Source organism: Marmota flaviventris, chromosome 6 (genome assembly GCF_047511675.1).
Source record: "Marmota flaviventris isolate mMarFla1 chromosome 6, mMarFla1.hap1, whole genome shotgun sequence".
Lineage (NCBI taxonomy): Eukaryota > Metazoa > Chordata > Mammalia > Rodentia > Sciuridae > Marmota > Marmota flaviventris.
In genome coordinates this window covers 117,140,446-117,200,160 of record NC_092503.1, presented here as the reverse complement: position 1 = coordinate 117,200,160, position 59,715 = coordinate 117,140,446, and the positions used below count along the sequence as shown (strand labels likewise).

The 59,715-nt window shown below is 49.5% G+C and overlaps 1 protein-coding gene across 2 annotated transcripts; it reads left to right on the top strand.

Moving 5' to 3' along the window:
- Positions 1-25,151: 25,151 nt before the first annotated feature.
- Positions 25,152-59,362, top strand: Pnpla1 (patatin like domain 1, omega-hydroxyceramide transacylase). Of its 2 annotated transcripts, XM_027943506.2 has the most exons (9): positions 25,152-25,356; positions 45,360-45,592; positions 46,932-46,997; positions 47,963-48,172; positions 49,539-49,599; positions 54,848-55,453; positions 57,084-57,089; positions 58,147-58,231; positions 59,233-59,362. In XM_027943506.2, exons 1-9 carry the CDS (start codon positions 25,152-25,154, stop codon positions 59,360-59,362), a joined length of 1,602 nt encoding a protein of 533 aa, XP_027799307.2. The 2 variants fall into 2 exon arrangements, with proteins under 2 accessions (XP_027799307.2, XP_071470044.1); XM_071613943.1 differs by lacking the exon at positions 25,152-25,356 and having other exon boundaries at positions 45,440-45,592; positions 47,945-48,172.
- Positions 59,363-59,715: the final 353 nt, after the last annotated feature.

Genomic DNA, 59,715 nt, shown 5'->3' with positions numbered 1-59,715 from the left:
GGTGGGGGTCGGGGGCTGAGATTGTGGCTCAGTGGTGGAGCACTTGCCTAGCATGTGTGAGGCCCTGGGTTTGATTCTCAGCACCACATATAAAAAAATAAAGTTCTATTGACAACGAAAAAAAATATTAAAAGAAAAAAACAACAACAAACGTGGTTGGCTTGGCCACTTCCGTCACTGTTGGCCTTACCACTTGAGCGTGAGTTTGCCTCTCAGAAGGGCTTGCCTGACCTGGCTTGGCTCAGCCTTGACTGCCGGGCTATGCAAGAGGGTGCTGAGGGGGACATGGACAGTGAGGCCTTCATGAGCCCCGGGGCTGCAGGCCTCCATCAATGCCTGTGGACAAGCATCAATCATGCGCATCTCTGGTCCTGCCAACTGCAGCCAATCTGGCCTTTACCGGAGTCAAGAGCAGGGAATAGTTTCTTTAAAACAAGGGGTAGAAGTTTCTAAATGACTGCAGGGGCCAGGGAGGTGTGTGTGTGCTGGGCCAGAGCAACAGGGAACTGGCTCCATCTTGGCACTTGGGGTGTCCTGTTTGCCCTTCCCCTTCAAGGGCCTCAGCTGGTAATTGGAGTGGACAGGGAAAAAAAAAAAAAAGAAAGTGCTAAGGAGAAAGTAAGAACTATCCTCAGCAATAACCATTTTAACATGATTCCTGAGAGTCTCTTGTTTTCTCTAGGTGAGCATGTGTTTTAGTTTCTTGTACTTGGTGGCTGAGAAATCATCGGCCCCGTTCTCCGTATGACTAGGATGCGAGCCTCCCAGCCTCCTCTGCCCACAAACGCCTCCTCCTCACTGGCCTTCTACTAAAACTATACACCCCAGACACTGCCTGTCGTTGTTTTCCTTCATTTTGTTAAAATACCGGAAGTCTCCATGGCATTGGAAATCAGACGTGTGCAACACATCTCTGTCCCAACAACTTTGTACATTTCCATGGGAATAAGTCCTAGACCAAATTATGCCCCATTTCCAAAAGTCCATGAACAAGGAGGCATCACAAGACCACATACATCATCCTCTGATTCAAGAAACTCTCAATCTGCCCTTTAGTACAGCCACCAGCATCAAGAATGGAAGGTCATTCTCAGGTGGACACGATGCTCTTCCGAGGGCAAGACCTGGGGCTTGAGTGGGTGGGTTGGGAGCAGGAGCAACTGGGCTCTAAACTTTGAATCTTTTTTTAGATGTAACTTTACCTTGAGTCCCATGAATTTGCACATGTGCAGGTCAAAATGCAGAATATTTCCAGGGCCCCAGAAGTTTCCTCATGGCCCTTCCCAGTCAGTACCCCTGCTCCAAAGGTGACCGCCTATTCTTGAACTTGGTGTAAATGGCATCACACAGAAAGCGCTGCTTGTGTCTAGCTTCTTCCACTCAGCATCATGTTTCTGAGCTCTCTCCTGTTTGGCCTGTAGCTATAGTTTGTTTTTTGCTATTTCTGAGCAGCATTTCATTGTTCAGACACCCTGCAGTCTGTCTGTGTGTTCTCCTGCTGACGGACACTGGGGTTTCCATTTGGGGGCTGTTAGGCCGGCACTGCTAGGAACGTTCTTGTATGTGTCTTTGGTGGACATGAGCACTTGTTTCCCCAGGAGTGGCATCGCCTAGCGGTGGGGCAGATTCATGTTTAGCGTTAGTCCATTCGGCCGGATTTCCATTGGTTGTTTTACACTCCCCAGTGACACAGGTCCGCAGCAGAGGCACAAGTCCAGGTGTTCCCCATCCATGTCATACACGGCTCCTCGCCCAGGGCATTTGCTCTGGATCTGGTTGTTGAATGGTTTCCACTGAGCTCCAGCAGGCAGCCATTCTTCTTCCTTTACAGTGCTACCCTGCTCCAGGGTGTTTTCAACTGGGGAACCCCCAACTGAAGGGACTGGTGGGGAGGGAAGCTGAGCGGGTGCAGTCTGCAGACGCATGTGCCCACCCGACTGTGCTGCCCTCTACCCTTGGCACCCACCTTGCACCATGGCATCTCTGCACTGGCTCGTTGCAAAGTGAGTCATGCTGAACAGTCCCTGGCTCAGAGTATACAGCCCTTCCCTGGCTCTCCTCCTCACCCCTGCCCACGGGGCTCCAAAGGACACCAGCCTCCAGCACTTCAGTCTACCCCCAGCACATCGTGTCCAAATCCTTCCTTGCCCACAGGCTGATGTCCCCAGTTCCACCATTAGCACTCCATGCTTTTACCTCTCGAGGCCATGACCCACTGGCTCAACCCTGGTCAGAGTGGGTCCATTTCCCTTTAAAGGGTTGGTGACCCTGGATGAACAAAGGCAACCGGAGCAGGTCTGCATGAGGCCATTGACAAGGACACTCAGACCTTGAGGGAGGATTAAAAGGAGAGGAGAAGGGCCCATGTGTCCTTGGCTGACCGTGTTCAGAATCAAGCAGGAGAAGGCGCAGAAGACTCTGAAGTGACTTCAAAGGACTCACTCAGATCTCTGGTGGGGTGAAGGTCATTGGAGATAAGAATGCAGGTCAGGGGAAGAGACTGGGCAGCCTCATGAGGGAGCCAAGCTCTGGACACACAGGACTGTGGATCCAGGGTTGACTTGAGCAACGCTCTGAAGCTGGCCTTGTCCTCAGGCTCAAGAGTATCATCTAGGACTGGGGGCAGGGGTGGGTCCTCAGAGGCAGGTGAGGCCACAGGCTTTCCTGAGCTGGATACAGGGCTCTGGACATATCCAGGAATGGCAGCCGGAGCCATAAAGCCAGTTCCCCTTTTCCTGCCCCCCAGCCTGGGACCTGGATTGGGTGCCTCCCCTCCACCCTTCGTCTCGCCCTCCCCCTTGTCTCCCTCTCAATCTTCTCTCTTTATGACTTTTTTTTAAGAGAGAGAGAGAGAGAGAGAGAGAGAGAGATTTTTTAATATTTATTTTTTAGTTTTAGGCGGACACAACATCTTTGTTTGGGTGTGGTGCTGAGGATTGAACCCGGGTCACACGCATGCCAGGCGAGCGCGCTACCGCTTGAGCCACATCCCCAGCCCTCTTTATGACTTTTGATTTCCATTTGTTATATGATTCAGAATTCCAAAACTCCTCTCACCGTCCTCAGCCAGAGGATTTTACCAGCCACAGATGCAACCTTCCAGAGATCCTTTAGTATAAGAATGTGTGCGTGTGTGTATGCACACGCATGCGCACGTCTCCGTTTTGTGTACGTATTATAGCATATTGCACACACAGTTTTGAACCTCATTTTTAAACATTGGTCTCATTAAGTATTAAGCAGATATAACAGTTATATATAGAAATTTATTTTTTTTAATTTTTTAAAATATATATATTTTTTGAGATGGACACAATACCTTTATTTTGTGTATTTATTTTTATGTGGTGCTGAGGATCGAACCCAGGGCCTCACACATGCTAGGCAAGCGCTCTACTGCTGAGCCACAACCCCAGCCCATAAGATATATATAAATTTAAAAGACACCCATGATACAATGAACCCACCTGGTATCTGCGATCTGTTTTAGACAAAGAGGGCCGACTTTCCTTGTTTCTCTTTTCTCTTTCTCTTTCCTTCTTTCTTCTTTTTCCCTTTCTCTTTCTTCCTCTCTTTCTCCTTCCTTCCTTTTACTCCTTCTTTCCTTTTTTTGTACAGCCTATGTTGCCCAGGCTGGCCTTTAAAATGCTCTCTGTGCCCTTCCCCAGCCCCACTGCTCTTCCCCTGAACACCTCCCCAGTTTTATGCCTATTATGACTTTTTCCTTTGTAATCTTGTCACTTATTTATAATATATTATAATAAATATGTATTTACTATAATCAAATAATCATAAAAAAGTAGTACATTCAGTAGATATAATAAACATAAGCACTGTATATAATAAATATAATAAAATGCTGCAAATACATACTGCATACTTCCTCAACCTTTTGGTAGCCCTCTCTGACTTTTATCCCAATCATGACTGTAGTCCCCAGACTCAGGGTGCTGAGAGGAAGCTGCAGACTGATCATTTTCTTTTTTCCTTCCTTCCTTCCTTCCTTCCTTCCTTCCTTCCTTCCTTCCTTCCTTCCTTCCTTCTTTCCTTTCTTTCTCAGTTGTGGCCTTTGTTTTATTTATTTACTTGTATGTGGTGCTGAGGATGGAACCCAGCACCTCACACGTGCCAGGCGAGCGCTCCACCACTGAGACCCAGCCCAGCCCATCTTCACTGTTGCACAGAATTCCATGGCATGGAGACACTGGGGTTCATTTCTGACGTCTTGTTGGAGCACATTTGGGTTGCTTTCTAGCTTTTGCTTCTAGGCAGAGCAGGGGTATGCATGAGCCTAGTTGTCTCACTTGGTGTTTGTGAGGGTTAAGTCAGAACTTCTCCAGGACCTGGGCAGGGTCCTAGGGAATGAATGCACAGGTGACTTCAGTAGATGCTGCTGATCAGTTTTCTAAAGTGGTGGTGACTTTCCACACACCTGCCTGCGGTAAGAGTTCCCCTTAATCACCTTTTAAACCTGCCAGACAGATCCAGGTCAATTGTCATTAAGTGAGGTTAGGTTTTCATTTCCCCAATTACGCACCTGGCATTTTCTTTTACTTCAAATGCATGTTGGCAACGATTCCTGATCAGAGCCGTGAGGGCTTCCTCCTCCCATCTTGGCTGCAGAGGGTGCCATCATATGACATTTTCCTGACTGATTGCACCATTCCTTACGAATGGACACCGAGTGGCCTCCAATCTTTAACCATTGGGCAGCACGTGACTGAGGGTGTGGAGAACAAAGTGCACCTGCGCCCGAGGTGTGGGTGGGCAGGTCTGGACCGGGAACCTCTTGAGCCGTTTAGATGGAAGACAGTTTGCTTTCTTCTATGGCCTGTGCCTGCTTATTTTCAGCAAATTTCTTTAATTCCTGGAGCCCAGGGTCGGAGCCTCATCCACCTGCTCTCTGCAGGGCCACCCTGTCCCATTTGCCCTGCACCCCCACCCCTTTCTCTCAGATGATGAGTCTCAAAGGGGCCGGGGCAGCACATGCGCAGAAACAACCAAACAAATGTAGGACACGCCCTGGCCCCCCACCTATGTGCTGTGCCACCTTGGCTGAATTCTCTGCCCTCCCTGAGTCTCAGCTTCTCCCCACCATGAAAAGGTCAACAGCACTTACTTTTCTGGGGCTGGGAGTGGACCAGGCCAATGCTACTGAACCACTCTGTTCATGCGCTGGCTCCCTTGTCATCCAGGACCGTTCTAGTTCTAGGAAGCCGTGATGAAGCTGGAGGGTCTAGGGCTCCTGGAGGAGGCCCAGCAGAGCCCCAGATGGAGGGTTCCTTGGGGAGGGGATATTTGAGCTGCTTCTGTCAAGTCAGGCATCACTGAGGCAAGTATGAGAAAGGGCATTGATGGGTTGGGAAGTGAGGATCCTTGGACAAGACACCAGGCAGCCAGACTCAGGAGAGAGGGTGGAAAGGTTGGGATGTGCTTGGGGGCCGCTGAGTAACTGGGAAGATGTATTGGGTAAAGGATGTGGGACTTAGAGCCCTGAGTGCCTCTGGGGCTCCCTCTTGGAGAGCTCCATGGGCAGAATGGGGTCCAGGGTGGGCCCAGGCTTCGCCATAGTGCCAGCAGTTCAGATGCCCGCTCCTACCTGAACTTGACAGCCATACTTGACAACTGCTGTTTTCATCTGCCTGGGGAGGTGCAGCCCAGGACAAAGGGCTGTGGGGTTCAGCAGAACTGGACCCCCTACCAGAGAGCTCAGTAGCTAGTCTGGGGTGTTTGCACTGGGAGAGAGCATGTTGGGGGGTGGCACGTGACTCAGACCAATGCCCTTTTCCAACTCAGCTGTGACCTGGTAAACTGCAGCATGGGATTCCCAAGGGCTGGGTGCCGGTGACATTGCCTGTGACTAAGCAGCATGTCCTCCAGGGAGTCTGGAAGCTGATCTGGAGAGTGGGAAGCCATGACTTCTACAACAATCACGTTCAACTTAGTGCTTGAAACTCGTTAGTCTCTAACTCCCAACAGACCAGGTAGATTGGAGGCATTATGATATTATCATGCCTCTTTCAGGCCCAGGCTGAGTCTCAGAGAGGTTGAGTAACTCGGGCAAGGTCACATAGCTGGGAAGTGGTGGACCTGCACAATTACACACTCTTCTGGGTGAACGGCTGGAATTCTTACCTCTGATTCTGGAGTCCCAATCTCTTCCTCTTCCTCCTTTTTCTTTATTCTCTCTCTCTTTCATAGATATTGCATTTAAATGGCTCCAAAATCAAAGGACACAAAGGATATGCAATGATATTCCTACCCCTATTTCCCAGTTTTCCTTCCTTGGAGACAACTAAGGGTGCTAGTCTGTGATAATTAGTTTTAGAACATTCTCTGCTCATATAAATAGGTATATTCTATAGATAGTCTTCCTTGCTTTTTTTGTACTGTTTTGGTCAGTTTTTTCCCTCACTTAGTATCTCTTGGTAATCTTTTCACATTGGCTCACAAAGATCTTTTCCTTATTCTTCATGTAGCCTGTTTATTCAAGCCCCCTCTAACTAGCAGATATTTTGGGACTTCTGACCTGCACAATTACACACCCTTCTGAGTGAACAGCCTTGCGCTCAGGTCATTTGCATGAGCAGGTGTGTCTGTCACATGATGCTCTGGAAGGGGAACCGCTGGGCACACTTGGTGCCATTCATTACCTTCTCCCCAAATCTGTCCATAGACTTCACCAAAAAAATGATTTTTCCTTCTACAAACGGACTCCCCTACGTGTTCCTCTGACTGTCCTTTCTCCTACACACTGAGGCTCTCTGGGCTCAGGTCCCGTCTTCTGGACTCTGCAGGGAGGGGACAGGTGGCACTCCCCAGCCATGTGCCCAGCACAGTAGGAGGTCACTCAGCATGGTGAGCAGCATCCACCTTCCTCATGTGTCACCATTTCCTTAATTGGTCCTCAAACAGCCTTGTGTGAGCCTGGCAAGAATGACCATGCCCACTTTACAGGTGGGCAAGCTGAGGCTCCGGAACAACCTGACCTGCCCTCCACCTTGAGGCCGAGGAGGAATCCCAGGACCTCCAGAGCGGCACAGCTCCTGCCCTGGGGCCACACCGCCTCCCAGTGGCAGCTGGGCAGCAACTAGCCCAGGCAGGACGGCTCCTCAGCCTTGTTTGTCATTCCCCAGTCACAGGCTTTGAAATCGGTTTGTTTGTTTGCCAACAAAGATCAGAGAGATGGAACGGGTGGCAACGTTTGGGGTCCGCGCAGCTCCTCCGTTCCTCCCACCGGCAGGGGCAGGCGCAGACGCCCCCCCCCCCCCCCCCGGGGTGGGGCGCGGGTGAGGGCGCAGGAGGAGCGGAGCCCCCCTCAATGCGTCCCCGCGCGGCCTTCGATGCAGGGCAGCTGACAGATCATCTCTGCTCTGGTGGCTGTCGAGTTGCCATTATTCCAGAGACGACCGGAAGGTCCTCACGCATAGAAAACGAGCCGTCACCTGCAGCTCAGTGCCGTGCGTGCGACAGGCACCATTTGCGCTCTGAGCCTCTGGCTTCGATCCCGGTGCCCACAGGGTCCTTCCTGGCGTTTCTCAGCGTGTTGGTGCCTAGGCAGCGTCTCAGGACGCAGGCGGCTCTCTCCTGCCTGTTATTATAAAAATGAAAAGGGTTTCCCCAGATGGAAAACGAGCTGCGCAGCTCCATGCCTGCAGGGCTCCGCCTTGTTTTTTGGGGTGTGTGTGTGTGTGCTGGGGATTGAACCCAAGGCCTTGCGCATGCGCACTCTACCAACTGAACTATATCCCAGCCCCTGGGGTGCTGCTCTTGGTGTCCCTGTGACTTTCAGCTGCCACCTCATGGTGGTTGGTCCTGCCTGGGTCCTCAGTGTTTCTCTATCCACTTACCTCCCCAGCGGGTGTGGCCCTGGCCACCTGCTTCTTTGACCTCCTCTTCCCCAGTACTCGGCTTTCACTGTCTCCCTACTCCATCCTCAATCAAGCCAGAGCTGTCCAAAGAAGCCAGTGTTAAACCTCTTTCTAGTTAGATCCTGCTCTCCACCAGCACCATGGTGTTTTTTTTGTTTTGTTTTGTTTTGTGTGTGTGTACCAGAGATTGAACCCCCCGGTGCTTAACCACTGAGCAACATTCCCAGCCCTTTTTATTTTGAGATCTTGCTTAGGGCCTCACTAAGTTGCTGAGGCTGGCTTTGAGCTTGCAATCCTCAGCTTCCTGAGCCACTGGGTTTACGGCATGTGCCACCATACCTAGGGTTCACTGTGTATTTTACTTCTTATTTTGCTTACCTCTGTCTGCCCCCCAGCACATGAGCCCCACAAGGGCAAGGGCTATATCCACTGCTCTTTTCAGCACCTAGAGGAGTGCCTGGTACACAGTAGGTGCACATTTGTTGAATGCATTTCTTTCCGAGTGTGGAGAAGGCTCCGAGAGCCAAGTTTACACTAGTACCTAGGAAAGAAGTGGAGGGCGAAGTCACTTTCTATCCAAGAGGCTGGAGGAGGGTTGTGTGTGTGGGGGGGGGAGGTGGCGCTAGGATGAGGAGGAGAGACTCCAGCTCTTTGCCCAATTAGCTGTTCTTGGCTTGGGAGGTGATTTTGGGAGTGTTCTTCATTCTTGAACCCAAATTACAGGATTTACCTTTGCTAAATGGTTGCTTCCTCCTGTCTCAGTTACCTAAGGTTTCTAAGCAGATGATTGAATGGAACCCGCCCCCTGCCCCGTCACCTCCTAAATCTAAAGCCAGAGGCGACCCAACCCATCACCTCTTCCAACCCCTGCATTTTGCAAGCAGAGAACTGAAGCCTGGATGGGGTGCTGGGGGGTAGAGGCCGGCCTTCAGCCCAGGCCTCCTGCCCTGCAATCGTGTCTGCACCACAAGCTATGCTGCTTCACCCTGCTGTCACATGCAGTCATTTGCCCAAATATCCTCACCCCTAAAAGAGACAGAGAAAATGTGTAGCACAGCCCACACTGAAATGTGCTGCTGAAGAGGTTGACGGATGTAACCCAGCCCCAGGGTACCCAAGGGATGTGCTCACCATGTGGCAACACAGTTCTCGGTGCTCTACATGTGGCACCTTGTTGAATCCAGTGCCAACGCCAGAGGAGGGCACCGTCACTGTTACCTCCCTTGTATCGGGGCTCAGGAGGTCACATACCCACACACACTATAGGAAGTGACAGAGCCTAAATCCAAACCCTGCTGGGCTCCAGAGCCCCTACTTGCGTCTTTACTCTCTGTCTTACATTCCACACCAAGTGGCTTTTCCAGACAGTTGGAGTCAGCCTGGAAGAATTCAGTCCTTCTGCAACTTTAATTAATTAATTTATTTTGCGGTTCTAGGAAATACCCGGAGCTTCCCACATGCTAGGCCAGCCCTCTACCACTGAGCTACAGCCCCGGCCCCCGTCCTCCTCTGACACAGGATGAGGTGTTCTGCTGGAGGAATTGGATGCTGGCTGTATATCCATCCTAGAAGTCCCAAGGGAGGCAGCCGTGGAAGGGGACCCCATCCCAGTTAGTGCCAGGTGCTTCTGTATGTTTGTTCTCCTCAATTTCCACAATGGACCTCGGACCTAGGATCTCAGAGCTAACAGGTGGCAGAAGTAGGACTTGAAGCCACACTTTTCTACTCAAGAGACTCCCCCAAGGCTTGTGTTAAACAGGATGTGACTGAACGGTGTTTCTGGGTCATGAGCCTGGGCCTCAAAGTCATCTCAGTATGTTCCAGCTGAGGTTCTTATACTCTTCCTCTTACTCCTTGAGAACAGAAAAAAAGTCATGTAGACTGGAGTTTCCACTGAGATGGGTAACAGAATTTGAACCAAATTATCACCAATTTTTTTTTTTTTTGTACCAGGGACTGAACTCAGGGGCACTCAACCACTGAGCCACATCCCCAGCCCTATTTTGTATTTTATTTGGAGGCAGGGTCTCACTGATTTGCTTAGTGCCTCACTGTTGCTGAGGCTGGCTTTGAACTTGTGATCCTCCTGCTTCAGCCTCCGGAACCTCTGAGAATATAAGCATGTGTCACTGCACCGGGCACCCATTTTTGACTCCAGAAAAGAAGACAACTACTTTGCCAAGCCTTAAATCAAATACATTTGTGTGTGTGTGTGTATGTGTGTGTGGTGCTGGGGATTGAACCCATGGCCTTTACATGCGAGGCAGGCGTTCTACCAACTGAGCTATATCTCCAGCCCTCGAATACAATTTTTAAAAACCAAATTGTCTACAGTATGCCATGCTAGACATTTTGGTTTTTTTTTTTTTCAAAGATCAGTATATTAGTGTGAGGTGTCCAGATAGAGGCAGACCAGTGTGGACTGAAGGATCACCTAGGAGTGAGGGCTCTTGAGTTCTGGGTCTGGCTCTGACTTGGGCTTGCTGTGTGACCTTTAGCAGGTTGCAATGACTAACCAGTTTTGAGCACATCTTGAGCAGAGTCGCCTTCTTTCCCTGGCCCTCTGTTTAAGCACCCTGGAAATAAAGGGCAGGGTCTGATGAGTCCTGAGGTCCCCTCTAGATCTGAAGATCTAGGATAGGAAATCAGGTTCTGGGATTGAGATCACTGGTGTTCAAAGCCCTGTTTCATCACTTACCAGCTAGTAAATGAGCAAGTTAGACAGGTTGCTTAAGTACTCTGGGATTTAATTTCTTCATATGTAAATCAGAGATCAATAATAAGTCTGTCATAGAGTTGCAAAGATAGAATGAGAAAATTCATGTAACTTGCTTGGCCCGAGGCCTAGCACAAACTCAAGATGTGTTCAGAACTGGTTAGTCATTGCAGTGATGAGAGAGCTCTTTGTATGGTACTGAAAATAAATAAAGAATGAGATCACAAGAATCAGACCCTCCACAGATAGTTACTGAGCACATATTCTTCATTTGGGATGAACACATCAGTTTGCTCCAAAACCATTCCCAGGCCCTTCTTTGCCATTGCATAACACAGAGATTGAAACCCAGATGTCTTCTCCCCCAGCCTTTTTCTGCCATGTGAACTACGTTTTGGCTATGAAATGTAAGCTAGTGGGTGCTTCGAGGAAGATTTTTGTTACCTGCTAAAATGGACAATCACAGGAGGAAAGCCCTTGCAGCCTCTTCTACTGCTTCTTACCTTAAGTGTGAATATGCTATTTAGAGCTGTGGCAGCAGTCTTATGACCACGAGGCACAATCACAAGGAGAAAAACCCAAAAGCTGAGGATCTCCTAAGGCTAGAAAGAGTCTGGGTCCTGGGTGAATTTGCTGAACAGACAAGCCCAGCTGCAGTGGCTGCTGGATTTCTCACTCTGTGAAAATACAAACCATATTTGTTTAAATCAGGGTCAGCTTCTTGTTCCTGGTAGGTGAGTTCACCCTATCTCATGCACCATTCAAACAAACAAACAAACATTAAGTTTCCACTAGTGCAAAGCACTATTCTAAGCATTAGGCTTGCGAGAAGGGATGAGACATCTTTCAGGTTTTGTCGTCTATTCAGATCCTTGTTGTTTTATTGCAACAAAAATGTAGGAGGTGGTCCATTGGAAGGCTTCATGTTAGCACAAGGGCACAAGGCAGATGGCAGACTTCTAGACTGGAAAGACTTTTAGCACTTCTCCAGCATCAGCCTTGCTTACAGTAGATGCTCAACCAATGCTTGGTGAAGCTGCCCGCCCTACGCAAAAGATGATTGTGTGCCTATGTCCTTTTTAAAGTTCAGTGTGGCCGTGTGACTTGCTTTAGCCGGTATGATGTGAGCAGAACTGACACATGTCAATTTCAGGTGGGGGCATTAAAGAGTTACTGTAGATCTCTACGCTCTCTTTCTGCTGCTGCCATGGCACAGAAAGTTCAGTTGATGCCCTGGCCATAAAAACACATCATTGTCAAACTCTTTGGTTGCAGAAGATTAATTGTTCCTGCAATATAACCTAGCTGAACCTAATGTAATGAGTGAGTGATTAATTAAATGAATGAATAGTGGCAGTGTCAGGAATGTATGAAAAGGCTGGCACGGGGTGGGGGGGTCGGGTCGGTGCCAAGGCAGGGATGTTTGAGGCAGATAGAGTTGGATCCACAGTAGAAGCTGCCCCTTGACCTCTCTCCCTTCTTCTGGAAGAGTCTGTGTCCCGCTATGGTGGCTGTCCCAGCCTCCGCTGCAGCTAAGGCATGGACATGTGAGCCCCTCCCAACTGGCAAACCCTGAGGGAAAGTCTTCCCAAGGGCTTTCTAGACAGGATGCTTCCTAAATAGAAAGTGTAGACTTTCCTCACAGCACAAGCCACTCCATGTTGAGTTTTCTTTTACTTAAGGCTGCAAGTAAAAGATACAGCACTGATAGCTACAATGGTGCAGTGGTCCCTGAGGGAGACAAGGAGGCCCTGGACAGAGGCCCTGAAGGGACAGGGAGTTCGGGAGAGCTGAGGAAAGCCGGGAAGCAGAACCAAAGGGCCTGGTGAGTGATTTGGAACAGGGGCTGGGCATTGTGGAGCACAGAACAAAGATTCCTAAAAATCCAGACACCGATGCACGTATGTGGGGGGCCCTGTGGAAGGGACAGGTGCTTAAAAGAAATTCAGCTCTGTCCAAGGACCAGAGTGTGCAGTAGGAGCTGGGAGAAGGGAAAGGAGGGTGGAATCAAGAGGCCCAGTGGAGTCAAGGAGGCCGGGTGGGGGAGGCCGGAATTGAAGAATGGCTGGGCTCTCTGGATGGATGGAAAAGATCATACTAGTCCAGGTTCACCCTTCCTAATGTAGCTGAGGCCAATTTTTATAGCTGGTACGTCACAGATAATCTTGTCTTGCAATTTTCACTTTTAACTTTGTTTCAACATTTTTCATCTATTGAGTGGAAAGGCATTCAATACCAAATATACTTTGAGCGCAAACATTTAAAATATGGCTACTTACTGTGTCACTAGCTGTATCATTAGGTATATCATTAGGTATAGCCGTGAACTTGGCCCGTCACAGGGGCTGAGGCCCTTGGTAAGCAGACAGAAGGGGCTGCTCATGTGCTCCTCAGGGACAAAAAGGCACAATCCTAACAGAGAATACAAAAAGATGGTCAGTGGGGTGCTAAGAACTTACCTCCCAGTTTGGACACCGAAGGTCTGAATCACTGAAAACCACGACACAGTATCAGAACAAAGAAGAGCACTGTCTTTCCATAATCATGTAAATGTCATTTTACTTCTCTGAATCTCATTTCCTCGTCTATAAATGGATTTTTAAAAATCTCTCAGTATTGCTGTGAAAACCAAATGAAATGATTCTGTGAAGGTCTCTGAGAACAGATTAAGAAGTTTTTTGTTAATTAGTGACATACAGCTAACACCTGTATTGTCACTTGTAGTTCTCAGGAGTCTTCTCAAGCTCCAGTGTGCGCGTGACTCACCTGGACTCTTGTTGAAGTGCAGACCCTGATTCAATAGGCTGGGATGGGCTGAGACGCTGACGCTGCCCACATCACACTTTGAGTAACGGCAATTTGCAAACCTGAACTTTCTGGTAATGCATTCCCAGCAGACTTCAAGTCACCAATTTGGTCAAAATAGACTGTAGCCTTTGCTGTTCTACAGGTGATAGACTTGAATGATGCAGATTTAGAAGATAGAAACGAGGGTCTACACCAGAACTAAGCATGCTGGGTGTGTCAATAGATATTACTTGGAGAAGATGTGGTGACATACATTTAGTGAACTTTGGGGCAAGGGTTATGATGCTTTCTTTCTCATATAAGTAACATAGAACCCAAACAGAAATAGCTTAAATAAAGACATTTTCTTTTTCTCCCAATACAAGAAATCTGGTAGCAGAGAAGTCCCTCGGGCAGTTAATCTAGTGCCTTGATGACATCATTAAGGACCCAGGTCCTGTTCATTGTCTTGCTGTGCCATGTATGGCATAGTGCCTGGGCCTTGTTAGGCCAGCTGTCCTCATAACTGTGGCGAAACAAGCACCACATCCTGATGGTGGTAAAGGCAAAGAAAAAAAGGGCTATTTTTTCTTGTTGGTCTCTTTTTTTCAATTGTCACATTCTTAGTTCCAGAATTTCCATTGTGATCTTTTTATAGTTGCTGATTCTCCCCTTGGATTTCCTATCTTTTCATTCATTATGAACATACTTTCATTTATGTTCTTGAACATGGTTATAATGGTTGCTTTAAAGTCTTTGTCTTTAATTCTTACATCTGGATCATCTTGAACTTGGTTTCCGTTGACTTCTGCTTCTCTTTCTATGGGTCCCATTTTCCTGTTTCTTTTCATGTCAACTACCTCTGGATGGTATCCTGAGCATTGTGACTTTATAGTGCAGGGACTCTGGATTCCTTTCATTTTCCCAATGAATATACTGCTTTTTGTGTTTGTTAACTTGGCTGAATTCTCAAACTGGAAATGCTGTCTCCCTTCTGTTGGATAGGAGCTGAAATCTTAATTTAGATCTTCTAGACTTGGCTGTGCTGCTTGGAGTCTGTACCACACAGGTGGGGTTCAGTGATGTACAGGGTCTGGACACAGAATCTGGAGTTACCTGTTTGTGGCTTCATCTTTGCAGGGTTTCCTGTCTCACTGTCCAGCTTTGTGGTCACTAGAATTCTGTCCTCTGGTTTTTCATGCCAGGACTACTGTGGGCTTATATCCAAGTTTTAAACATTCACATAACCTTTACTGGTGGCTTTCCTTAGGCAAAAAGCTCCAAGAAAATAACAACAAACATCCAGTGCTATTCCCTTCCTCCAAGTGTTGACTGCTCCCCAGTATCCATGCTGTTTGGATCTTTCTCAAGTGTTTTCATAATTGCGTTTTATAATTTTGTCATGTGGGAGGTTTTGGTCCAATGGGAGCTACTCAGCCATCACTGGATGCAGAATTTTTGTGAGTCTGTTTTCAAAGAACAAAGACAGCTTTCTAATAATCCCCCAGCAGATTTCTTCTCTTATTGGCCAGAATTGTGTTTATCTGCTCTTTTTTAATCTCCCTTGTTCCAGGGCCTGCTTTCCCTAAAGGACATAGCTGCCCCAAGAATGTAAACAGAATTAGGATTTGTTTAACCAGGAAAAAGGAGAAAGAATAAGCCAGAAACCAAGGCAAACTGCCACACAGAACTTTTTAGTGCCTTTAATATGGAGGATGGCATGGTGACTCTCCAAGGGCTTGTCTTTCTCTCCCTAGCTCTTCTGTGTGTGTGTGTGTGTGTGTGTGTGTGTTTCCTGGGAATCAAATCCAGGGCCTCTCACATGATGCTAGGCAAGCACTCTACCACTGAGCTGCATTTCCAGACCTTTTACTTTTTTTTTTAATTTTGAGAAAGGGCCTTGGTGAGTTGTCCTGGCTAGCCTTGAATTTGCAGCCTTCCTGTCTCAGCCTCCTATGTGCAGGTCACTGGATTGTGGGCATGCTCCACCATGGGCCAACTTCATCTGCATATTTCTGAACTGTATTCATTTGACCAATAGGTCCTTTATCCACAGAGCTTACGCAGAACCGTCTGAACTTCTGGAAGCCACAATCAATGTTCCAAAGCTACCTTTTGGTCACAATATTCAGTGGGCTTCCCTCATGACAATCTGACTAGCAGCCTCTTGTCTGAACCAATATTCCCAACTCAATACTTGTTTTGTGCATCAGAGCAAGAGTTGCTACCAAACTCAGGTGTGAACCAATGGCTGGAACAGACTCCCTGGTGACCACATATTTCTTTATTTTGGGTCAATCAACTCCTAGAAGATGGTGTCTCTTGAAAAACCCAAGGTCATGGAGTCTTTCCTTGTAACACAACAAAACATAGAGCCAGGGCCTTTGGGGTCAATTATTTAAGCTAAACTAAGCTGAGGAAATGGGGACTTTCATGGGGTTACTGTGTTGCCAATCATCTGTTCCCTGGGCCTAGGGAACTCTTCCCAAACTGTTGATGGATCCCTGAGAACAGTGTAAGTTTCATTTTAAGGAAAAACTGAAGAAATGATACAAACATAACAGTGAAGATCATTTTGAAAAAGAAAGATGGCCCAGTTGCCCCACACAGTGGTTTTCACATGCCCACCTTTTTTTTAAATCTACGATGTTTCCTTGATTCTAAAATACCAGCTATTTGAAGACTCAGCCTCAATTTAGTAAAAGCTTTTTAGGGGGAGGAAAAACTCCAAACAGAGCTACCGCAACCTATTAAGAATGACTATTGACAGCAAGAAACCTTAAAATTTGAGGGTGGGGGCAGGACATGATTCTTAGACTTAAGGAACAGAGAAGAGAGAAACATTTGTTTTAAAACCAGAAGGCATTTTAAATTATTTAATTTTAAAATCAGAAACACATCTGCTTGGTTCTACATTGAGAAGGCAGAAGTATTATCAGGATTGTGTCTCCCTGCTGTCACCACCCTGTCCCCTTGCCTAGAGGACACCAACATTTTTGGTCTTTTGTGAATCTGTCAGAGGTGGCGTATGCTTATAGCTGCAAGTGGATTCTTAAATCCTTTGCTCTCTTTTACACAGATGGTGACATCACACACCCTCCTCTGAACTTTGCTTTATCACTCAAAATGTCATAAACAGAGATCCATCTCACGGCCTGACCATTTTGATTTCTTTTGTTTTTCTAAAATTACATCACAAGCATTTCTCCACCTTCCTATATCACCATTTTAATTGTCCTTTGCCATGATTCTTCTGTTTTGTGAGGTGATGGAACCACAATCTAATAACACGCTCTCTGCTGTTCCACATTTAGATTGTTTCCAGTCTTGCCTGTTGCAGAGAGCACCACAGTAACCATTTTCTCATGCGGCAAATATTCATGAACTGGAATCCTGTGGGACCAACTCATTTTAGAGGCGAGTAGCAGGAATGGCCCTGGACATAAGCAAGAATGCAGACGTGATCCTGTCCTGCAAGGGGCCTCTGAGCACGGTCTGTGCTCTGCAGAGCAGGGATCTCAATGGACTTAGCAACACTCACGGGCAGCTTATTTATTGGGTTTGTGGGTTTGGTTAACGTGCATCCACCTCAGACACAGATTCAGTCTCTATGTGCTGATCATACCACTGTCCAAGTCCCCAGCTGGGCTGAATTTACAAATAAATAAGTAAAAACAAGTTAACAATTAATGTGTACCAGGACAAGTCCCTATGAGTAGGTGCTTTTACAGAGGTATTATTATTCTCCCATTTTTTAATAGCAAAAACTTGCATCTAAATAACTTGCCAGGTGTGCCATTCACACGGCTATGGCTTGAGCTCAGACAACCCAGTTCCCAGACTGGCGACACTGTGCTGCCCTGGAAAAGCCAGCAGGACTCAACTGCATGTCTTGTTTTTGCTCCATGAGGCCGCCGGTCCCTCTTCCTCCTTTAGTGTCAGCGGGGTGACCTCAGATGGCTTGCTGCTCACTCACTGGATGAGCAGTTTCCCGGGTTGAGCACCACTTTTCTTCCTCTCCAGAATTGCCTGCCAGAACCTCCGAGGTTGGGCTCTCCTCCTCCACAGGGAGAGGGGTGCACAGCTTCTTCCCTCCACACAGCCACACACTGCCAAGAGACCCCCATCCTAGAGCCAGCCTGGATCTCGGACCTCAGGGGCCCAGGTGGATGCTCTCAGCTCAGATCTTCAATCACGACCCCCTGTGCCCCACTCCATCCCATCCACCTCTGTGTCACAGACAACCCCCACAGAGGGAGGCTGTTCACCCTTCCTGCCCTCCCCAGACATCAGCAAGCCCAAACCTCATCAGCAGGGTCGCGACCAGCCCTGCCCTGGGACTGGCCCACAATGCACCTGTAATGACACTGTCTAGGAGACGCCCACTCCCCCGCCTGTTTCTAATGATTCAATTTCTTCTTAGCTGTTGGAACAAAAGGCCCCCTTCACCTCCGACTATTCCAAATGCCAGAAACAATAGCTACTGTGATCTTCCAGAGGTTCTTCTTTGTTTGCCAGAATGGAAGCCACAATGAAAACCACCCATGATTTTGGCAGTGGCAAATGGGTTTCCCTCCACCCTCAAGCCCTGTCCTCTTGTAGCCTCCTTCTCTCAGCAGTTTTATTTTTGAAATTTTACATGCATATACATAAAGAAAAAAGTTTCCCTTTTAGACATAAATGGTAGCATATTATACTTACTGCTTGGGTCCTTTTATTTCCTTCCCTACTTACCAATACATCTTGGAGAACTTTCCCTATGAGCACATCCAAATCAGCCTTATTCTTTTTTGTAGCGGCAGAGAATTACATTATGCAGCTATTCCATAATTCATTTAACCAGCTTTCCACTGAAACTCGGATTCCTTCTAGATCTTTGCTGTTACAAATGATGTTATTTAACAATCTTGTGCATACATTTGGTGATGGGGTGGGGGGCTCCTGTGAATGTTTCTGCTGTATAAATTCCTGCAAGTATTGATTTTTAAATAAACGGTGCCAAATTGCCCACCAAACTGCTGCTTTCCTATGGAGACAGAACAAATAGCTTAGACTTTGATGGTTAAATTATTTAAAGTAACTGGGATTTTATTTTATACGGGAGAGCATCTTAATGCCTTCCATAAACCATGAAAGAAAAGACTGATACATTTTATTATATTAAAATTTAAAACTTTAAGGGCTGGGGGTCTGGGGCTGGGGCTCAGTGGTAGAGCACTCACCTAGCATGTGCAAGGCGCTGGGTTCTATCCTCAGCATCACATAAAATAAATAAATAAAATAAAGATATTGTGTTCAACTACAACTAAGAAAATATTAAAAAAAAAAAAAAAAAAAAAAACCTTTAAGGGATCGGGCCACAGCTCCGTGGTAGAGTGCTTGCCTAGCATGTGCAAGGCCCTGGTTTCAGTTCCTAACATTGCAAAAATGAAAATTAAAACGTTTTGGACCACGGAAGACAACATCACAAAGTTGAAAGAGAAGCCACAAAGTGGGAGAGGATATTTGCAGTGCATTGAATGGAGCCAATATCAGTTCCAAAGTTTACACGTTATTAACAAAGACCAACTGGCTTCCCACCCAAATGGGAAGAGGTTAGCAAGCGACAAGAAGGGCAGAGTGAAATAACAGAATGACCACGTGGAATGATGCCTGGCCTCACAAATATGGTTATTTGTGGGAAATACACATTAAACACCCAGGAGGTAGTGTTTCACACCCCTCAGATTCGCAAATTGTTTTTCATCGAGTATTATCAAGAGCAGTGAGGCAATTCAACCTCAGCTAGACACTCGGGGGAACTGGTGCAGCCAGTGTAGACAGCCACAGGGCAACGCCCCGTCAAACCGAAGGGCCCGGATATGAACCAGAGTTTCTTATTCTGTGCGTTCTCCATGCTCTGGCACGTGTGGCCTCCCCGACTGGGGAAGAGACTGCCCCTCCCAAGGCTTGCCAATTCTTGGAGCTGGCAAAGGGCTCACGACAAGCCCTCCATGAACTAACCAATCAAAGTTCTCCTCTGGGAAACTAACCAATCAGAGCCCACCCCTGAGCCACCTCCTCCGGCGGGCGCCTACCCTCTGCCCTAACCCCTGTGGCCTAAGCCCGCCCACGTCATTCCCACTAGCCAATCCTAAACTGCTCCCTGCCCCTCCAGGCCTTTCTCAACAGATTTTTCTGGGCTGTGCTCACCCCTTCTGCCTCCTGATCAAACTTGGTGAAAATGTAAACAACAAGATGTTTTATCAATGGCATTAGCCTCTCCGTGGTGTAACCCAGTCACCTCTGTAAGTTGAAACCCCAGGGGTACAACTGATACACCCACACTGGGACCAGAGAAATTCCCATACAGTGCAAAGTATGTTCTCTCTGGTGTCGTTGGCTGTAGCAAAGCATTGGAGACAACCCAAGCATCTATCAGTAGGAGAATGATAAATATATTATCCCAAGGTTTCAAAAGGCAGGACTACAGAAAAAAGACCAAACCACATATCATAAGGCTAAATGAAAACAGAGTTGCAAAATAAATGCAATGTAGTCTGTTTATGTGAATGTAAAAATATTTATAAAACAATACTACATGTTGTTTATAAAATATTTATGGCTTTTTTTTTTTTTTTTTTTGGTACTGGGGATTGAACCTAGGGGTGCCTAACCACTGAGCACAATCCCAGCCCTTCTTATTTTATTTTATTTTTTGAGATAGGTTCTTGCTAAGTTGCTTAGGACCTTGCTAAGTTGCTCAAACTTTCGATCCTCCTGCCTCAGCCTCCTGAGCGGCTATAAAAAAATTCATGTAATAAAACTATGAAAACATGTAGCACATACCTATAATCCCAGCAGCTTGGGAGGCTGGGACAGGAAGATCACAAATTCAAAGCCAGCCTCAGCAAGTTAACCAGACCTTAAGCAAATTAGCAAGACCCTGTCTGAAAAATAAAATGGGCTGAGGATGTGACTCAGTGGGTACTGGGTTCCATCTCTTGTACTTGAAAAAGAAAAGTGTGAAAACATGGACAAGAAAGATTCACTCACTAATCTGGAACCTGGTTTCCCATGGAGGAAGAGGTGAGATTGAGATCAGCAAAGAGTTCCAAGGAGGTTTTGCCTCCATCTGTGATGTTTCATTTCTTTAAAACCAAATAAATATTTGGTCAAAATGTAGTAAAATGTTACGATTCGTTTAATCTGTCTGGTGGCTACGTGGATGTTAGTTGTACTCTTTTGGGAGCTTTAATGTCTGTCTGAACTGTTTCACTAGAAGAAGAAGATACTGTTAGGCTGCATGGATGATTTCAGTTCATACAAAAGGACATCCTGATGGAAAGTTAGCAAGCTCTGTCCTAATCTCAACTGGGCCAAAGTTTGCCCCCCTCTCTCTCTTTAAGTCATATATTTTTAATTTTTTTTTTGTAGTTGTAGATGGACAGAATGCCTTTATTTTATTTGTTTATTTTTATATGGTACTGAGGATTGAACCCAGTGCCTCAGCATGCTAGGTAGGTGCTTTGCCACTGAACTGCAGCCCCAGCCCCTTAAGTTGTACATTTTAAAATTCCTGACTTTTAGAAAAGTTTTGAACACTCACACCTCACAGAGGATCCGCCTGTATGTTTGTTGATCAAGTATTCAAAACTTAATTTGCACACCTCAAAAGGCAAGTTACAGTTTTAGAAGGCCATTCAATTAATTGTGACAACCGTATTTTATTTTTCAGATAGGGGAGGAAAGAGAAAAGAAGGAAAATCTTCCTGAGGCACCATCGAGAGGGTTTTCTCCTAAAAGTGGATCTCTTCAGCACTTGTAATGGTCAATTTGAATTGTCAACTTGATCGGATTAAGAGATACCAAGGATTAAGAGGCTTATGGGTGTGTCAATGAGGGTGTGTCTAGGAATGTTTGGCACGTGGGATAGCCAATTGAAAGGGAGACCCTCCCTAAGTGTGGGCAGCACTGACCAATAGGATGATGGCTTGGATGGACTAAAAGTTGGAACAAGAAAGCAAGCACCTATGCAAGTTTGATTCTTCTTGAATGGTTCTTGATCGCTGCTGGGATCATCGGAGGACATTGGACTCTCTGCTTCTTGATCACCATGATGTGAGCTGCTTCCCTGTGCCACACTCTCCAACCATGATGTTTAGCTTCATTTAGAGCCTTGAGAAATGGAGCCAGCCTTATATGGACTTCTAAAACTGCGAGCCCGCAAATAAACTTTTCCTCCACTACACTTGTTCTGGTTAGATCCTTTAGTCACAGCAGTGAAAAAAACTGACTAAAACAGCACCCTTAGCTGCAAAGGAGGCTGGGGAATTGGGTCTCAGCCTTCTAAGTTGCTCTACAGAGATTCAGACAAGGAACAAGTGGGCAGGAGGCAGCTGCTGTGTAGCCAGCCATGGTTTCTGCCAGTCCTCCCCACAGTCTCAACTTGTCCAATTATTGGAACCCAGAAGCATTTAACTTGTTCCTTCATATTTGGTATATATTGGGAACAGGAAGTTAGGCCTCAGATTCAGGTTAAATATTTTTGTTAATAATATCGATTGGTGATGCTGTGACATTCACACTCTTGTATCAAGTAGCAACCAGGTTCTCCACTAAATTTCTGTTTTCAAGATGTGAGCAGAGGTGATGTACCATCTTTGAAAAGCCAACCTAAACACACCCTCCTTCCCAAGAGCAATCCCGCGAGTCTTCGAAGACCTTATGCGTAAGTCTCATATTTATGGCAGCTGCAGCCTCTGTGCATTGATTTTGGGTTGTCTTGGAATTATATGCAATAAGCAGTCTTGTTTCTTAATATGACCGATGGGTCATATGAGAAGTGAGAACTTGGTTTTAAAAAACACCTGAGAAGATCACAACACAACTCTTCAAATCAAATGCAGAAGTGTCGGGAAGTGATTCTTCCTCGATGTCATTCCCTCGAAGTTCTGAGGGCCTTGAGTGTGACACCAGGAACAAGGGGAAGTGAGCTGAACATTCTCCATGGTCTCACCCTGAGGGTCCAGGGTAACAGCCCGGGGGCCTTCTCATGGGTACAGTCGTGGGTTCCTGGTTTGCTGGCATGGAGGCCATGCCTCCCTGCAGCAGTGTTGAACACAGGCCACCGCAGCCCGGGTAGAGCAGGTGGCCTTGCTTCTGGTTCACTGGGACTGTCAGGAGGACCTGGAAGGAGATGTTTGTCCATAGCCATCTTGCCTTCAATGGGACCTCGTGCTCACTTCCACCTGCCTCTCCACCTGCTTAATGGCAGTGTCCCTGTCCCTCACTCTGGAGCCATCCCTGCCACGTCTGGTTGCCAACTTTGGACAGTCTTATAAGTAAAATCACCCCCATCCCCCGCTCCCCACCCCCAGTTTCTCCAAGTCTGACAAAGGCTGCCTGCCCCTCCCTACCTTCGGGCCCAATTCCCCAAATCGTAGCATCAACTGTGACTCACCCTGCCCAGCCACCCAGCCTCCCCGCTCCCGGGAGTCTTCTGTGGCAATGGCTTCACTAACTGGTCTTCCTTCAGCTGCCACCCTGGCCTGGCTGCCACGGCCCTCCTTCCTTCTCCAGCCCTGCTCTCGCCTCTGTCCCAGGAGGCTCCAGGCTCCCCCTGCGTGTGGCTCCTGGACACAGCTTTCCTCTTTCAATCTGTTATTCCACCTTATCTCCAGGTCCATCGGTTCCAGAGGCTTTGGACTTTACTCCTCTCTGATGACAGGCACACCACCTGCCAGGCATTTACAGCCATTATCTTTCCGCTTTACTACCGCGGAGCACAGGAATTATTGTCTCCTTAGCAGACTAGGAAAACCAGGCGTGGAGAATCAGAGGGATCCCACTGCCTGGAGACAGCGGAGCGGAGCCTCTCACCCTGTGCCTCTGCGCCCCTCAACAGTTCCCTCCTCTGTAAGGAGCTCATGATGATCCTTATCCCAACCCGTCCCTCCTCCCGTCCTCATTAAGTCCCCCAGCCCACAGCTCCTCACACTGCCGGCTGATGGTCAGCCCACACTGCTCTCCTCCCCTCTTAACTGCCGGCAGCCACCTCAGCCTTGCACAATTGAGTTCTTGATTACAGATTGCCTTGGACGGGGCTCTGGTTCTTCCACTTTTGTGTGCCTGTCTCTGAGCTAGGGGCGGAGCTTCTGCTCGGGCTCAGGCCTTGCCCCACAGATTGTGGGGGGGGGTGGCTAACCTGACTTTCCCAGAAAGGGGGGGGGTCTGCTGTTCTGAAAGCCGATGGCCACCTTGTCACACTCCCAGTCTCCATCCCAGAGGTTTGCCTTGTATCTCTGCTGGCACGCGCGGGCACACGTGCACACACACACACACACACACACTCTTTCTCTGTTGCACACATGTCTCATCAAAAGCTCTCTTCCCAAACTGAGGTAATTATATCAACACAAGACAGAAGATGCCCTCCTAACTGAATCCTAGCCACTGCCCTTAATGTGGAAGTCCGGTTTAGACCAGGAGGACACCAGAGCTGGTGAGGCTCCCAGGACCAGAGAAGGCATTGACCTCTCCTCCTCCTCAGAGGCTGGCCTCCACTGGAAGTGGGTGGGGACTTGCTGTCTCCACTGTAGTTCTGCCCCTGCCACTGTGGTCTGGGGGAGTGGAGAGGTGGAGAGATGTAGTCTTTCCACATTAGTGCTTAGTGGTGAAATTTGGGGGCCTTTAAAGAAGACCCATCCTCCAGGGAGGGAGGGCACCCCTGTAGCTAACCTGGTCCCCACGCACCATCTCCCTTGCCAAAACATCTCTGCCCTGACCCAGGGGACCTTCCAAGCTGTTCATCCTGGGGATTAAATATTGCCATCTCCAGCTTCTCATTTCAAAGCGGGAAGAAGAGCATCCCAAAGACTCAGAATGATCTGGATTTCAGGTTGGTTTCTTCCTGCACACTTAGAGGTAGCCTGAAAGATCGGTGTGAGAGTACTGCCCTAGAGCCAAGGGGTCTAGGACTTCAGAGGTGGAAATGTGTGGTGGTCTCAGCCCTGAAGCCAAACTTCTCTTCCTTTACAGTTTTGCCTGTGGCGATCCTAACATGAGAATGAGAATAAACAAGTGAATAAATAAAGGGATGCTTATGTAAGAACAAATAAAAATAATTATAAAGCACATCCCATAAACCACACAGCCTGGAGGAGCCAGGGAGGGGCAAGAGGCAGGAGGAGCGTGGGAGGTGGGTGTCCCACACGGGCAGCCTCGCCTCTGGGGGGAGGGGATGCTGTCCTAGAGGGAGGTGGCTTGTGACTCCTACGCCACAGCAGCACATCAAAGAGGGAGGCGCACGCGGATCCACTGGCAGAGGTTTTGCAACTGGGTGTGTAAAGCCTCTCGCGGAGGGTTGAGTGGCATCCTCCTGTTTGGGCATGGCCCTGTGTAGGGAGCCGTGAACACTCCTAGGTGTTCCAGAGACAGGCAGAAGGCTGGGGAGCCGGTGCCAGAGATGGATCCAGCCAGGCAGTGAAGCCAGCCGCAGGGTCGCAGGACCAGGACCCTGCTCATGGATTTGGAGGACCTTCTGCACCTGATCCTGAGTCAGAGGCCCCTTTCCAACCTTTGAGACTGCCACCTGGCAGGGTTGAACAGGCCCGGGCGGTAGCTGTCTGAACCACCCGTGGGTGCCCGGGCCAACCCAGTAGAGACGGCCACATTCCAGGCTCTGGGCTGGCAGGGAAGCTGACAGCGAGTTCCCACAGGGATTGGCAGGCCAGGCTGAGGCAAGCAGGCTCTGAACGGTGGTCCCTCCTCCCTGTGGAAGGCCGGAGGCTGAGGCAATGGAAGAGCAGGTGTTCAAGGGGGACCCAGACACCCCTCATTCCATCTCCTTCTCGGGCAGTGGATTCCTCTCCTACTACCAGGCTGGGGTTGTGGATGCCCTTCGGGATCTGGCGCCTCGGATGCTGGACACAGCCCATCGCTTCGCAGGGACGTCGGCGGGTGCTGTGATAGCAGCCCTGGTCATCTGTGGGATCGAGATGGGTAAGGGCTTTGTTCTGGAGGGAGGCGTTCAAGCAGAGCCTGAGGAGGCTTTGGAGATGCTTTGGGGACAAAGCCAGGCCTGGGAGGCAGGAAAGGAGGAGGTGGGTCAGTGGGACAGTGGGCGGGGTCACAGCCTTTGACCCGCTGGGTGAGTGTGGACCCAGCATCTCTCCTTCTTCTTCAATGTCCTTACCTGTGAGCTACCCTGTGACTCAGGGCCCCGGGTGAGGGAAAGACAGTATTGCTCTCAAATATCCTGTGTCAGAAGTCATGCCAAGGGCTGGGATAGAACTCAGTTGGTAGAGTGCTTGTCTTGCATGCACAAGGCCTGGGGTTCAATCCCCAACACCACAAGGGAAAAAAGGGGGGTGGTTACAAGGAGTTATGCCAGGACACAGTCAGGTAGGGTTTTGTGGTCTCTTTTCAAATGCAAATACCTTTGGGAGGGGTGACAGGTCAGACCTATCTTTCCCCTTTTCCAGGTGGCTGGAAAGATGTGACTTGAGGGTGGGGGCCAGGGCAGGAGGGGACCAGAGGGGAGAGACTGGAAATCAGGGGTCAGGGCAGAAAATGGAAGCTCTCACTTCACCCTCTGCCCTGCTGATCCATGGTCCTTAGAAGGAAGGGGCCACCCTGCTGACCCAGAGGGAGGACCACAGAGCCACGCCTGGAGCAGACGCCTCCCAAGGGCCCCCTGGCCACTGGACTGCAGCAGGGACATTTGCTCACCTTCCAGGTCCTCACGGAGCAGAAATTCTAGGAAAAAAAAAAGAAAGAAATATAATAAGCATTCAAACAAGAAAGCTTCTAATGTAATGTCAGGAAGTGATAGAATCTAGAATGAATTACAACAGGACAGGGACAGAGGATGAAGTGGGGGACCATATTTCGTTTTACATCATTATTATCATTTGTTGTAATGGTAGTGCTGGGAATTGAACCCAGGGTCTCTTACCACTGAGCTGCATCCCCAGACCTTTTTATTTTTTACTTTGATAAATTATGAATTGCTGGCCTTGAACTTGTGATCCTCCTGCCTCAGTCTCCAGAAGGGCTGGGATTACAGGCTGCCACTGCACTTAGCCGGGGTCTATAAGTGGTTGGCGGGAGGTGACATCCAAGCAGTGACCTGCCGTAAAGAGAGAAACAGCCCAGAGGCTAGTGTTGGGGGATGGAGGAAGACAGTGGGAGGGGGGATTGAGGGGCATCTGGGCCAGCTCAGGTGGCCACTGCAGCCAGCTCTGACTTTATCTGGCTCCTGTGAGCACTGGCATGCTGGGATGCAGACAGCGTGGGCAGGTGGCAGAGAGCATGTGCATGTGCTCTACAGATGGGGTCCAGCCCTGCTGTTCCGGGACCTGGGACCTGGAAGAGAGTACTAGAGCTGTCCGTGCCTCCGTGTTTTCATTGTAGAAGGCAGATCTGAATATGGCTCCTTCCCAGGGCTGCTTAAGGATTCAGTGGGCTCACATGAGTGAACGGCCCATAAAAGCGCCTGGTATGTGGGCAGGCGCTTGGGACCTGTCCACTCTCTGAGCTGGGCAAGGTAGAAACTAAGTTGAGGGATGAGTGTGGCTGGCCAGGAGGACGGCTAGAGTGATTGGATTTGAAGGGACAGCCGTGAGACCTGCTGAAGGCCCAGCTGCACCGGGTGAGGAGGAAGGGGTAGCAGCCTTACCCCAGAGCAAGCAGGGCGCCTCCCTGCTAGGACCTCACTCTCTGCTGGCTACAAGTCTTTGCTTTTAGAACAGTAGCCATGCCCATTGACTGGGGACCTCGTGTGTGCAAGATGATATTTTATTTTTCACCTTTCACAAGGAATAAGTGAAAGTCAAACAACAGGAAAGTATATAGAACGGAGAGAAAGCCTCTGTTCAATCTGCTGCCCTGAATCCCACTCCCCCTCCTGTGGCCTGTGCTGTCAGCGTGGATTGTTCCAGATCTTTTGTGTGTGTGTGTGTGTGTGTGGTGCTGAGGGTTGAACCCAGGGCCTTGTGCCTGCGAGGCAGGCACACTACCAACTGAGCTGTCTCCCAGCCCCCAGATCATTTTTAAGCACAGAGTTCTCTGTGAATCAGTTCGTGCCTCTGTCACCCAATGGACCAGCCTGTGACAACAGTGGGCCACAGGGACCCTTTACACTGAAACCTGGGAACAGGCCTCCTCTCTGTGGGATCAAGGTCCAGAATGTGCGCTGCTCCTAATGATGCAAAGTTCAGGGAAGGGTGAGGTGCGGTGGGCCTCGCTCCCCCCACTCAGGGCCCGTGAGACTCATCCACGTCCCTCTAGCCTGGTTCAGGCACTTGAACTGCCGGGTAATTTACTAGTAACTGGCCCTTCCTTTGTATCAGGCGCTGTTCTCTGTCTCTGGCATATTAACTCATTCTGTCCTCACAACAACCTCTGCAGTGCAAACGGTTATTATCCCATTTTATAGAGGAGGAAACTGAATCATGAAATGCTCACATCACTTGCCTGAGATCGTACGAGCAGGACTTGGAAAAGCTGGAATTTGAACCCAGTCTGGCCAGAGTCGACACTCTCCCCTTTAAGTCATGCTGGTATGTCAGGGCGGGCATGCTGGCTGTGTAGACAGCAGGTTCTGGATCAGCTCCATCTAGCTGAATGACTCTCCAAAATAATTGTACCAATTTAACCCCGAGAAGCCTGTAGGAGCTCTAATTGTCGCCCCCAGAGTCATTTTTCCTTGGTAGTGTCAGACTGGAAAGTTCTGTGTCAATCTAACACACCTGGAATGATCTCAGGGATTCGGCTTCCGGATTGCTCGTGAGGGTAAGCCTCTACCTGTTCACCGACCCTCCTCCTCTGTGACTTGCCAGCTCATGACCTTGCCCTGTTTGGGTTTTGCTCCTGAGTTACCCTTTTCTTTACCTTCTAGGTGTTCCTTATGAATTCTTACACTGGTTATCAGCTGTAGCCTTGCACCTAGATTCCCTACTATGAGGCTTGCCATTTTCTTTGTGCTATATTTTGTCACTCAGGAAATTTTCACAAAGTCAAATGGACACAGCTTTTCCTCTTACAGTTTGTATTTTTTAACCTTCATTACATGGTTGCTTCTACGTTGTCTTTCAAAAATTTTAAGTCTTTCCTATTTAGGTTCATCCATCTGGAGTTTATTTTGTATGTAGGATGAGGGAAAGACCCAATTCCTTACTTTGCTGCTCGCTTAGAACACTGCCTTAGGTGTGTTCAAGTGCCTGCATTCCTATGAGACTGTCCTTGGAGTCTCTCAAAGTTTCTTTGTCTAAGTGGCCTAATTTCTGGACCAAATGACACTGTGTTAAACATCATAGCCGTATAATAAGGACACGTCTCATATGGCAAGCCCTTCCTATTTATTCCTTCTTCTTTATTTTGCAAATATTGCCTTCATTCTTTTTTTTTTCTTTTTGGCACCAGGGATTGAACCCAGGGTTGCTTTAACCACTGAGCCACATCCCCAGTCTTATTTTTATTTTGAGACAGGGTCTCACTAAGTTGCGAGGCTGGCTTTGAACTTGTGATCCTCCCGCCTCAGCCTCCAGAGTGCTGGGATCTCAGGCGTGCGCCACCGTGCCCAGCTGCCTCTATTATTCTTGTCCTACCCTGAGAAACACTCTGCTGGGATCTTGATTGAAAGTGCTTCTTCCTATTTATAAATAGAATCTGTCTCTCTATTCTGGTCTTTTTGTCCTTCAGTAAAGATTTTGTGTGTCTTTTATTGGATTTGTTTCTGAGGGTCTTATAGTTTTTGTTGCCACGAGTTCTTTTTTTCTGAGGCATTTTCAGAGCTAATGGACTATCACTGATAAAAGGAAGGTTGACGGGTTTTGCATACTGATCTTGTTTTGAGGGACCTTGTTGAACACTCCCGAGAGTTCTGAAAGTTTGTCAGTAGATCATCTGGTATTTTATGCATAAGTAGTAATGCTATATGCCTGTAACCAGAGTTAGTCTCTCTCTCTCTCTCTCTCTCTCTTTCTTTTAAATAACTTTTCTTTCTTTCTGTGGTGCTGAGGATAGAACTCAGTGCCTCATACATGCTAGGCAAGTGCTCTGCCACTGAGCCACAACCCTAGCCCCTTAGTGTCTCTCTCTCTCTCTCTCTGGTACTGGGGATTTAGTCCAGGGACACTCGACCTCTGAGCCACATCCCCAGCCCTACTTGTATGTTATTATAGACAGGGTCTCATTGAGTTGATTAGCGCCTTGCTTTTGCTGAGGCTGGCTTTGAACTCACGATCCTCCTGTCTCAGCCTTCAGAGTCGCTGGGATTACAGGCCTACACCACCACATCTGGCTCTTAGTCTCTTTTTTTTTTTTAAACAAAATTCTTAAACTCCTGGTTCCAGGGACTATCCCCTCAAGGACACATCCCTGTCCTTTGTTCCCAGACTGAGCTCTTCTGTCCTGAGGCTGTTTGTCCCTGTGAAAGCTGAGTCAGTGAAGGGTCCAACTCCTGACTGGCCGGTTCTGTGACAGGGCTGATTTGGAGGCTTGAAACCCTTGGTAAAGTGCTTAACACAGTGCCTGGTTTTCTTTTCTTTATTTTTTCTTTATACCTTTATTTTATTTATTTATTTTTATGTGGTGCTGAGGATCAAACCCAGTGCCTTGCATGTGCTAGGGGAGAGCTCTACCGCTGAGCCACAACCCCAGCCCTCTTTCTTTTTTACATTAGAGCAGTGTAGTCGTACATAATAGTTGAGTTCATCCTGACAAAACCATACATGCTTGGAATTCGATTTCAGTTCATGCCTGGTTTTCACCAGAGATGCAGCAAATGTCCCATTCCTTCATTCATTAACCTGATGACCACCTGATTAACATGGTGGTCTCCATGACAACTAGTGGGCTTCCAAAATTTCCAATCTGAACTAGAATTAAAAAAAATATCTCCAACTTGTATTTTTCCAAAATACAACTTGTATCATTTTGAAAAATAACTTTTTTCTTACTGAAGAATGGATATTCGGTAGACTTGAAATCCCATTCCTATTTAAGCTACTGCTTGTACATTTCTTCCTATATAAATCGCATGGAAAGACCTTGCTCTCTCCCTCCCTTCTTTCCACAGTGATAGTTGAGCATATACTAGGTCCTGCCAAGGATGCAAAGATGTCAAACCAAAAGAAACTGCTTTGCCCTCAAGGCGTTGACAGTCTACTGGAACTTGAAGGCAGCCACCAAATAAGCCCCCCCCCCTCCCCCCCCCCGCAACAAAGTTCCAACTGGATATTAGAAAATTAAAAGGCAAAGCAATAAGCAAACACCTCCAGTCATGGAAAGCCGCCTGGAATTAACTGATGAGCTAGTGATGGAGGGTGAGTGGAAGCTAGACAGGTAGAGGCAGGTTGGGCAGGAACCCAGGCCTCTGAGCAAGAACGCGGCAGGACAACATGACAAAGCCATTCTGTGCAGCAGCATGGTGTCACTGCGTGGGGGACAGAGCAGGTCAGCTGAAGTTGGGGTTTCAGGGAGGTGGGCTTGGGCCCAGGGACGGCTGCCCCAGGTGGGAAAGCCTCCAGAAAGAGAGCCACGCCTCGGGCCCTGCTCCAGGTACCCGAGGTCTCCAGCTCACGGCCTGAAACCCACAGTGACAAAGCCTTGCTTATATTGTGACTGAGTAAACATAAGTCTAAACGGAGCCGTCATGACAGGATAGTCAGCATACTCTGGGTCACAATTTTGACATTCTTTTCATTTTGACATTGACATTCAATGGAAAACTGTTCATCAGGACCCTATATTGTTGCTTCTCAATCTTTTATTTTTTCTTCTCCTAGAGATTTTTAAAAATAGTTCTTAGTTGTAGATGGACACGATATCTTTATTCTATTTATTTATTTTTATGTGGTGCTGAGGATCGAACCCAGGGCCTCCCACATGCTAGGCCAGCGCTTTGCCGCTGAGCCCCAGCCCGATGCTTCTCCATCTTGACTGCACATAGAATCACCTCCACTGCCAGGGTCTCCCCTCACTAAGTAATCTGGGGCAGCACCGGCATCCCTGGCTACGAAGGCTCCCCAGGTGGTGCCCATGTGCGGTCAAGGGGGAGACCAAGTCCTTTTTGGAAAGCCAAGCTCTCTCACTGGGCGAGGTTCCGTGAGTCTGAGCAGGCTGTGGAGGTGAGCCGGTGGGGCCTCTCATGGAACAACCCATCACATACTGGACCAGCCACGTCTCTGGATCTGATTATTAATGGGAAGTGGGTTTTTTCAGGGTCGAGAAAAACAGCTTCTCTATAGCAGCGTTGGGTTGGATGGGTTTCTGAGAGGTCCTCTAGCTGAGCAGGCCCAATGGCTGGCCTCCAAGTCCCCTTAGCCCATCCCCACACAGCCCGCTTTGAGAAACTGTGGAGTCGTGTGGTACAGAGGCTCCTGTGGCTGTTTCTCTTTCTCTCCCCTTCCCCCACCACTTTAAAAAATAATTTGAATGAAATATAATTCACATACCATCCAATTCACCCCTTTAAAATATATAGCACAGTGATTTTTCACATATTCACAAAGTTGTGAAATCATGACTACAATCCATCTTAGAACATTTAAGTTATCCCCAAAAGAAATGTTCTTTAGCTGTCACCTCTTAACTCCTCCATTCCCCCAAGTCTCTGGCAGCCACTCATCTACTTTCTGTCTCTTCAGGTTTACCTACTCTGGACATATATTATAAAGGGAGTCATATAATATGTGGTCTTGTTTCTGGCTTCTTTGACTTAGCATAATGTTTTCAAGGTTCATCGGGTCGTAGCAGGGGTCAGTGTTTTAATCCTCCTCATGACTGAATAATATTCCATTGAATGGACATACCACATTTATGTATCCTTTCATTAGATGATGAACATTTGCTTTGTTTTTACTTTTAGCTATAATGAACAATGCTTCTGTGAACATTCATGTCCATTTTTAAACTTTTTTAATATGGAAAATTTTTAAACATATTGCACAGAACAATATAACAAACCTCTATGTCCTTTATCACAGTTGACTATATTGAAAAACCAAATGTCATCTCTATGTACCCAACATTGCTTTGTTTTAGTAGAGAGGTTTTTAGATCATTTTTATTTGGAAATCTAAAAACCTAAAACTCACAAAGAAGTTGCATGTACCTTCTCTTGGCTTTGCTTCTGCAGAGCTTTCATTTCTCTCTCTATAGATAAAGGGGCGTGCCTGCAGAGTGGCCCCGGGGGGCACAGGTTGGTTGGTGTGGATGCAGCACAGAGTTGAGCAGGGCAGGCAGCTGTGCAGTGACTGGTCCCCTGCTGGGGGAGGGGAGGGCAGGACTGAGCTGAGTTTTAGTCAGCTTTTTGCTATGTGACTAAAAAACATGACAAACACAACTGTAGAAGAGGAAAAGTTTATTTGGGGCTCACAGCTTCAGAGGTCTCAGTCCATAGGCAGCCGGCTCCATTCCTCAGGGCTCAGGTGAGGCAGAACATCATGGCGGAAGAGTGTGGGGGAGGGAAGTGGCTCACGTGATGACCAGGCAGCAGGGAGAGACTCCCCTCACCAGATACAAAATACATATGCCGGAGGCGCGACCCCAGGGACCCACCTCTGCTGCCACACCCGACCAGCCCTCAGTCACCGCCCAGTTAATCCCGTGGGGGGTTGAATCCACTGACCGGGTTGAGACTCTCACAACCCAGCCATTTCTCCTCTGAACCTTCTCTAGGTCCAGAAGAAGGGCAAGATGTGTCCCCGTGTCTTTGTGCACGCTGTCCCCTCTTCTAGAGGTCTCATCCCCTCACTCCTCTGTCTTGGCTCCTTCTCTCTATCCTCAAGGCCCGCCTCCAGTGTCCCCTCCTCCCGTGTCCCCTCCTCTCAGGCCCTCCCAATTGCCATCAGGCCCTTAATCCATCTGCTGTAGGGTGGCCGGTCTTTGCCCCAAAGACCAGAAGGGCGCAGACCTCAGGACAGCTCTCTGGATTCTGAGAACAAAAGCTACAGAATTTTCCTGCAGTTGGATCTTGTGCCCGACTGGCCACGCACATCACTCTCACGACGGCTTCTTGGGGGAGTTTAGCAATGAGGGTGTTAGGGTTCCAACCTATGGTGGCCTGGCCCCAGAAGCCACGCTCCCTGCACCCCTTCTTCCCCCTCTGGTTCCAGGAACCCCTCGGCCTCCCTCCCACGGCCTCCCTCTGGGAGGCAGTGGTGCCCCCAGGTTTGGGCTGCAGAAGCTCTCGGCATCAAACCTGAGGGGCTGATGGTCAACTGCCTTAGTTGGGTCCACAGAGGCTTCACCAAGACAGAGGGGGGCTCTTGGCCCTGGAGACTTTGTCCTCAGCCCCCCACAGCTGGTGTGGCCGCTGTGCAGTGTCAGGACCCAGTCCCCTCCCATCACCTTGCTCACAGGTGTGGCCTCTTCCTGGGGTCCCAGAGGGCCATGTCCTCATTCCAGCAGCCAGAAAGGGGAAAGGGAGGGCACACAGGGCACACCCCTTCCCTCCCTGGGCAGGACTCAGAGATGATGCGCATCCTGGCGGCCCACATCCCAGGGACCAAAGCTTAGTCACAGGCCCTACCTGACTGCACAGGAGGCTGGGAATGCAGATGTCGCTTTGGAAAGCCATGAGTCCAGCCAGCCATTGGGGGTTCATTGAAAGGCGGGGAGAATGAACATTGGGGACAGCTAGCAGTCTCTGTCACAAACCATAACTGGTCATCTAAAATGATGGAGACACTCTGTCCCCTTCCTGGGGCCAAGACTGTGACTCACGACCACAGGATCAAGTCAGTCTGTGGGCCAGCGGGGGCTGACATCACCCACCTCACCCGGCTCCTTCTCTCGTTGCTGTGATGTCCAGTTTGCCCACAGAATCCGTCCACGTATCCCCAGCACTGGCTGCTGTCCTGTTCTGATTGCTTCAAATGTTCTGTCTCGTTTCATCAACTAGATGAAGGGTTGGTCAGTCAGATCTGCTGGGCCCCATGGCTCCCACGTGCTGCCCGTAGAACAAGACCTGCTTGATTGCTGTCTGTTGGCGGTGACAGTGAATGCATCGCTCTGATTCCTATTTTGGGGTTTGCCTGGCTCTTGGAGAATATTCTTCAGTTATAGACGTGACATATAACCCTAGGATGTTGAAGAAGGAAGGCCCATGGATCTGATTCCCTCGTTTTTCAGGTGATTGTATTTAGATTCTGGTAGAGGAAGTGACTAGATGGAAATGGACCTCACTTAGGTCAATAGTTTTCAAACTGTTATTCCAAGAAGTACCAGAGTTCTGTGCATGGGGAAGAAAATCAGGAGGAGGACACACCTGAAGCCCTGGCTTCAACTTAATATAGACCTGGTATTGTCTATCTCATACATGGAGTCTCTTTCTAAATTAATTTAAAGAAAATCTTTTAGCTTTTTTTTTTTTTTAAGTTTGAAAACCATTTGTTTCGGTCAGGTTTTAGACACTGTGTCAGAACACTTGAGACTGAGTAATTTATAAAGAAGAGAGGTTTATTTGGGCTCATGGTTCTAGAAGTCTAACAGCATGGCACCAACATTTGCTTGGCTTCTGGTAAGGGCCTTGTATTGCTTCAACTTATGGTGAGAAGTGGAGTGTGTGAGAGAAAAAGAGACAGAACTCTGCAGATAGATAGCTAACCCATTCCCTCAATAAAGACATTAATCCATTCATAAGGGCTCCACCCCCGTGACGCACACATCTCCCACTAGGCTCCCCTCCCAACCCTGCTGCATTGAGGAAATAAGGTTCTGACACATGAATTTTGAGGGGAACAGTAAACCCAAAGCACCACTTTCTGAGCCCTAATCCCTTTAAGGTGCACAGAGGCTGAGGGTCGGTTTCTGTCTATCTGGCCGTGATGAAATGGGCCATTCATCCATTCACTCTAGGGATCCAGCCCTGAGCAGAACAGGTGGTTCCTGCCCTCAGGAGGCTGACCTTCTGTAGGTGAAATCAAGCCACAGACAACTAAACACACAGAAGGCAGGGGGGGGGCGGTGCTCGGGAGACACCAGGCAGGGTGACAGTGGGAGGTGATGCCGGGTGCAGTTTCAGGTGGGCTGGTCAGGGTCGGCCTCTGGGAGGTAGGTGGAGGGAAGAGAGTTCCAGGCTGAGGCCAGCAGGTGCCCTCGCTGCCGGCCACACAAATAAACCTGCTTGCCTTCTCAGGAAGCCAGCTCCTTCTTCTGGACAGGAAACAGGCTTCAAATGGGCCTTGCAAAGTCAGGGGCAATGGGGGCCCCACAGGACCCAGCACAACTCCTTCCCTGGAGGCAGAGGACACGGCAAAGGTCTTAACCAGCCCCCAACCTGGCTCCGGTGCTGCCCAGGCAGCTCCTGGCATCCTAGGCCTCCCGGGGCCTGGAGCCAAGTGTGGCTGAAGTTACTGTCAATGGCTGGTGGCTCAGGTACAAGCTGGGCAGTGCATCCAGTGGGCCTCCAGGGAGGGTGCTGGGAAGACCAGGTGACTCTTGAGGACCTTGGCTTTGGTCATTCCTCTCCCTGGTCATCCACGTGCCTGTCTTTATCACTCAGTTGGAGAATGAGACACCGTCAGGTCTGATGGAGAACCCAATTCTCAGGAAGGGAGAGGGCAGGGCTGGAGTTCTGGCCCTGCCACCGAGTGCCCAAGGTCCCTGAGTGGCCAGTGACCCGCCTCACCTTCTGTTTACCCATTGATAACTCAGACATTTCAGTGAGGGACAAAAAATGGGCACCCCTGGTGCCGTGCCAGGCCAATATCAGTCACAAAATAAGTCACAATAGGCTTTAGACACCCAGATGTTGAGTTCACGGGTCAGAAAGTGGAGAGACGATTATCTTGAAATCAAAGCACAGGTAAAGAACATTTTCAAACTGAACTGAACCATATCCTAGAAAATCTATTAAACACATTAAAACAAACCAACACGACTAGAATCCAACCTGGGCCCAATTAATGTGTTTCTGATTGCAACAGTGAGCTCATCTGCTAGAGGAGTGGGGTTTTCTGTAGGAATTCTGTGTGGCCTGAGCGGTGGAAGGCTGGATCAGAGCTGGCTTGTGTGGGCCTAGGCGGGGCACCCCAGGGTCATCACAATTTGGGACCAAGTTTCCAGTTAATTCCTTCGGAGGTTGTTATTAGTTTAAGTTCTAAACTCCATGTAATGCTGGCATGCAGCTTTGGGGGGTTCCGTTTTGGGGGGTTGACTGGTTTTTCACCCAAAGCCACTGGTGCCTTTCAGTGGTCCAGCAGTGTGGGCAGGTCCAAGCAGAGGTCTGTTGGACCCCACCCCCCTGACCCAGCTTCCAACCAATGGTCCGGCCCTGCCAGTTTCTGGTCCGATCATAGCCCCATAGTCACCAGGCACGTCATTCCTTCTCTTGGCACCAGCTGTCTGGTCCGTCTTCATTTCTTTCCTTTCTTTATGAGTTCAACCATGACTTGCAATTTTATTTGCACTTTATTTTAATCTGAGCTTTAAGCTGTTTTCCCAGAAGCTGCGGAGGTTCCTTTTAGCTCAGCCCACCATATTGCTGAGGCTGAAAGTCTCTCCAGTGTTCTTTAAGACATGAATGAGAACCTCCATTTATTCCTGTTGAGTGTGTGTGTGTGTGTGTGTGTGTGTGTGTCCCAGATGTAACTTGGATTTCAGTCCTGGCTGCTGAGTACACTTTCAGAATCAAAATGTCTTCATTAAAAATCATCCCCAGAGCCAGAGTTATTTATCTGCCTGAGATGGCAGTGTTTTCCTGCAAAAAAGATATTCTGTTCCCATTCACATTCTAGCGTCATGGTAATAATAGCTATTTACCAAGTATTTAGAATCTCCAGCACTTAGAATGTGCCGGGTACTGTGCTAACTGCTTTAACGCACCATTTATTTTAATTCCCTCACAACCTTATTAAGCAGGTACCACATTTACAATCATTTTACAAATGAGGAAATAGGGATTAGAGAGATTAAATCATCTTCTCAGGTTGATACCACAGAGGCAGCCCTGGGAATTCCTCTAAATTCCTAGGGTTTACATCCTCTCTAATCACGATTTCAGAAGTTGCTTTGTTAAGCAACATGATTGCTTTATTTTGTCATATATATATATATATATATATATATATATATATATATATATATATATTAGATGGACAAAATATCTTTATTTGTTTTTATGTGGTGCTGAGGATCAAACCCAGTGCCCCACACTTTCGAGGCTAGTGCTCCACCACTGAGCCCCAGCCCCAGCCCCATGATTGCTTTCTTGCTAAACTCCAGAGGTCAAGCACTCCTTTACACATTGGTCAAGAAAGAGAACTAAAGTGGCATGACAAATACAACAAGGGCTTTTTATAAAATGCTATAGAGATGGTGTCACTGTGTGGTTATAACTACACTGGGTTCAGTGTCTTCCAACTCACTCATTTATACATTTATACATTTAAATCTCTCCAACCAAATGGATAAAGGTGTATTTCCCCCAAATAATCCTTTGTATGTATTAGGACTTGGATGGAAGACCTGGCAAAGCTCTGCGTATGTCGATCACACAGGAGGAACATCCATTTGGAAAGCACCTCCCTAGGGCACAGACGCTCCTAGCATGAGCCTCTGAGCACCAGGCGCTGTGTGTATAACAGCCTTGCTTGTTATCTGTGGTTTTTGAAAATTTAATAGCAATTAACTTTTATATATCTGTGTATGTATACATATATATTAGTTGTCGATGAGCCTTTATTTATTTATATGTGGTGCTGAGAATTGAACCCAGTGCCTCACACATGCCAGGCAAGCTCTCTACCACTGAGCCCCAGCCCCAGCCCATAGCAATTAACTTTTTATTTTGAAATAATGTTGGATTTACAGAAAAGTTAAGTAAGGACGCAGACTTCTGTATGTTCTCCACCTAGTTTCCCTGAGTTCACACCTGAAATGATCACAGTACACCTGTCAACACCAAGACTCCAGTGCTGTCCATTACTATTAACTATTCTGCAGATTTTATTAGAATTTCACCTGTTTTTCTACCAACAGCCTTTCTTTTTCCCTGGACCTAACCCAGGACCCCATACTGCATTTAGTGCATTCATTTTTAAACCAGTGCACTTAGTATTATAATAAAATTGTTTTCTGAGGCTGGGGTTGTGGCTCAGCAGTAGAGCGCTTGCCTAGCATGCGCGGGGCCCTGGTTTTGATCCTCAGCAGCACATTAAAAATAAAGGCATTGTGTTGTGTCCTTCTACACCTAAAAAATAAATATTTTAAAAAATTGTTTTCTTTGCTTCACTTTGGGATCAAATCTGAAAAGATAGTTGAGCTTCGTTTCCTATTCTGTGGGCAAAACACAAGTGGAAAAGAAACAAGTGGTAAAGAAACTTCCAGACTTCTTGGGTTGCTGTGGCAATTATGTTTTCACTCCTGGGTCCTGAGAGGGACCCAGTGCCGTCCTCCTGACTCTGCCACATAAGGAAACCTCCACTTCCCAGCCCAACGCAGGGTCTATGTCCATTCACGTGGGGCAAGAGTTAGAAGCAGGCTTGATGGACGAAGGGCTCTGTGGTTTGCCCCACTGGACCCTGGCCAAGTGGCTTTCCGGAGCCCCCTCCCCCCGGCTCAGGACAGCCTGAGATAAACTGTGCAAATCACAAGCACCAGACGAATTGTCCAGGGGAAGTGGAGAGAGCCAAGAGTGGGGAGACCAGGGAAGGCTTTATGGAAGAGGCCGATCTCAAGCTGGGCTGAGGTCAAGGTCTGAGAGATGGCAAAAAAAAAAATAAAAGTAGTGGGGCAGGGATTTTGCACAAAGTGCTTTCTGATCAGAGAAGACACTGACCTGAGCTGGGAAAGGGCCTTAAGCCTGAGGAGCCCCTGTGAGGAGATGGGATTTGGGTTCTGGTTGGTGCTCTAGTGAGAGGTTCCAGGACCACTGTAGCCTAAGGAGGTGACCCTACCAAACCCTGGAAGAGCAGCTCCCCAGGGGCCGTCACCTCACAGTGGGAACGGGAGGCTCTGGGGGATGAAGGGAGTGTCCCTGGCGGCCGAAGCCCACCATCATGGGAACAGCGTTGGCTCTGGGGCCCTCGGGACATGGAGGCCAGCTCTGCGGCTTTCCCATTGCATAATCTTGGGCAGGTGATCAGCTGAGCCTCGGTTTCCTCATCTGTGAAGATGAGGTAACTGCAGTACTACCTGAAAGGAGTGTCATGAGGATTCAATGGGGTGATGAGGCCCCAGAGCCTGGCACAGTGGCAGGCACCAAGGAGGTACCAAAAAGGGGAGCCCTTGAGAGCAGCGAGCAGCCGAGGTAGGACCAAGGCCCGTGGTTTCATGAGGGCTGAAAGATGGGCAGCAGATCCCCCCAACAGAAGCCTCAGGCAGCTGTGGCTGTCAATCACTCCCATCAGCAAAAAATGAGCCCTAATTCTCCTAGCTGTGGGAGAGGCGGAACCCTAGTTCCGCAGGGAGGCCTGGGCCTATCTTGGCAGTGGCACCTGATTAGAGAGACTCCCGGGTGAGGAGGTGCTGGGAGTTGATGTCTTGCACGGCAAAGGTTCACCTGCAGGTCCCTGATTGCACACACGAGACCAAGGAATGCCCAGAGTAGGCGGGTGACGTGTTCTCAGCTGTTGCTTCGTGCCAGTGTCCCCTCAGGAGTCCGGGGAGAATCTGGGCCCAAATGGACTTCTGGGCCCACCAACCAAAACCAGGAGAAAATAAGAGGGGCAGTGGCCCTAAGAATATCATGAATTCCCAGAGAACTTTCTAGACACACTCCCTGTCTGGCTGGTTCGCTTTGGAGTGATCATTAAGACCCCGTGCAACGAATGTGGGGAGGTTGTGCCTGGATTCTGAGGAGGAGGCTCCCTGGGACAGGGTGGAACCTGAGGTAGGGAAGAGGCCTGGAGACAGGTTGCTGGAAACCCAGGAGGTGAACCTGCCAGAGGAGCTCCTGTTCCCACCGCAACCTGACAGGAGAATAATCCAAGTTTTTAAGCTCAATTCCTCAGTCAGGTCTGTGTGGAGGATTGTTGCTATCCACAGACACACAAAAAGTATTGCTTTGATTTCGTTTTGTTGTAAGTACTAAACAGGTCAGAGCTGTTTTACTTTTGACTAAAGCCTATGGTGCATTCAGAACAGAACAAGAGAATGTTAGTTTTCACACATAAATTCTAGTTCTGCTTCTGCCAACATAGACTGTGTAATCTAGGGTCTCTCCATCCTCCATCCATCCATCCATCCAATATTTATTGAACTCAACCTTCATTCTGGGCTGGATTTCCCACCTGTAAAATGAGAGAAATAGTCTGGATTAGTAGTTTTGACCTTGCTTCTTAAAATTATTGGCCTTTGAGGGACTTCCAAAGGAGGCGAGGGGGGCGATGGGACAGGGTGTAGGACCCCAGCTAGCTTCACCCCTGAAGTCATGTGCCCAGGTGTTCTATATATTGGGTTTCCGTTTTAGATCTCTTTGAACAAAGGGCTCCCTGACTACTTGCTGCCCAGAAGGTGCTATGAACCTTCCAGTAGTGACACTGTAGCTTTAAGCCAAACTGTTTTTAAATCCATGCCTCTACAGTGTCAGGTAGAAATAAAATGTGAATAAACCGAGGTCACTGCCCCTCAGGGGCTAGATGTCACTGTGAGGATAAACAGATTATAAATGTGAAAGCCTGCTTGGGCAAACCACTGTTGTGAGGATATTAATAATAATTATTATTATAGAGGAGACGGGTAGTCAAGATATACCCACAGGAAAATGCAGACGAGAATTCAGCCTGCAATTTGGGAACAGGTAGGAACCGCAGCCTCCCAGGTTCTCCATGCAGGGATTCTGAGAATTTCCAGGGCTTTCCTGGGAATGCTATGCTCACAGGCACCTTCCCGTGGGGCTGCTGGGCCCGGACCTCCCCTGCGTGCATCACTGGCGCTGCTATCGGGGGTGGGGGTGTATGCAGAGGGTGGGGGGAGCAAGCGAGCGGGTGGCGTGGTGCCTTGCGGTGATTGGATGAGCTGGAGGCTGTTGCTAGGTTACCAGTCCGCTGAGACCTAGACCTGGGGCCCTGCAGCCCCATCCTCCACCGCAGATCCATCCCGCCCAGCAGACCTAATTCGGGCCCTGGGAACGGGATACCCAGCAGCTTAAATTGCCAGACTCCAAATGCCAGACTTTCTAGGATTTTTCACTTAGCAGGAGGCCAGGCCATGTGGAGGCAGGGAAGAGAAGCCCTCGGGTTTTACCTTCTAACTCATCTCGAATAGTTACTTCTCTTTCCGGGCCTCAGGGTCCTTCGATTGCTGACATTTATTTATTCCCTATTCGTGCATACATCTGTGTTTATTAAGTGACTATCTATGTCCCAGGAATGCTGGGGATAAGAGGGTGACGAGACAGAGCCCATTCTTGCCCTTGTAGAGAAGAGAACCATTGCACATTTAAAGAAGATAAACACATACCAGATTATTCCTATCCTTTTTCTTTCCTTTCATTGATTTTTCTAGCCCTCGCTTCCCATAGCAAGCTTGTACACTAGTCCCCCAGGTTGACAGAACAGGAGGTGCAGCCAATGCGGCTGTGCTGCTCTGACGCAGCACCCCCTCTGGGACTGGGACTAGACGGTCCAGAGTCAGAAACATCCAGCAGGCTGGTCCATGGCCATTTGGGGAATCACTGGCCTAATCAATATTGAATACTTACTAAAAACTGTCTGCCTCATCACCCAGTAAAGTGGGGATCCTTATCCCCCATTTTACTGAAAGCAAAATTGAGGTTGAATAAAATTGTTTAACCCAGATAAGCATGTGGCAAAGCTGGGATTGGAACCAAATCTGCCTGAGCTCTTTCCAAGAAATAGATGTGGTCACAGAAAAGCATGAAACTTCCCGAGTGGTTGAAACCCAAGTGCCCTTGCAAATCTCCCTGCCCCGCATCTTCTTTCCTTATTTTTCCATTGAAGTTTCTTGGCACAATAGACTCATAAAACCTGGTGAGTCGGTCACACGGATCTATTTAGTTAATTCTGTTGCTTATCCATCTATCAGGGATGACCTTGCTCCAAGCTTTTATTGGGTGATTAAGTCAAGTATCTCTTCCCTGGGAACATCTCTGTCACCCTTAGGTGTTGTTTTTCCTCTGTTCACACACTGAGCACCCATAAAATGTCCCAGGACACTGGGTGGTACAGAGGGCATGGCCCCTGGGGGATTCCCAGCCTGGAGGGAAGGTTTCTATGGGCAAAGCACAGTGGCAGCCATTGAGAAGAGAGAGAGAATCTCCTCTGAGCAGAAATGGACGTGACTAGTGTGGGCTGGGGCTGTGAGCAGCCAATCTTGAGTTTCCTGACCAGGACATATCAGGCCAGGGATGCTACTTTTGAATGACACCTTGCTGTGGTCACTGTGGGTCCCTGCATCCCACAGCCCGGAAGCCTGCAGCTTGGAAGGAGGCATTTTTAAGTGGGAGAAGGTTCTGGAAAGCACACAGATGCATAGAGAAGTGAGCTAAATTTATCCCTCCTCTCAGAACCCAGCAGTTACTGTGCTGAACACTTGCTTTCTACCAATGGAGAACTGTCTGACCAGAAGGTTTCGTTATTTCTCCCCCAGGAGGGGAAAGAGAGGGGGAAAGGAAGGAGTAGAAGAGAGAGGAGAGAGAGAGAGAGAGAGACCCAGGGGATACAGTCAGAGACTCCAAAGATTGAGACAGAGACTTGGAGAGAAGCACAAAGATGCAGAGAGAAAGGTGTCCTTTGGTTCGTGGCTCAAGTAAACAGCAAGAAAGAATTTGAAGCCGAGCCCCAGACTGGGAGAATCAGACATCTTGCCTCTCCGTCCCCCCTTGGCCACCTGACTCGGGCTGTGGCATTGCTAATTTCCAGGTTGGACCATTTTCAGACATAAGTTCTTTGGGAACGTCAATACTGTTTCCATTGTCTTGGCTGCTCCCTGTCACCTGCCCCCACCCCTGAATAGCTGAGAGTTGACAGGAAATGAATAATATACTAAGCCACAATTGAATAAGCCTTGCAAGGTATTAAAAATGCATACCTTTGACCCAGCATTCTAGGAATTCATCCTCAGGAAAACAATTAAGGACTTGGGCAAAGAATTTAGGTTGAGATTGTTCATCACGGCATTATTTAGAAAGGTCAAAAAGCCAAGAAAAAAGGAAACAAACTAATTAGCCAAACCCCCTGTAGGGGACCTGCTCAATAAATACTGGTATAATCTTATAAAGCTTTCCACACTGTTTTTAAAATTACATTATAAGTAGATATTTATTGACTGGGAAAAAACACAATATATTGGTTGGAAAAAGCAAATCATAAATAGTGGACATAGCATGGCTTCCTATAAGTTAGAATAAAAATAAAATCGAGAGTCTAAGAAGAGAGGCCAAGTGGTAATCTCTGGGTGGAGGAATTCTAAGACATTTTGGTGGTTTTGTTTTGTTTTGTTTTGTTTTGTTTTGCTTATCTACATTTTCTAAAATTATTTTTTCCACCATGAGCAGGTCTGATCTGTGTGTCAAGAACGAATATCATTTCAACCATCCCAGCGGTGCCTCTGCCAGAAGCCAGGCACGGCTGAATCAGGGTTCCTGGCCCCAGGCACTGGGAAAGGTCATTGACCTTTGCAAGGTGGTAGACGCTCATTAAGAATCCCCAAAACAGTGTCCCCATCCTGGTTTGACTCCCTATCCCAACCGGTCTTGCAGGAGAGATCTCAGTGACCCAACAGCTTGGTGTCCAGACCTGCTTCATAACCTGCCCCTGAGTCAGCGACACCTGCCCTGGGGGGAAACACTGAGCCGCTGAGCCAGCTGGCACTGCAGGGCTCCCCACCTCCCGGGAGCGCTGTCCCTGGTGATGGCTGCTATGCGGGTGGCTTGCTCAGGTCCGTCCCTACTACATAGATGCAGGTGCGATGCTGAGCGCTGGCAAGAGAAGGGCGTCACCATGGCAACCCAGGCTCCCCCCCAGCCTCTCCATCCCTGGGATCAGTCCAGAACCCAGGGGGTTTGCAAAGACTGGGTTTTGGAGTCAGAAAAACTACTGCCTGGTGTCTGGCCTCCCGCAAGACACTTAGCTTTTCTCTGCTTCTGTTTCCACATCTATAAAACGGTCTTGCAGCGTCTGACCTTGCCCACCCCCAGGACTGGCGCGGAATAAGCTGTGAATTGGAAATCATGAGAGGAGAAGCATCCCTGTTCGGTTTGTTCCCACGGCTGGGTCTGACCTAGGGCAACTCACTTAACCCCTCTGGCTCAGCTGCTCTATGGAGGAACAGGAGACTAAGACACACTGTGGGGACTTCCTGGAGACATGTTGCAAGGTGCCTTGAGAATCTCAAAGTTGGAAGGACTCCTCGCCCTCTGCCCATGCAGGAAGCCTTTCAATAAGCTCTCCGACAGAGGTGCTTATCCAACCTCTGCTTGGTTACCTCTTGTGACAGAGAGCTCACAACCGCACAGCTCCCCAAGTAGCTATTACATGACATTAACTTTAAGAAAGGTCTTCCGTGGAGGCCATCTTACCATCAAATATTTGTTGAAGGTCTGGCACTTTGGCTTATTGCACATATTGATCATGCACAGGGCCCTTTGAGGCCCCGGGTTCAATCCCCAGCACCACCACCCTTGTCATCCCCCCCCCAAAAAAAAAAAAAAACTTGTTTAAAAAATTTAGCAATCCTTTTCAGAGCTATTTCCACCCTGATTCTAAGTTGAGAGAGTGTGAGAGAACGCAGCCTCTGATTGGAAGGTTTCTGGCATCCTCTACTGCCATGATCTCCCCACCTCCTGCTCCTACCAAGCCAACCATAGCCGATCCCCGTCAGAGAGCTGCAAGTGTGGGTCCGGCTCTGTCACAGCCTAGCCTTGGGCTCTCTGGGTCCAGGGGCTTTGCTCACACGCACAGTGGCCCATTCCTGAGCGCTCTGGCCTTCTCTGTTCTAGGCTCTCACATTATCAGAGGTCACTCAAGACCTCTCCTGGCCGCTGGCCACAGGCCCTGGGTGAAGCCGCCCCCTCTCCTCTGCTTCCTCCACAGAAGTGTACCTCAGGTTCCTGAACAAGGGTCTGGCCGAGGTGAAGAGGTTCTTCCTGGGGCCTTTGTCCCCATCCTGCAAGATGGTGCAGATGATGCGGCAGTTCCTGTACCAGGTCCTGCCCGAGGACTCCTACAAGTTCGCCTCCGGGAAGCTCCACGTGGGCCTCACCCGCTTCACGGACGGAGAGAGCGTGGTGGTCTCCGAGTACACGTCCAAGGAGGAGCTCATCGAGGCAAGGCCCGGGACTTAGGACGCCACGTCGGGTGGAGGAGGCCGCCCGGCTCTGCACAGCCCGGGTGGCCCCCGACTTCCTTCCTTCCTTCTCCTCCCACCTCCCCGGTCCTCCCTGTCCTTCCCGTCTGGCATCTCCTCTGCCATCTCCTCTGCCAGGAGCCTCGTTAGACGGACACAGAGAGACCTAAGGCCAGCCAGGCGGCCCTGTGCTTGACTCCCACGTCCCAGGGGGCTCCGCCATCCTCGCCGCTGTGCGCCCAGCCGTCTGGGCTAATCCTGAGCTCCTTCAGGACACCCGGCCTGGTGGCTGCTCCTCCTGAATTACCCCCAGTTTGTGGAAACGGTCAGGCAGAGCTTCCCTCCGCGTCCCCCTGCACTATCCCGTGGCAGGAGGTCATCACTGCTGGGTTCTCACTTGCAAAGTGCACACGCACCCCGACAGCCACCGCGCTGAGCTCACCAATTCAGATTTTAGTTATGAATCACTATTGCTGGGCTGTGCAGCGAATATGCCCAATTTTCTTTCAGGACAAAGGGGCGATGCCTCAGGGCCTTCCTTCTCCCAATCGGTGCCTTGTTACTGCACCCTCACTTCCCCTTCCTGGCCCGATCCTGGGGCGAACAGGCAGTGGACAGCTGGTGTCCCCCTGGGTTATCACCCTATTCTTCTAGTCCTGCCCTCTCAGGCCCAATTCCCACTTCATCTCCTACTGCCATGATCTTCTCTCCCCGTCCCCACCTCCTGCTCCTACCAAGACAACCATAGCAGACCACACCCAAACCAGGCCCCAGGGCCTTTGCACCTGCTTGCCCTTTGTCTGGGCTTCCTTCCTTCCTGCCTGCCCTGCGTCCCCATACAAGGGCACTTTCCTTCATCGCCTCCTGCCCTGCCCTGCTCTGCAACCTTCTTTGGGGCCAAAAAGCTATGCTCACCTCCCTGTGAAAATGCTCACAGACAGTGTCCTCCCTACTCCTCCCTGTCTGTGAGCATTTCCACCCCTCTGAGTTCAGGGCCTGGCCCAGGGCAGATGTAGATTAATGGTAACTGAATTCCACTGGATTCATGGAAGGTTGGCATCTGCTGGGATCCTGGTGATATTGAGGCCACTCTCTCCCTTTCAAGCTGGGTCATCAGGCCCCAACTGACCAAGGAGGTCACCAAGGACCCAGCTAGTTAGGGCCAAGCCAGGAATCGAACTTGGGGTTCTGCTTCCCAGGCTGGCACCTGCGCCCCAGGCTTAAGGAAGTGGGGCTGGGGGTGGCTAATTGACCAGTGGCCTCCAGGTGGGCCCCCCATTTCCAGGGCCTGTGGCACCTCAGCCCTGCTCTCCCCCCAGGCCCTGTACTGCAGCTGCTTCGTCCCCGTGTACTGCGGCTTCATCCCCCCGACCTACCGCGGCGTGGTGAGTGCTCCTAGTGCTGAGAGGGACGAGCGGGACCCAGGGTACCTTGGGGTCCGGGTGACCCACATCTGGGAAGGCAGAGGGGTGGTCTCCAGGCCCAGCAGGAGGCCTCGAGTTGCAAAGTGTCCCCCCTCTGAATTCCCCTGTGGGTGGTTTTGGGGTTTTAAGATGAGCCTCCCCGGCGGGCGCGGCTGCTGTCTGGCTCACCAGCCGTCCAGAGCGGCAAACCAAGGCTCGACCTTGGGATTTTCCCAGACTCGACAGACGGGTCCTGGGACTCTGGGACCTGGGAACTTGAGCGATGGGGATCTTTGGAGCTTTGTGAGCCGGTGCCCAGAGAGCCTTCCACGACCCTCTGAAATCCCTCGGAGGAGGATCTCATAAAACCAGCCAGACTCTGATCCATGGTGTTTGGGGAGGGCCGAGAGTCTGTGCCTCTAACCTGCCCCCGGGGACCTGGCGCTGCTGGGTCACGGGCCACACTCTGAGCACTGAGGGCCCAACCCACGCCCTCCTCTGTCTAGAGAGAGGGAGGTTCAGGGAAGGCCCTAGGTGGCAGACAGCTCCTTCTCAGGCCCCCCCGTGTCCGAGCCTCTGTCCTTGTCCTGCTTTGTTCAGTTCATGGAAACAGAAGGCCCCAGAGAGAGGCGCATGAGGCTGGGCACCGCCAGGCTGTGCCGGGAGGCAGGGTCTCTAGCTTCCCACTCTCAGGCCTGGGAGCCCCATCTCAGCACCATTCAGATGACTGAGCAGAGGGTGAGCAGGGTCCGAGCACTGGGCTAGGAGTCCAAGGCCACCGTGTAGCCACAAGTGACCTTGGGCACATCACTGGCCCCAGGCATCTTGGTTTCAAGGCTTGTCCCTAAGGCTCTTCTGGCCCTGCTGTCCCATGGTCCCAATCCCTTGGCGCCCTCCTGGTGGAGGATGAGACTCGACGCCTCAGACAGCGTGTCTCACTCCCCCAGAGGTACATCGACGGGGGCTTCACGGGCATGCAGCCCTGCTCCTTCTGGACCGACTCCATCACCATCTCCACCTTCAGCGGGCAGCAGGACATCTGTCCCCGGGACTGCCCGGCCATCTTCCACGACTTCCGCATGTTCAACTGCTCCTTCCAGTTCTCCCTGGAGAACATCACCCGCATGACCCACGCCCTCTTCCCCCCGGACCTGGTGGTGAGGGGCAGGAGGGGTCTGGGGCGAGAGCGCGGGACCGGGGTGGGACGGCTGCGGGGTGGGCCACTCAGGGTCCACCTCCTCCCCTGGAAGAGCCACCCACTTCCTCCAAGAGCCTGCATCCTGGCCAGGGGCTGGCCACGGGCGGCCCCAGCCCCGAGCTCTTCCAAACCCAGCGTCCTCCCCTGCAGAGCAGCGTGATGTTAGCAGCACTGATGGGGGGACCTGATGGGGGGGACCTGATGGGGGGACCACCTGTGCTCTGACATCAGGGTGCCACAGCCGGGCTCAGCAAGCCGGAGCCCAGGTGGCCCAAACCAGCCTGTCCCTTGATTCTGTGCAGCCCAGGACTGTGGGTGATTTTCCATTTTTAAAGTTCTGTTTAGAAAAGAATAATAATAACAGAAGGAGAGCATGTGGCAGAGACCATGCAGCCAGCAAAGCCCCAGAAACTGACTAGAAAAACCCTGATGGGCAAAGCCTCAGGAAATCAACCCTCCAGCATCCTCTGCATAGATGCTATGACTGTCGCCATGTTACAGACAAAGAAACTGAGGCTCTGAGGGGCTTCCTGTCACACAGCCAATAAAAGGCTGCACTGGAGCTTGAACCCAAACTCCAAATTCTGCTCTTCACGTGGCCTGAAGACATCTTCTCTGTATCTCCCAGAAACTTTTCACCCTTTCTTTAAAAAATTTTTTAAAATTTGTTCTTTTTAGTTACACATGACTATAGAATGTGTTTGACATATCAGACATACATGGAGTATAACTTCGCATTCCTGTGGTTGTACATGGTGTGGGTTACACTGGTCGTGTATTCATGTATGACCAGAGGAAAGTTCTGTCTGATTCATTCTACTGTCTTTCCTATTTCCATCCCCCAACCTTCCCTTTATTCCCCTTTATCTAATCCAAATTACTTCTATTCTCTCATTTAGCCTCAGACTTATTTCATAGTCTTCAGATTCATCTATTTACTGGCAAATGCCATGATTTCATTCTTCTTTATGGCTGAGTAATATTCCATTGTGTATTTACACCATATTTTCTTAATCCACTCATCTGTTGAAGGGCACCTAGGCTGGTTCCGTAGCTTGGCTATTATTCTCACCCTTTCTTGCCAGGAGAGGCTGGTGATGTGCTGTGAGGGGAGGGGCACCCTAACACGGCACCCCTAGGGACCAGGATCAGGAATTGCTCCTCGGTTCCTTGTAGATGGTGAGGGATGGGAAACTGGATGAGTACATTCTGAAGAGCCCACAAGTAAAGCTCAGAAGCAATGCAAGTGGCTGCTCTTGGTGGGGAGGGGACCATGGCTCTGTCCATCACTGCAGCCTTGGTTATTTTCTGGTGCCCACCCCCAGATCCTGCAGGATTACTACTACCGAGGCTACGAGGACACAGTGATGTATTTGAGGAGGCTGAGTAAGTACCTGTGGGGCCCCAGGGGAGGGAGGTGGAGGACTGGAGAGGAAGGGCTGAGTTGAGGGACAGTGCCCCACCTTTGTGGCCTGGAGAGATGGAAATGGGGGCAAGGCTTGACAAAGGTCACTGTGGCCACAAATAAGGATCAGACCCCCGTGGAAAGGGGGCTGTGGGGCTGACTCATGGGACGGGGCCTGAGGCATCTCCAGGGCCTCTATGAGTCCAAGAACCATGTCTAGGAGCTGCACAGCCCAATCTCCCTGGAGAAGTTTCTTTTCATTCTATTCCTTCTCTTCCACTTTATTCTTTCCAATAAGGTCATGTTGTTATTGAGAACTAGAGGGGACTAGAGATATTCATGGAAGACGGAGCACAATCCAGAGAGGAGAGGCCTTGCCCTGTGCTGGTCCGGAAGGGTGGTCCCTGCACCCGGGTCCCTCTGTGCATCCTCAGGGTGGTGGGATGATTCCAAGGACCTGTGTGAAATGCTCTCGCCCCAAGAAGGCCACGACAAATGTCTTTGTTACAAGAAATGAAAAGAGCCAGGAGACTCAGGAGGCCAAGGCAGGAGGCTCCAGCCTTGACAACTTAGACCTTGTTTCAAAATAGAAAATAAGAAGGAGTGAGGATGTAGCTCAGAGGCAGAGCACCTGCCTAGCACACACAGGCCCTGGGTTCTTTTTCCAGGACTGCAAAACCCAAAAACCTTCAGGGGTGAGATTAAGGGTTGAATGAAATTATCTTCCTAGGATTTGTTCACTTTTTTTTTTCCCCTTCTTCAAAGTAGTTCCTACATTTTCCAGCAACTCTTGCCCTATGTCTTTACTTTCTCCTGGATCCTTTCTCCTAACAAGGAGGCCCAGGAGGTTGGAAAGAACTGGACAGAACATGGGCTCAGGAGGCAAGTAGCCCTGGGTCCCTCCTATCCCTGCTCCCATGTCAAGCTGTGTGATCTTGGGAAAATCACTTTCCCTCTCTGAGCCTTTGCTTCCTAATCTTTTTTTTTTTTTTTTAAGAGCTTAGGGACTGGGGTTTTGGCTCAGTGGTAGAGTGCTTGCCTAGCATGTGTGAGGTACTGGGTTTGATCCTCAGCACCACCTAAAAATAAATAAATAAAATAAAACTAAAAATACAACTAAAAATATCTACAACTAAAAATATTTTTTTTAACAAAAGGTAGAGTTTAGATCCTAGTGCCCAACACCTACTTGACTGTAGGATCTTGAGAAGGTAACTAATCTTCTGGGGCCTCAGTTTTCTCATCTGTAAAAGGAGGCTAATCTTGGAGCTTAGCTCAGAGACTGACTGAAGGATTAAAGGATTGGAGCACACAAGGCCTGAGCCCAGTGCTCAGATCGGTGGTGGCACTTACTGAGGACATCAGAGCAGCAGCCAATTAATCCCACTGCCCCCTCTGGCCTTGGTGAAAGGCCTGCTTCTTACCCTCTGCAGGACAGATGCCACCTCATGTGGACTCCCTCTGTCAGCCCTCTCTTCCTCACACTTACTGTGGTGACAGCTGGGACGATTGGAGCCCAAGGGTCTGAACATAGATGACCCCAGGAGTATGGGTAGGGAAGGGAAGGAGGCTCAGTGACAGAGCTCGGCAACAGGAGGGGTGGCCAGGCCCCCCCCCCAGGATCCCCACCCTTTCTGAAGGGGTGGTCGGTGTGGAGGACTTGGAGTTTGAAGACCCCCTCATTTGGGGATTAGATCCTGGAGCAGATTCCAGTCCCCGGCCCTGGGAGCCGCCTCGACACCTGCCCACGGTGGCATCTCCCCCCTGGAATGTATTTTCTTTTTCTCTCAGGACGAGTCCTAGGGACAGTCACAAAGTGGCTCTGCAGCATCATTAGCCGCCCCCTTGTCAGTGGCCCTTCTTGCACCCTCTGGAGGGACCTCACGCCCTCCACCCTCCTCACCCTCTGCCCACGGCTGGTGCGGACATTTGCACAGGTTTGACTGACAGCTTTAAACCCCACGGATGAAACCAAGTGGTGGGATTCCAGGCGTCCCCGGAACGCTCGAGGCAGCGCAGTGGAGGGTGGCAGCGTCTCCAGTGGCCCTGGGATCACACCAAGTAGGAGCAGATTCAGCTGGAGGCAGGAAAACTTCTCACACCGGCTCCGGCTGAGTACAGGGCTCCCTCTTCCAGTGTGCGCATGCGCGCCTGCTCTCGGGCAGTCGGCCCCCAGCTCCAGCTCCAGCTCCTTGGGCCGGGGCGGGACTGGGCTTTCCTCCTGGCCCTGGATGTGACCGGAGCCACGGACACGTCCGGAGACACTTCGGTTGGTGCCACCTGCCATCTGGGAAGCAGCCTGGCTGCTTTCTGGATAGGGGTCACCTCTGGCAGGAAGCCACATCCCGAAAGGTGTCCAGGCCAACTCCCCATGTCACCTCCTCGCGTCCTCCTTCTCCTCCCTCCCAAGGGCTCACATCCTCCTCCCCATTCCTGCTGCCAGGCTCCCACCCTCGGCCTCCCCTGTAGCCGCCCCCACCCCGCGCTGGCGCGCTCGAAAAGCCACACTGTCACGCAGCCGTGGGGACAGGGCGCGGAGCGAGGTTGGCACTCCGTGGGCGCCACCTCCAAACGCCCATGGGACACCCGGCGCCCCCAGCCCTCCCTCGGCTTCTCTCCTCCTTCCTCCATCTCACAGTTTGATTCTCTCTCTCTCTCTCTCTCTCTCTCTCTCTCTCTCTCTCTCTCTCTCTCTCTCACACACACACCCCTGTGGAAACATCACCACAATCAAGGCAGCGAGCCATCCAAGTCCCCTGGTGCCCTTTCAGGACTCCCCCCACCGTCCTTCCCAAGCAATCCCCGTCTGTTTTCTGTCATCACGGGGAATTTGCATTTTCTAGAATTTTGATAAATAGAATCTAATAGATCGAATTCTCTCTTATCTGATTCCTTCACTCTGCAGAAGTATTCCGAGGTTCACCCATGTTCTTGCAAATAGGAACAGTTCACCCCGCCCCCCCCCCCCCCTTTTTAACTTTCCCTTCCCACCCACCTTGTGAGCACACCCACAGCTCGCTCCTCCATTCGCCTGCTGATGGACAGTCAGGTTGCTTCCCGATTTGGGCTGTTATGAACGAAGCTGCTTGAACACTCCGTGAGTGTCTGTATGGACACTCGTCTTCATTTCTCTTGGGTAAACAATGGAAAACTGGATTGTGTGGTATGTGTATATTTAACGCATATAGTTCTGTTGTTTTTTCTGGTACTGGGGATTGAGCCCTAAGCACTGGACCACTGAGCCACATCCCCACCCCCTTTTTTTAAATGTTTATTTTTTAGTTTTCGGTGGACACAACATCTTTATTTTATTTTTATGTGGTGCTGAGGATCGAACCAAGCGCCCCGCGCATGCCAGGCGAGCGAGTTACCGCTTGAGCCACATCCCCAGCCCCCCACCCCTTTTTTTGTATTTTATTTAGATTCAGGGGTCTCGCTGAGTTGCTTAGGGCTTCACTAAGTTGCTGAGGCTGGCTTTGAACTCGTGATCCTCCTGCCTCAGCCTCCGGAGTCGCTGGGATTTCAGGCATGTGCCACATAGAGTTTAACTGTGGAAAAATAACTGTAAACCATTGTAAGTACACAGTTGAGGTTCATATTGTTGTGCAACAGAACGCTAGAACTTCTTCATCTTGCAAAACTGAAACTCCAAAGCCACTGGTCGCCAATTCCTCTGTTCTTCTCCTCCGGCCTCTGGCCACTGACTTTGCTTCTACATGTTTGGCTACTTTAGATATCTCATAGACGTGGAATCAGACAGTGTGACATAAGTGACTGGCTTATGTCACCTGGCACAGCGTCCTCGGGTTGGTCGTGTCATGGGAGGTGCAGGGTTCCCTTTCACCTTTAAGCTGAGCCCATCATTTGTACCATATTGTCCTTATCCATTGATCTGCTGATGGGCCGCACGTGTTCCCCCTTCCTTATTGTGAATAAAGCCATGATGAACATGAAGGGTATGAATTTCTCTTTAGAATCCTGTTTTTGGTGCCTTTGGATCTATAATCAGAATGTGTGTTTGACTTTTAAGAGGTTGCCAAATTGCTTCCCAAGTCACTGTACCACCTTCTGTTCCCCACCCCCCTGCAGTGGGTGAGAGCTCCAGTTACTCCAAATTTTCACAAGTTAGTATGGTGGGTCACTTAGCTTCAGCCATTCCAGTAGGTGTGCGGAGGTATCATTGGGGTTTGATTTGCAGTTCCCTAATGACTAACCATGTTAAGCATCTTTCATTTGCTTGTTTGCCATCCTTATCTTCTTGGTGAAGTGACTGCTCAGCTGTCTTCCCATACCTCCCTTTTAATAATAATTTGTGTAATAGTTTAAGACTTATAGAAAAATTGTGAAATAGGTTAAGTGAGATTGTGCACACCTGTAATCCCAGCAGCTTGGGAGGCTGAAGCAGGAGGATCTCAAGTTCAAAGCCAGCCTCAGCAGTGAGGCCCTAAGCCACTCAGTGAGACCCTAAGCCACTCATTGAGACCCTGTCTCTAAATAAAATACAAAAAAGGGCTGGAGATGTGGCTCCGTGGTTAAGTACCCCTGGGTTCAATTCCAGGTATGAAAACAAAACCAAAAAAAAAAAAAATGTGAAATAGTACAGGGAGATTCTGTGCACCCTCCTCCTCCTCCTCCTCCTCCTCCTCCTCCTCCTCCTCCTCTTTTGATTATCATTATTATTTTTGGTACTGGGAATTGAACCCAGAGGTGCTTTACTACAGAGCTTCATCCCCAGCCCTTTTTATTTTTTTATTTTGAGTCAAGGTCTCATTAAGTTGCTCAGGCTGGCCTCTAACTTGTGATCCTCCTGCCTCAGGCTCCTAAGTCGCTGGGATTACAGGCTTGCACCACTGTGTCCGGTTCTATTACTGAAGTCTCACATCATTAAATGTTATAATATGGTATATATGTAATAGGGTACACCATATGTCACATTTGTTCCAATTAACCAATGGATATTGATACATCATTATTAACTAAGGGCCACAGTTTGTTTCTTAGCTTTTCTTAGACTACTTGGGCAGTGTCTGCCTCCCCACCCTAGACTGTAGACTCCAGATCCAGGGAGAATCATGCCTGTTTTTCTCACTGCGAGTTGAAGTAAGGAGAGAAAGGCCATTGAAAGCACTAGTCCCATTTATGAAGATAACTTGGGGTCCGTTTTTGCAGATGCTGGGTGATGTCGGGGTTCGTCAGGCTGCCTGTGACCCAGGCCATTGTTCTTCCCAGATGCTGCCTACCTGGATTCCCCGTCCAGGACAGTGTTGTTCCCCCGCGTGGAAGTGTACTGCCAGATAGAACTCACCCTTGGCAATGAGTGCCCCGAGCGCAGCCAGCCGAGCCCCCCAACACGGCGGGAGGAACCCTCAGAGCTTGGTCCCCAGGGGGACAACGGGGATGGCCACCCGCCTGTGCCCCAACCTGTGAAGACTCCCCAGTCCACGTGCGAGTGCCCTGTGCAGTCACCTGTTTCTCCACCTGTCCCTACGTCCAAACATCCACCTGCACCACCAAAGACCTCATCACTGCCACTGTCTCCAAGTGATTTGCCACCTCTGCCACCAGCCTCGGGCTCAGCTGGGCACTTATCACCCAGCCCAATACCTGGCCCGCCACTGCCTTTTGTACCACCTGAGCTGTCACCTGTGTCACCTGGGCAGCAGATACAACCATCTGGACTGCCACTCAGCTCACCACCCTCCCAGGCACACACATCACCCAGGCCACCCCTGGGGCCATCAGCTGCGGGGACATCACAACCATCACCTGGAGGCTCTCCTTTAGCGTCGCCTGCACAACCACCTGTGGAAGAACTGGGCCCAGAACAGCCCCAAGGTAGGGACCCCTCTGGCTGCCCACTGCATTCTCCTGTCTGAGTTCTCAACAAGCTTTAGCCGCTCTGCTTGTTATGAGCTCAGACCACCACAAGGGGGCAGTGCGATCACCATCTCTTTGTTCCTTTGGTGCTGTGATTCTCAAAGTGGTCCCTCCAACCAGTTAGGAAAGCATCGTCTGAGAACTTGTTAGAAGTGACAATTCTCAGGTCCAACCACAGACCTACTAAGTCACAAACGGGGTGGGGTTCGGCTGTCTGTCTTTTTCACCAGCCTGTTGTGATTGTGCCCACTCCCATTTGAACTGCTGCAGGGCTGCTTCAGTGGAATTTAATGGTGAAAGCCCCTGTGCAGTGCTGGGCGGTGATACTCAAGAGTGGTCCACAGATGGCGGCCAGCCTCCGCACTGTTACTAGGTCACTATGAAATGAGTGCAGAGCCCCAACAATTTGATCAATTTTCTACTAATGCATTTGAATTGTAGTTTACAAGAATACAGCCCATTAAAGATTGCAAATAATTTTTTAAATATTTATTTTTTAGGTGTAGATGGACACAACACAATGCCTTTATTTTTATGTGGTGCTGAGGAACAAACCCGAGTCCCACCCGCGCTAGGCGAGTGCTCTATCCCTGAGCCACAATCTCAGCCCGCAAATAATTTTTTAAAACCAATTGTTCACTACGGAGAGTTTGAGAAAACACCTTATGGGGCTACCAAGATGAACTGTTTTTGATTTATTACCCCCATAAAATCTCTCCAGCCTGAGAGACAACGTGTATCCCCACAAGTTGAAAGCATAAGTAACAAAACCCATGTTGGAGGGTATTCATAGAAAATCTGACCACTTCTCTCTGGGGAATAAGGATAAGAGAGACTTCTTGGAGGTGACAGAAGCTAAATGGGCAGGTTTTTGACAATCGTGGTTTATGGGATGGAGAAGAAAGAGCTTTCAGATTCGTATTCAAGAGGCTCAGGTGCAGAGTAAGGAAGTGGAAGGCACACACAGGGTGAAGAGGAGATGCGTGTGACCACCAAGGGTGGCCTGGGTGTGGGCAGGAGGAGAGCAGCCCAGAAGATGGACTTCAGGTGGTCCTCACCGTCCCCCAGCCAAACTTCCATAGTTAAAAGCCCAGATCAGCAAGGTTTGCTTCTTTGGGGCTCTACCCCAAGTCAGAAGTGACCCCTTTTCTCTGGAATAGATTAACCTTTACTCTTTTAATCACAATAAGACAAAAACACAAGAACATTAGGAGTCGAAAAATTGAAGGATTTTACATGCTTTCTAATTTCCTGTTAAAGTACAATGCATTTTGGGGAGAGGTACCAGGGATTGAACTCAGGGGCACTCGACCACTGAGCCACATCCTCAGCCCTATTTTGTATTTTATTTATAGACAGGGTCTCACTGAGTTGCTTAGCGCCTTGCCATTGCTGAGACTGGCTTTGAACTCACCATCCTCGTGCCTCCAGAGCTGCTGGGGGTGTGTGCTCCTGCACCTGGCCAGTATAATGCTTTTATTTGCAGCTGGTCACCCCTGAACATAAAGGTGGCTGTCTTCAGAGCCCGAGCAGACCTGGCCCTGAGTTGGCTTTCTTCACTCGTGCAGAGGAGGCACAGACAGGCCAGTGGTTGGTTCTCAGCTAGAAGTGATCCTATTCCCAGGAGGCATCTAGCAATATTTGGAGATATTTTTGGATGTCATCTAGTAGGCAGAGGACAGGGATGCTCTTACACCAAAGAAGTATCTGGCCTCAATGGCAAAAGTACCAAAGCTGAAAATCTGTCACAACCTACAGTGGACCTCACAGCAACATCCCCAGCCATCTGTGGGAGTTGGGCAGAGGGGACCCCCTTGGGTTCAGTGCCGTCAGTGATTCAGTGATGGCTCATGTGTTATTTGGGGACAGAATTGCAAATGGCCTTAGGAAAATCTATAAACAATGGGCAAGCTTCACTGCAAATAGATTGGGGACACCTAGGGACATCCCAGAGGACCCTAATAAAGGAACTTCAGATCGGGAAATCTATATTTTATACTACTTATATTTATATCTACCACACAATTATCTTCGGCTAGCCTGCATCCCATCCTCATTGAAAACATTCAAAGAGCTTGCTTAAGAGTGATGGTCATGATTGATATTCTCCATTCTGAGAAGAAAGTGTTACGTGAAGCCCGTGATGGGAGTCCAGGCCCCTCTGAGGGGTTTTTCCTGAAGACTCCCCCTACCTGCTGCTTTCTGGGAGGAGTCATCCCTAATGTCCCATCAAGGGTCAGCCTCAGCCCTTCCACAGCTGCTGCCCTGGGTCTCTTCCAAATCTAGTAATGTGATTGGTCTTAAATATGGGAATTTGAGAACAAGAGAATTTACTTTTTTTTTTTAAACACTCTTGCTTACTGTTGTCATTTCAAAAGGACCAAGTGGCAATTGCAGTGGCACATGCCTGTAATCCCAGTGGTTCAGGAGGCTGAAGCAGGAGGATCACAAGTTCAAAAGCCAGCCTCAGCAACTTAGGGAGGCTCTGAGCCACTTTGCAAGACCCTTTCTCAAAATAAAAAAGAATAAAATGGGCCGGGGAAGAGGCTCAGTGGTTACGCACCTGAGTTCAATCCCTGGCATAAAACAAAACCCCAAGACCCGCCAGGGCCCTCTGTCGCTCACGTCTCCGGTTTTTGCTTTGCCTGAAGCTCCCCTCGCCTCTGCAAATCCCGAAAGTGCGGTACCTCGCGTCCTCGTCCCCGGGAAGGAAACCATCAGCCGGCCTCGCGCGACGTAAGTGCCTTCCCTGGGAGCGCCTTCTTTGCTCCGGTCAGGGCAAAGGGCCCCGCTAGGCGACGCGCCCCACCCCTTCAGCGGCCAGGGACGCGGCGACCCTGCTCTGGCTTGCGCGGTTCCCGTGTCCCTTTCTGTCCTCCGCCGTGTGGGCACCAGCCTGCTCGCGTGGAGGACGCTGTGCTCCTCGGATCCCTCCTTTGCACACCGGGGACGCCCCTGTGGGTGCAGCGCGCGGACGCGCCCCGTATTTTACTGTCGGTGGAGCCACAGTTCAAAGCGGGGAGCAGCACCCTGCTGGCCTCGGCAGCCCCTGCGCCGTCTGGTTGAGGGGAGCCCTTCTTACAGTGTGCGTGAATTGTCCAGTGTGTTCAGCAGACTGGATTTTTATCTTTACGGCAATTATGAGAGGGTCTGGGGTTCTAGACCCCCATATTTTTTTTAATGTTCCCTGGGGGCTACTTACCTGGGCTCCTGGCTGGCTGGATGGCAATTGGGTTCGCCAGGGGGAAATCAGAGGTGAGTCAAGCACCTTTCTCCCCGATCCCACCCACAACTCCATCCCCCGCTGGGACAGCCCTGACTGGCCAGGTCCAGGGTTGGCAGCTGCAGGTCCGGAGAGCAGGGCCTGAGCAGCCTCATTGGATCCAACTTACTAAGCCAAAGCCGACTCTGCCCGCCACATTATGCTCGATTTTAACTCTACAACTTTTTGACAGAGTTTGTATAAATGTAATAATTTTGAGCTTACGAATAGATTTTGCATTGTGTTCACATCACTTAAACGTCTGCATTTCCATCTAACAGTGAACACAAGTCTGAGTCTCAGTGCCTAGTTGGCATGATGTTAGGTAAATATTCATCAATATCCATCAGTGTTTGCTGGGCATCTCTGGTGCTCGGCCACCCCGTGGGTCCTCCTCCTGAGCTACAGCAGGACCCTAGAATGATGGACGTGGGATGGGCCACTAACAAACCACCTATTTCCTGTCTTTGCCCAGGGAGAGCCCGGCTGAGGATGCAAACTGGGTGAATAAGGTATTCAAGAAGAACAAACCAAAACCAAGCAGCACTCGAAAAGGTTTTCCGAGGCAACCGCGGGCCAAAAAACCAGGCAGCAAAGTGCAGTGAGCGTCTTATGTTTTTTTAAATCCTTGGGGACCAGCTCTGGAGACTGCCTCAGGAACATTCTAGAAGCATGGGGGCAGGGAGACTGGGCTTTGGAGACAAGAAATCCCTCTGCCTCAGCCTCACTCAGTGGCCACAGTCAGGACGCTTGGCTTCTCTGAGCCTTCATTTCCTGATCTGCCAAATGGGGTGATACCTACCAGCTCATAAGATCAGGAGAGTTGAATGCAATCAACTATGTGAATCGCTTCTCAAAGCAACATCCTTCCTGATGGTCCCTGTCCCGAGTGGGGGTCCCCAGGGAGGCATGAGGATTTCAGCTTGATGAGGGTCCTTCTTACCCTCATAGCCCAAAG

What these genes read in the sequence shown, in the direction of transcription:
- Pnpla1 (XM_027943506.2), top strand. Translation starts at nt 25,152, where the DNA reads ATGGAAGAGCAGGTGTTCAAGGGGGACCCAGACACCCCTCATTCCATC. An exon ending in CATCTGTGGGATCGAGATGG is followed by an intron (nt 25,357 to 45,359) that starts GTAAGGGCTTTG and finishes CTTCCTCCACAG; the next exon opens with AAGTGTACCTCAGGTTCCTG. An exon ending in TCTTCCCCCCGGACCTGGTG is followed by an intron (nt 48,173 to 49,538) that starts GTGAGGGGCAGG and finishes GCCCACCCCCAG; the next exon opens with ATCCTGCAGGATTACTACTA.